We start from the raw sequence: 69,074 nt of genomic DNA, 5'->3' as shown, positions 1-69,074 counted from the left end.
GTGACCGGGCTTACCACACTTGTAGCAAACCTTCTTGGAGCGGGACTTGTAGTCTTTCCCTCTCCTTTGCCTGAGGATTTGGCGAAAGCTTTTGATGACGAGCGCCATTTCCTCATTGTCGAGCTTGGAGGCATCTATTGGTTGTCGACTTGGTGTAGCTTCCTCCTTTTCCTCCGTCGCCTTGAATGCGACGGGTTGAGCTTCGGATGTGGTGGGTTCGTCAAGCTCGTTGATCTTTCTTGAGCCTTCGATCATGCACTCAAAACTTACAAAATGCCCGATAACTTCTTCGGGGGTCATTTTAGTATATCTAGGATTACCACGAATTAATTGAACTTGAGTAGGGTTAAGGAAAATAAGAGATCTTAAAATAACCTTAACCACTTCATGGTCATCCCACTTTACGCTCCCGAGGTTGCGTACTTGGTTCACCAAGGTCTTGAGCCGGTTGTACATGTGTTGTGGCTCCTCTCCTTTGCGAAGCCGGAACCGACTGAGCTCCCCTTCGATCGTTTCCCGCTTGGTGATCTTTGTGAGCTCGTCTCCCTCGTGCGCGGTTTTGAGTACATCCCAAACCTCCTTGGCGCTCTTCAACCCTTGTACTTTGTTATACTCCTCTCTACTTAAAGAGGCGAGGAGTATCGTTGTCGCTTGAGAGTTGAAGTGCTCGATTTGGGCCACCTCATCCTCATCATAATCTTTATCCCCTACCGACGGTACCTGTGCACCAAACTCAACAACATCCCATATACTTTTGTGGAGTGAGGTTAGATGAAATCGCATTAAATCACTCCACCTAGCATAATCCTCACCATCAAAAGTTGGTGGTTTGCCTAATGGGACGGAAAGTAAAGGTGCATGTTTAGAAATGCGAGGGTAGTGTAGGGGGATCTTACTAAACTTCTTACGCTCTTGGCGTTTAGAAGTTACGGAGGGTGCATCGGAGCCGGAGGTCGATGTTGATGAAGTGTCGGTCTCGTAGTAGACCACTTTCCTCATCCTCTTTTGTTTGTCTCCACTCCGATGCGGCTTGTGGGAAGAAGATTTTTCCTTCTTCTCTTTGTGGTGAGAAGAAGATTTCTTCTCCTTCCCTTTGTTGGAGGAGATCTTCTTCTTCTCCTTCCTCTTGGTGCGGGACTCTTCCGATGAAGTGCTCCCGTGGCTTGTAGTGGGCTTTTCGCCGGTCTCCATTTCCTTCTTGGCGTGATCTCCCGACATCACTTCGAGCGGTTAGGCTCTAATGAAGCACCGGCCTCTGATACCAATTGAAAGTCGCCTAGAGGGGGGGGGTGAATAGGGCGAAACTGAAATTTACAAATATAAACACAACTACAAGCCGAGTTAGCGTTAGAAATATAAACGAGTCCGCGAGAGAGGGGGCAAAACAAATCGCAAGCAAATAAAGAGTGTGACACGCGGATTTGTTTTACCGAGGTTCGGTTCTCGCAAACCTACTCCCCGTTGAGGAGGCCACAAAGGCCGGGTCTCTTTCAACCCTTCCCTCTCTCAAACGATCCCACGGACCGAGTGAGCTTTCTCTTCTCAATCACTTGGAACACAAAGTTCCCACAAGGACCACCACAAGTTTTGGTGTCTCTTGCCTCAATTACAAGTGAGTTTGATTGCAATGAAAGAATCAAGAAAGAAGAAAGCAATCCAAGCGCAAGAGCTCAAAAGAACACAAGCAAATCACTCTCTCTAGTCACTATGGAGTTGTGTGGAATTTGGAGAGGATTTGATCTCTTTGGTGTGTCTAGAATTGAATGCTAGAGCTCTTGTAGTAGTTGGGAAGTGGAAAACTTGGATGCCATGAATGGTGGGGTGGTTGGGGTATTTATAGCCCCAACCACCAAATGTGGCCGTTGGGAGGCTGTCTGTTCGATGGCACACCGGACAGTCCGGTGCCCCCTGCCACGTCATCACTGCCGTTGGATTCTAGCCGTTGGAGCTTCTGACTTGTGGGCCCGCCTGGGTGTCCGGTGCACACCGGTCAACTACTGTTCCTTGTCCGGTGTGTCGGAATGGGCGCGCCTGACTTCTGCGCGCGCAGAGCGCGCATTAAATGCGCGGCAGAGAGCCGTTGGCATGGAGATAGCCGTTGCTCTGGAGTCGCACCGGACAGTCCGGTGCACACCGGACAGTCCGGTGAATTATAGCGGACTAGCTGTTGGAGTTTCCCGAAGCTGGCGAGTTCCTGAGGCCGCTTCTCCATGGCGCACCGGACACTGTCCGGTGTACACCGGACAGTCCGGTGAATTATAGCGCGAGTGCCTCTGGAAATTCCCGAAGGTGGCGAGTTTGAGTTGGAGTCCTCTGGTGCACCGGACACTGTACGGTGTACACCGGACAGTCCGGTGCCTCCAGACCAGAGGTGCCTTTGGTTCCCATTTTGCTCTTTTGTTGAATCCAAAACTTGGTCTTTTATTGGCTGAGTGTGAACCTTTTACACCTGTGTAATCTATACACTTAGGCAAACTTAGTTAGTCCAAATGTTTGTGTTGGGCAATTCAACCACCAAAATTAATTAGGGACTAGGTGTAAGCCTAATTCCCTTTCAAAGAGGCCTACCTCTGTACCGCCTCTTAAGAAACGCCGAGTGCTTCACTTGGACCCCTGAGGCTGAGGAAGCCCTCGGGAACCTGAAGGCGCTCCTCACGAACGCGCCCATCTTGGTGCCTCCCGCTGCCGGAGAAGCCCTCTTGATCAACATCGCCGCTACCACTCAGGTGGTCAGCGCCGCGATCGTGGTTGAGAGACAAGAAGAAGGGCATGCATTGCCCGTCCAGAGGCCGGTCTACTTCATCAGTGAAGTACTGACTGAGACCAACATCCGCTACCCACAAATTCAGAAGTTGTTGTACGCGGTGATTCTGACACGGCGGAAGTTGCGACACTACTTCGAGTCTCATCCGGTGACTGTGGTGTCATCCTTCCCCCTGGGGGAGATCATCCAGTGCCGAGAGGCCTCGGGTAGGATTGCAAAGTGGGCGATGGAAATCATGGGCGAGACAATCTCGTTCGCCCCTCAGAAGGCCATCAAGTCCCAAGTCTTGGCTGACTTCGTGGCTGAATGGGTCGACACCCAGCTTCCAGCAGCTCCGATCCAACCGGAACTCTGGACCATGTTTTTCGAAGGGTCGCTGATGAAAACAGGAGCGGGCGCGGGCCTGCTCTTCATCTCACCCCTCGGGAAACACCTCCGCTACGTGTTGCGCCTCCATTTTCCGGCGTCCAACAACGTGGCCGAGTACGAGGCTCTGGTTAACGGGTTGCGCATCGCCATCGAGCTAGGGGTCCGACGCCTCGACGCTCGCGGCGACTCGCAGCTTGTCATTGACCAAGTCATGAAGAACTCCCACTGTCGTGACCCGAAGATGGAAGCCTACTGCGATAAGGTTCGGCGCCTGGAGGACAAGTTCTACGGGCTCGAGCTCAACCACATCGCTCGACGATACAACGAGACTGCGGACGAGCTGGCTAAGATAGCCTCGGGGCGGACAACGGTTCCCCCGGACGTCTTCTCGCGAGACCTACATCAACCCTCAGTCAAGACCGACGACATGCCCGAGCCCGAGGAGGCCTCGGCCCAGCCCGAGGCACCCTCGGCCCCCGAAGGTGAGGCACTGCGCGTCGAGGAAGAGCGGAATGGGGTCCCGCCTAATCGAGACTGGCAGACCCCATACCTGCAATATCTCCACCGAGGAGAGCTGCCCCTCGACCGAGCCGAAGCTCGGCGACTGGCGCGGCGCGCCAAGTCGTTCGTCTTGCTGGGGGACGAGAAGGAGCTCTACCACCGCAGCCCTTCAGGCATCCTCCAGCGATGCATATCCATCGCCGAAGGCCAGAAGCTCTTACAAGAAATACACTCGGGGGCTTGCGGTCATCACGCAGCGCCTCGAGCCCTTGTTGGAGACGCCTTCCGACAAGGTTTCTACTGGCCGACCGCGGTGGCCGACGCCACTAGAATTGTCCGCACCTGCCACGGGTGCCAATTCTACGCAAGGCAGACCCACCTGCCCGTCAGGCTCTGCAGACAATACCCATCACCTGGCCGTTTGCTGTGTGGGGTCTGGACCTCGTCGGTCCCTTGTAGAAGGCACCTGGGGGCTACACGCACCTGCTGGTCGCCATCGACAAATTCTCCAAGTGGGTCGAGGTCCGACCCCTAAACAGCATCAGGTCCGAACAGGCGGTGGCGTTCTTCACCAACATCATCCATCGCTTTGGGGTCCTGAACTCCATCATCACCGACAACGGCACCCAGTTCACCGACAGAAAGTTCCTGGACTTCTGCGAGGATCACCACATCCGGGTGGACTAGGCCGCCGTGGCTCACCCCATGACGAATGGGCAAGTAGAGCGTGTCAACGGCATGATTCTGCAAGGACTCAAGCCGAGGATCTACAACGACCTCAACAAGTTCGGCAAGCGATGGATGAAGGAGCTCCCCTCGGTGGTCTGGAGTCTGAGGACGACGCCGAGCCGAGCCACGGGCTTCACACCATTCTTTCTAGTCTATGGGGCCGAGGCCATCTTGCCCACAGACTTAGAATATGGTTCCCCGAGGGCGAGGGCCTACGACGACCAAAGCAATCAAACAAACCGAGAAGATTCACTGGACCATCTAGAAGAGGCTCGGAACATGGCCTTACTACACTCGGCACGGTATCAGCAGTCCCTGCGACGCTACCACGCCCGAGGGGTTCGGTCCCGAGACCTCCAGGTGGGCAACTTGGTGCTTCGGCTACGACAAGACGCCCGAGGGCGGCACAAGCTCACGCCCCCTTGGGAAGGGTCGTTCGTCATCGCCAAGGTTCTGAAGCCCGGTGTTGGGGACTTGTTCTCAAATGCTATGAATTAAGAACAAGACAACATAAAATGTTAAATATCAATGCCCTTCGTCCGCCGAAGCATTATTTCCACAAGGATTTAATGAACTTCGAACGAAGGCCACGAGCATAATATTACGAAGGTTTCACCTTCGTAATTAAACTTATAAAGACAGTACAAAGTAAAGTAAAACATGAAACATTAAAGATTAATACATTGAAAATAAATGACATCACTCACATATCTTATTATATGAATTTAAGATATTTGAATACAACGTTTAGGTACATTTATACCTTTGCCTTGACAAACAATAATTCCCGAGTGATGCGTTAACAATTACAGGAATGCGTGAACAGTAAAGGAATACTGTTCACTATTTATAGGCATAGGACACAGCCCGTGAGGAATTACAATCATGCCCCTCATAAAAGTTTACAACATTGACTCAGACCCTTATGGACTAAAAGGTCATTCTATCTCTAAGTCGGTTCGATCCCTCATCTTCGAACATGTTGTAATACCGAAGCTTCATGAATGATACTTTCGTCATTACGTTCAAGCAGCTTCAACCGAAGCTGTTTCCTTTCCGCAGGACCTTCGGCGACGAAGCATGGTCCCAACAGTAGCCCCTTCGCGGTGCTAGATCGTTTTTCGTAACGAGCTTGATCCGTGAAAAAAGTCTCTTAGGCTTCAGGAAGCCGAAGGTCCGAAAAATACCTTCCCTGAGCTCGTTGTCGAGAAACGATACAGTTTTCGAGCGCGTAGCGGTCCCACCATGTAGGTTCACTATTTTGGTTTTTGTGGCCCACCATGCAGTGGGTGCAAGCAATTGTTTGCCTGGTGTAAAAATCCTGACGATTCACCTTCTTACCTGCAGCACTATATAAACAGACGGGTAGGTGTAAAGTTACCACAGCATTCATTGCTATTGCACTGTTTTGCTACCAAAAATTTTAACCATAGCCGAAGCTTGACTTTCGCATTCAAACGAAGCTCCAGTTTAGTTTCTGCTTCGTCAGAAGAAGAGCTTCGGACGAAAAGTTGTGAATTTCCATGCAATTTTCAAGAAATTCAAAATCAAATGGCCAGAGTGCGTTCTACTGCTAGAGCTGAGCGCGAAGGAGACGAAGCCGAAGCTGTGGAAACTGTTCCCATCTCGGAAGCAATGAGGCGATCTGGGTTGGTGACATCGGAAGACACCCCTGCTGCCGAAGCAGAACAAGCAGATATTGAAGAGACTGATTCTGAAGGTGATCACAATATCGCAGTACCAAGCAAGCCTAGCCACTTGAACTTCAGAAAGTCAACCATCTCTAAGGCCGATTTTCCTAGGATGGTGAAGTCGGGCTACTTTAGCGAAGATGAGAAACAGCTGATTCGCTTTGGTGGAGAAGAGACTACCCCGAAGCCACAGAAAGATGAAATAGTGATTTTCAAGAGTTTCCTCAAAGCTGGTTTGAGATTTCCTTTGAATAGGATGATTGTTGATGTGCTAAAGAAGTTTGGGATCTATCTTCATCAACTAACTCCTAACGCTATTGTTAGGCTTAGTGCTTATATTTGGGCTCTCCGAAGCCAGGGGGTAGAACCGTTTTCCGAAGGTTTCTGCCGAGTGCACGAGCTACATTACCAAACCAAGGCCAGAAAGGATGGGTTACATGAAAATTTTGGTTGTTACAATTTTGCCTATCGGAAAACTACAAAATTTCCTGTGATCAGCTACCGAAGCAAGTGGCCGGCAGGCTGGAAATCGGAATGGTTCTACGTCAAAGTTGACGATGACAAGGAGAAGCTGGTACAGAGTCCGCTTGAACTGATCTTCAGAGAGACCAGACCCCGATGCAGTATGACACCAGAAGGTCCAACACAAATCACGTTTGCTGAATTCAGGATTATTGCAGAGCACATTGGCACTAGAGATTTGGTGCAGGAATTTCTGGTATTCAAAATATTTCCAACTATGAAGGAATGGGCTATGCCGAAGCTCGAAAGAGAGAAGAAGGAAGGGGAGCTTGTCCGCCTGCCCTACCACTATAAGTTCAAGAAATATTTTAAAACACCCTGCCAAGAATGGCTCGAAACAATCGAAGTGATGAGTACTGAAATTCTTGGGAATTATTCTAAAAAAGAGGATCAATTGATGACAGCAGCCTTCGGCACCCGGCCGAAACGAAGGCTAAACAGAGTGCTTGATGCTATAGGCTTTGAATACCCTGACTACGAGCGGCTAGACAAGGGTGCCGAAGGGCAGAAAAGGAAAATAGTAGCTAGCACTTTAATTAAAGACGACGAAGATCAACCAAAAAAGAAGAAAGAAAAGTTTGAACCGAAGGTAGTTGCTCCAAGAAAAAGAAAAGCTGCATCTCCAAAGCCTGCATCTCCAGAACCAGAGAGATTGGTCCGAGATGAGGAAGTTCCTGCGACACCTTCTGCTGCCGAAGTAGAAGAAATTCTGAAGGTAATGACTGAATCTTTGTCTGTCAAGCTAAGTCTGCTGGCACCGGAACTGACGAAGTTTTTTCAGAAGGACAAAGAAGTTTCGGCAGCAGAAAGTCCTGCAAAGCCGAAAAAACGCAGAATTATCCAAGTGACAGATGTGATTCATCAGACGCCGCCACCGGTATCGGCGTCAAAAATTGTTGTTGCCGAGACCGCCGAAGCCGAAGCCGCCGCAGCCGAAGCTATCGGGGCTGAAATCACTGAAATTGCACCTGCCGGAGCCGAAGCTACCGGAGCCGAAGCCGAGGCTACCGAAGATTCAAACCTAGCTGGAAACCACACTGGAAGTTATTGACAATATTCTTCTGAAAATGGCTGAAGAAGAAGCTGTTGTGGCTGCGGTGAACACGGCAACTGAAAAGGGGAAAGAGCAGATTGATGAAATTTCGGAGGAAGGAGATTTTAACTTTCAAGATTTGCTTGGACAAGAGTTAACAGACGTCGAAAAAGAAGAGTTGAAAAAATATGTCATATCTTGCGGATATAAATTAGGGGCTACACTATTTGGTGGGGTCAACGAAGAGAAGCTAAGATGCCTTCAGAATCGCACCGAATCCAAAATTGTTAGAACCCTCTCCAAAAGCGTTGGTCTGCCGAAGATGAAGCAGACCTCTGCAGGTACCAGCGACATCATGTCGCCGGCAGCTTGCTCTATGCGAATTTTAAGGTAAAAATATTATTATTATTATTTTATTATTATTATTTATTTTTTATGTCTTTTTCTGACGAAGGTTGTTTTGGCAGAGTATATTATTAAGTAAAGTGCTAAAAATGCAACAAGATCTTGAAGAGGAGAAGAACAAAGCTATCATCAAAGATTTAGAAGAAAAAGTTGAAAATTACGAAGCTGTTCTAAAGAAGGACTTTACCATTCAAGATCTTGAAATTATGGCTAAAGAACACGAATGTGCTTTAGAGAAGAAAGACTTTATTATTCAGTCTATGGAAGGCTCCTTGGCTGAGGTCCAAGCCGAAAATGACAGTTTAAAGAATGAACTACTCAAAAAGTCAGAAAAATATGAGCAAGAAAAGGAGAAGCTTGAAGCAAGTCTCAAGACTGAGGTCGAGAAAAATTCAAATTTGCAAAAATCATTGAAGGATCTCCAAGAGAAATGCCTAAATTTTGGCAGCCGATGCGTGCAGCGGCTGAAGGACGTATTTCACTCTATCGGAGCCAGTTCTGAAAAATTTTCACCTTCAGCCGGAAAACCTGCCCAGCACCTTGGAACATATTGAAGGCGAGGTTGATGCTCTTGACGAAGTTATTGGTGGGCATGCCGATTTCTGCGCCCTGGTAGCTTCTCGAGGCACAGCTGCCGCTTTTCTGAAGGCTGGCTGTACGCACGGAAAAATTGTAAATAGACCAAACTTCAGCTTGTCAGCAGCAGACTTTATTGATATCCCGATCCTAGCCCGAAGCATCGGAAATATATTCATGACCCAGATTTGGGTAAATGGCGGGCGAAGGATGGCTGGTGACGAAGCTCGAAGTCACCTTAAGCCGGTAAGAAACTTATATTTGTTACTTTTATTTTCTCCTTGAAATTTACACCTTTCTTATTCTGCTCTTTAATATATGCAGGATGACGAAGCTGAAGTATGACGAAGCTGAAGTATGACGGCCTAAAGCTTGATAGTTGCTATAATAGACTTTCCTACAAAAAATTCTGAAGGGATCTTTGTAATATAATTATGGAAAAAACTTATGTAAATTTGTACATACCTTGTAATATATTTTGTCTCCTTTATCCGTGTACAATCTGCTTTGTTGTGGACGAAACTTCTCTTTTTGAGCCGAAGGCGAAAAACACCTTCCCTTCTTTTCGTACACAACGAAGCATGAAAAATTTTCTCTTTCTTCGAAATTTTTCCTCATTGCCGAAGCATCTGTCTTTTTTGTGTGATATGATGATGATTCTATATGTGTCTAAATGAATGTTTATGAATGCAAATGACATGATATAATGTATCGTGCAAATGAATATCGAAACACATATTCAAAAACCATAATCATAACCCTTCATCCCCTTGGGAATGATTCAAATCTTTTGGCCGTTTACTTTTCGGCTTCACCGTTTACTTTTCGGTGTATCAGCGTTGACTTTTCGCTGTAAGCCTCCCTTAGGAGCTTCTTCGCCTTTTACTTTCAGCGGAATCAGCGTTTATTTTTCGCTGTAAGCCTCCCTTAGGAGCTTCTTCGCCTTTTACTTTTGGCGGAATCAGCGTTTATTTTTCGCTGTAAAGCTCTGCATTCCCTTAGGAACGACTTTTGAGCTTCTCCCTGTTTTCTTTTTTTCCTTTGCATTTACATTTACATTTTTGGGGGATATCACTCTTATAGAATTAAAATAAGGAAAATTACATGTTGTGGCCCCATTAAAAACCTTTCTCCCCCTTTGGAAAGGAAAAGGGTGCCACAAAAAAGAATAGAGAAAGAAAATTACATCAAGCTAAACATAATATCGCCGAAGCTCATCCGCATTCCATGATCTAGGAATGTCGTTGCCGTCCATATCCTTCAATCTATATGAACCGGGTCTTGACGAAGATGCTACCAAAAAAGGTCCTTCCCACTTCAGCTGTAATTTGCCTACTGTCTCAGGGTTGGCTATTATTCGAAGTACCAAGTGTCCTGGCTCAATGTTCTTCAACCTAACCGTTCTGTCACACCATTTTATTATTTCAGCTTGATATTTGTTGATGTTTTCCACAGCTTGAAGTCTGATCCCTTCTATAGCATCTTTTTCCACAGAGTGATCAACTGCATCTTCGCCTTCTGCCGAAGCTACTGTTCTTATTGATTCTGCTTTGGCTTCTTCCGGGGTTATTGCTTCGTCACCAAACAATAGTTTGAATGGCGTAAAACCTGTTGATCTTGACACTGTTGTGTTATGGCTCCACACCACTTTGATTAATTCTTCTGGCCACTTTCCCCTGGGCTGATTGAAGATTAGCTTCATTATCCCTGTCATTATGATCCCATTAGCTCTTTCAACAAGTCCGTTTGACTTCGGATGTCGAACTGATGCAAAATGGATCTTCGTGCCAATTTGATCGCAAAATTCTCTGAAAGCTTCAGAATCAAACTGTGCCCCATTATCCACAGTAATGGCCTTCGACACTCCGAAGCGACAAACAATATTTTGCCAGAAGAACTTTTGAATAGCAACCAAAGTTATTGTGGCTAAAGGCTTTGCCTCAATCCACTTGGAAAAATATTCCACTGCCACTACAACATATCTTAAGTTCCCCTGTGCTGGTGGTAATGGACCTAGCAAATCAAGGCCCCACCTTTGCAACGGCCAAGTGGGTTGTATTAATTGAGTTAAAGACGAAGGTTGTTTTTTATCTCTTGCACATTTCTGACAACCTTCGCACTTTTGAACTAAATCCGCTGCATCCGAAGCTGCCTTTGGCCAATAAAATCCTTGACGAAAAACTTTTCCGAGCAAAGGCCTAGATCCAATGTGAGATCCACACAGGCCTCCGTGTATTTCTTTCATCAATTCTATGCCTTCGGCTCTGGATAAACATTTGAGTAACAGGGAACATACCCCCCGCTTGTATAATTCCCCATATATTATGACATATGGTCGAGCTCTTGCTTCTATCCTCCTGTTATAAGCTTCGTCATCTGAAAGAAAATTGCCCTGAAGGAAAGAGATGATCTCAGTTCTCCAATCTTCACTATAAACAGGGGATATGTTGAGGACTGCTCTTTCAAGAAGCTCGATCGAAGGTGCTTTTATTGTTTCGAAAAATACTTCCGAAGGTAAGGGCAGCCCCTGTGCTGCTGACTTGGCTAATAGATCAGCATATTCATTTTCTCCACGAGGAATATTTTTAACAGATAATCCTTCGAAGGAAGCCTCAATCCTTCGGACTGTATCTAAATATTTTTCAAGCTTCGGATCTCTTGCTTTGTAGCTTTTGTCAATATGACCAGAAATAACTTGGGAATCAGTTTTAAGAATGACCCTTCTGATTCCCATTGCCTTTAACTTCCGAAGACCCAAGAGCAGAGCTTCGTACTCAGCAATATTGTTTGTGCAACTGAAATCAAGTCTTGTCGCATAACAAGTTTTAACTTTGGAAGGTGAAACTAACACAGCAGCTGCTCCTGCTCCGAAGGTTCCCCAAGACCCATCGCAAAACACTGTCCATACTTCGGCATCTTTATTTGTTTCTTCCTCTTGAGCCCCTGGCGTCCAGTCAGCAATAAAGTCTGCCAACGCTTGGGATTGAATCGAAGACCTATGCACATAATCAATACAAAATTCATTGAGCTCTGCAGCCCATTTTCCAATCCTTCCAGTAGCTTCTCGGTTTCTCATGATGTCCTTCAGTGGTTGTGAAGAAGGAACAATTATATTGTAAGCTTGAAAATAATGTCGAAGCTTCCTGGAGGCCATCAAAACAGCATACACTACCTTCTCCAATTCCGTATAATTTTTCTTTGATAGACTAAGAACTTCTGATACGAAGTATATTGGGGCTTGTTTTTTGACTTGGCCTTCAAGCTTCTCCTGGACGAGTGCTGCACTTACCGCTGAGTGCGAAGCTGCCACATATAATAACAGAGGAGCCCCTGGCGTTGGTGGAGTTAGTGTTGTTAGGTCTATCAAATATTGCTTCAGCTCTTCGAAGGCTTTCTGCTGAACTGGTCCCCATTGAAAAACTTCAGTTGATTTCAGTACTTCGAAAAATGGTAAGTTTCTCTCTGTTGATCTAGATATAAATCTGTTGAGAGATGCCAGTCTTCCTGTCAATCTTTGAGCCCCTTCTTTGTACATGGTGGCTCCATTCGAAGGATAGCTTCGATTTTGTTTGGATTAGCTTCAATCCCTTTTGTTGAGACTAGACAGCCAAGAAATTTCCATTTCTTCACTCCGAAGACACATTTTTCTGGGTTCAACTTTAAACCAGCCTGTCTAAAATTAGCGAAGGTCTCCTGCAGATCAACAATGTGATTATCTTGCTTCGTGCTTTTTACAATGATATCATCAACATAAGTTAGCACATTTCTGCCTATCTGGGAATGAAGAACCTTCGCTGTCATTCTGCTGAAGCTTCCTCCAGCATTCTTAAGCCCCTCAGGCATCCGAAGGTAACAATATGTTCCACTAGGGGTTATGAAGCTGGTTTTCGGTTCATCCCCCTTCTTCATCCAAATTTGGTGATAGCCTGAATAACAATCCAGCAGACTCATAAGCTCTGATGAAGCTGCTGCATCAACCAGGGAATCTATCCTTGGCAATGGAAACTCGTCCTTCGGATAGGCCTTATTGAGATCAGTAAAATCGATACACATTCTCCATTTACCATTGGCCTTCTTTACCATAACAGTGTTAGCCAACCATTCTGGGTATTTTACCTCTCTGATAACTCCGGCACTGAGGAGTCTTTTCACTTCATTCCGAGCACCTTCGGCCTTGTCATCAGACATCTTCCGAAGCCTCTGCTTTCTGGGTCTGAAGGATGGATCAACATTGAGCGAGTGTTCAATAACATCCCTGTTGACTCCGCAAAGATCATTAGCTGACCAAGCAAAAACATCTTTGTTGTTGAACAAAAACCTTATCAAGGTTTTCTCCTACTCTTCGGACAGTTGAGATCCCAAGAGCACCTTCTGCTCTGCTATATCCTCACACAAGAGCATGGGCTTCGGCTGATCAGTCGAAGCAGCTTTTTCCCTTCTGAACTTGTATTGCTCACAAGCTTCAGCTCCATCTATATTATGGATTGCTTTTGAATCTGTCCAATTTCCTTCGGTCCTTCTGGCAGCTTCCTGACTTCCATGAATAGCAATGGGCCCTTGGTCCGAAGGTATCTTCATGCAAAGATAAGTTGGATGAAGAATTGCTTCGAAGGCATTGAGAGTACCACGACCAATGATTGTATTGTAAGGGTATTCCATGTCAACAATATCAAATACAATTTGTTCAGTCCTTGTGTTGTTAATGAATCTGAAAGTTACTGGCATTGTGATTTTTCCAAGTGCTACGATATGTCTTCCTCCGAAGCCACAAAGGGGATGTGTGGCATCATGGATTTTGTCTTCGGGCTCTTGCATCTGTCTGAAGGCCTTAGCAAATATGATATCAGCTGCGCTGCCTGTATCAACCAAAACATTATGGACCAGAAATCCTTTGATCACACAAGAGATAACCATAGCATCGTTGTGTGGGTAATCCTTGAGTTGAAGATCCTCTTGAGAGAAGGTAATTGGGATGTGAGACCATCTTGACTTGATGAAGGGTCCTTGCACCCCGACATGTTGTACCCTTCTCTGTGCCTCCTTCTTCTGCTTCTTGTTGGCTAGCTCTGAGCATGAACCGCCTGTTATCGGGAGTACCAGTTTCAGAGCCGAAGCAGCTCTAGCTTGATTGTTGAACGAAGCCATCAGCTCAAAAAAGTGGAAGTGAGTTCACCGGAGGTGGGCGCCAATGTTGGGGACTTGTTCTCAAATGCTATGAATTAAGAACAAGACAACATAAAATGTTAAATATCAATGCCCTTCGTCCGCCGAAGCATTATTTCCACAAGGATTTAATGAACTTCGGACGAAGGCCACGAGCATAATATTACGAAGGTTTCACCTTCGTAATTAAACTTATAAAGACAGTACAAAGTAAAGTAAAACATGAAACATTAAAGATAAATACATTGAAAATAAATGACATCACTCACATATCTTATTATATGAATTTAAGATATTTGAATACAACGTTTAGGTACATTTATACCTTTGCCTTGACAAACAATAATTCCCGAGTGATGCGTTAACAATTACAGGAATGCGTGAACAGTAAAGGAATATTGTTCACTATTTATAGGCACAGGACACAGCCCGTGAGGAATTACAATCATGCCCCTCATAAAAGTTTACAACATTGACTCAGACCCTTATGGACTAAAAGGTCATTCTATCTCTAAGTCGGTTCGATCCCTCATCTTCGGACATGCTGTAATACCGAAGCTTCATGAATGATACTTTCGTCATTACGTTCAAGCAGCTTCAGCCAAAGTTGTTTCCTTTCCGCAGGACCTTCGGCGACGAAGCATGGTCCCAACACCCGGGACATACAAGCTGGCCAACAGTCAAGGCCAGGTCTACATCAATGCTTGGAACATCCGACAGCTACGTCGCTTCTACCCTTAAGATGCTTTCAAGTTGCTCGTACACCTCTTTCACATACCAAGTCTAACCATCAAGGAAGGGTCAGCCTTGCCTCGGCAAAGCCCGACCCTCCCTCGGGGGCTACAAGGGGGAACCCCCTCTGCGTCAAAATTTTCCTCGGAAAAGGTCTTTTCTGCCAGAACGCCTTTCGTGCTTTTCGACTACTTCGAAAGTGGGATCCTGAAAACGACGGAGTACACGTAAGCAACCAAGGCTGACCGAGCCGAGGGACTCCTACGCCTCCGGGATACGGATACCTCACTCATCACCTTCTGCGATAAGTAACTCACGCTCGGATAAGCGATTCCGCGGACCGAACAAGTCTTAACGCTCGAAAACTCTTCTGCCGAAACGATTTTTCGTGCCTTCTCGACTATATCGATAGCAGAATCCTACGGACGAGTAAGAGTACACGTAAGCGGCAAGGCCGACCGAGCCGAGGGACTCCTACGCCTCCGGGATACGGATACCTCACTCATCACCTTCCGTGAAAAGTAACTCTTGCTCGGACAAACAATTCTGTTACCAACGAATAAGTCCAGATACTCGAAACAAGAGAAAAAGAAACGCAGCTTTACAACGCGACGACAGTATGTTTGGGCCTCAGCGGCCACAAAAAACATATGCACACTATAGGCGAACCGATCCTGCAGGCTCAGACGCCGACGGAGGGGGAGCAGCAGCACCCTCGGCGTCAACTCCACCTTCGGCGAAGTCCGACCGAGCCTCAGACGGCAACGCGGTCGGAGGATCTCCACTCCGAAGGACGACATCAGCACCACGCCCGGGCCATCGCCGCTGGGGTCTTCTTCAGGAATCCGGTCCGAGCAGACGGCTCGGCTGGCCGCCCCAAAGCCTCAGCCAGCTGTCCTCCGAGGACACCAGCCCGACTCGTGGCCTCGGCAACTCGACTCCGGCGTCGGTCCCGCCAGTGGATGGCCCGGCCAGGCTCCAGCCGACAAAGTCCTCTTTTCGAGCCAACTATGCCTCTGTCCATACTGACACCGCTGCCTCCGGCTCCGGCTCATCGAAGAGCGGCCAAGGATTCCTTTAACTAAGCAAGAGAAGCCTCGGGCGGCAAGGCCGACCGAGCCGAGGGACTCCTACGCCTCCGGGATATGGATACCTCACTCGTCACCTTCGCACGAGGCAACTCGCACTTGGTTAAGCGGTTCAGTTAGCTGACAGGCGAGCCCTAGTGCTCGAAATGAGGAAAAAAACACGGCTTCATGCCAAAAATACATACATGTTCAGGCCCCGACAGCCACAATGAACAGACACCGGCACTCAATGTGCCATTACAAACGGAACTCCGGTTCCACCTCCGCAGGTACGAACAACCCCCCACGTTGGAGGGCCTGCGGAGCGACAGAAGGCCGATGGATGGCTCACCGACGCCCGAAGAGTAGCAGCGACAACGACCTCTGCTCCGAGCGGCCGAACAGCAGCAGCGATGACCTCAGGGCGGATGTTGCAGCCATAAGGCCCTCGCCCACGTCCCCACTCGAGGGGCGAGGACAAGCAGAAGGCCGTAGAGTTGGAGGTCAGTCCGCGGGCGGCACCGACTATCTCGTCGGTGGAGAAACCTCTCCCGGCTGCCTCGGCGGGAGGTGGCACCGGAAGCGGCGCCAAAGCCGCTCGGGCCGGAGAGCCAGACACGCGGCAGCTGCCAGCGCCACGAACGGCGAACGCCCTTCCCCCCGATCACTGAGGGAAGGAGCGGGCCGCTGCCTGCGCGGAGACAGGCCCCAACTCGGCGCACTCCCCTCCCCAGCACTGATGATGAACATCCTTGAAGCTGAGGGAGGGGCAGAGGCCGCAGCCCGGCTTGCTTCTCCCCACCCTGGAACTGGTGGTCACCGTCTTGGGTGACCACCGGCGAGGGGATGCAGCTGGGCTACCTGATGAAAATCCTTGAAGCCAAACGATGGCTGAAAGGTACCAACTTCCACGAAGTTGCGATTCCTCCAACGACGACAAGGCGGAAGAACTGCGGGCGCCCCCATCCGGGGGCACGGAAGCTAGAAAGACGCGATGCATGAGGGGAGCGCGAAGACATGGTTGCCTTTCAAGGGGGTCACCCTCCTTTTAAAAGCAACTCTTCCCACTTGCGTCCTCAGCCGTCGCGGACTGGGTCTTCTCCAACACGCTCCAAGGTCCTCCCCCTACGACACGGGGGCTGGGTCCCACGCATCGTGCAATCTGGCCCAGGGCAGAAGAAGCCAAACCGCCGCGCACGGCGCGTAACTGCCCAGCGGTTACGAGCATTCCTCCACTTTCGCCCAGACCAGCGGGTGAAAGGGTGGACCGCCATGCAGGCGACATGCAACCAAACCAAGGGGGCGCACCCTTTCGACTTCGACGCGTCCAGCGTGGAGGCCCAGGCCCACACGTCATGTAACCGGCGTGCCGGTTACTACGTGCGAGAAACTGCACCGCCACTTGTGCCAGTACCGCGCCTCCTCGACTGCGGAACCAGAGCCGTGACTCGAGGCGACCCTGCGCACGGCCCAACAGTGCCAACCGAGCACGTCGGTCACGGGTCAGTCAGCCGCGGGAGAAGGCGCGACGGTCGATACGGCCAGAAACGGGCCGGCAGTAATGGCGGTGGCAGGCGGGCGGAAGCAGCGGTCAAGTCGTCAGCAAGCTCACGTCCCCTCCTGGGACAGCGAGAGAACCCTCTCCCATGGCGTGAAGACGACGCGCCCGTGTCCCGTTCCTCGAATGGCTCGCGCACGCACAACGGCCGCCCCGCGAGCCACTCGTCCCGTCGCATTAACTCTGCGGCAGGACAGGCGGCACCATTGGCAGGCGAAGCAGGCGACGCTTCACCTCCGCCATAATGACCGCGTCAAAAAAGGTGCGCCACGTCATTCGATTCCGTATCCTTTTCCACTTCCTCTTTCTCTCTCTTGCCTCAGGGATCGGGAAAGGGATACTCCGAAAGGGATCCTTCTCCGCGAAGGAAGCGGGCCCCGAGCCCCCCTACTGATCAGAGGTTCGAAGGCTGGCCCCTCGGAAGGGTTCAACAGCCGCCTCAGAGCACTCGGGCTCCGCGCCCACTACTGGTCAGAGGTTCGAAGGCCGGCCCCTCGGAAGGGTTCAACGGCCGCCTCAGGCCACTCGGGCTCCGCGCCCACTACTGATCAGGGGTTCGTAGGCTGGCCCCCGAAGGGTTCGACAGCCACCTCAGACGCAGAGCGAGGGATGACCCTGGGTACGTTCGATACATAACCAAGGCTCGGGCTAGGCTCCCGAGGTACCCTAGGACATTTCCGAGACCAACGGGAATGATCTTGTAACGGAATCCCATCAGAGGGAGGCATCGAGCCCTCGGACCCCGTCAAAAGGGGACCGGGTCCGACAAATCACCCGTAGGTACTTTTGGAGCGCGCCTCCGGGCCACTAGCCGACCCCTAACAAATGGGGCACGGGCGTCCACTCGGATTACCCATTAGCAACTCACTGGAGACACCATGTTCGGCGCCCTCCGAGGGCAACATGGCGCTTCCCCCCCTCCTCCTTGCGGAAAGGCGACGCAGGGGCGTATGTAAAAAGTCGAGTCTGTCCTTGACCGTCCTCTCGCTCTGTGCGGAGGCTCGGGGGCTGCTCTCGCAAACCCGGCTCCGGCCAAACCGTTGACAGCGTCAACATACCAGCCCGAGAACTTGGGACTCGACTGCGCACCCGGGCTACGGCCAGTTCGCATGAGGGAACAACCAGACCGGCCGAAGCATCACGAAACGCACTAAGACCTCAAAGGAGTCAAACCACTCCTCCGAGGCCTCAGGGGCTACACCCGGCGGGTGCGCTCGCGCGCACCCACCGGAACGAAACACAACCGAGAAAGGTCGGTCCCCTTGCAAAAACGTGCGACAAAAGCCTCCAAGCGAGTATTAACACTCCCTTCTAGGCTCGGGGGCTACTGTCGGGGACCATAATTAGGGGGTACCCCCAAGACTCCTAAATCTCAGCTGGTAACCCCCATCAGCACAAAGCTGCAAAGGCCTGATGGGTGCGATTAAGGTCAAGGTTCGGTCCACTCAAGGGACACGATCTCTCCTCGCCCGAGCCCAGCCTCGGGCAAGGGAAGCCGACCCCGGAGGATCCATGTCTCGCCCGAGGGCCCCCTCAAGCAACGGACACACCTTCGGCTGCCCGAGGCCCAGCCTTCGCCAAGAAGCAACCTTGGCCAGATCGCCACACCGACCGACAGTATCGCAGGAGCATTTAATGCGAGGATCACCTGACACCTTATCCTGACGCGCGCTCTTCAGTCGACAGAGCCGAAGTGACCGTAGTCACTTCGCCGCTCCACTGACCGGCCTGACAAGAAGACAGCGCTGCCTGCGTCGCTCCGACTGCTGTGCCACTCGACAGAGTGAGGCTGATAGCAGCCAAGTCCGGCCTCGGGCGCCATAGGAAGCTCCGCCTCGCCCGACCCCAGGGCTCGGCCCCCGTCTCGGCCTCGGACGACGAACTCCGCTTCACCCGACCCCAGGGCTCGGACTCAGCCTCGGCTCCGGAAGACGACGGACTCCGCCTCGCCCGACCCCAGGGCTCGGACTCGGCCTCGGCTCCTGAAGAAAACGAACTCCGCCTCGCCCAACCCCAGGGCTCGGACTCAGCCCTGGCCTCAGACGACGGTCTCCGCCTCGCCCGACCCGGGGCTCGGACTCGACCTCGACCTCGGAAGACAGACTCGACCTCGACCTCGGAGGAGCCTCCGCCTCGCCCGACCTAGGGCTCGGACCGACCACGTCACAGGGGGGCCATCATTACCCTACCCCTAGCTAGCTCAGGCTACGGGTAACAAGACCGACGTCCCATCTGGCTCGCCCCGGTAAACAAATAATGATGGCGTCCCGCGTGCTCCATGACGACGGCGGCTCTCAGCCCCTTACGGAAGCAAGGAGACGTCAGCAAGGACTCGACAGCCCCGACAGCTGTCCTTCCGCAAGGCTCCAGCGCTCCTCCGACGGCCACGACATCACATGAACAGGGTGCCAAAACCTCTCCGGCTGCCACGAAGGCATGTACTTAGGGCGCTAGCTCCTCTCTGCTAGACACGTTAGCACACTGCTACACCCCCCATTGTACACCTGGACCCCCTCCTTACGCCTATAAAAGGAAGGTCCAGGGCTCTCTTACGAGAAGGTCGGCCGCGCGGGGGAACGGGACGACGCGTAAAGTCTCTCGCTCTCTCCCACGCGGACGCTTGTAACCCCCTACTGCAAGCACACCCGACCTGGGCGTAGGGCAACACGAAGGCCGCGTGTTTCCCCTTTTGCCTGTCTCTCCTTCTTTCCCCCCTTCGTGCTCCGTCTTGCGCCGACCCATCTGGGCTGGGACACGCGGCGATGATTTACTCGTCGGTCCAGGGACCCCCGGGGTCGAAACGCCGACAACTGTATTTGTCTAAGTCGTAGGAAAGCTACCAAAAAAGTTGAAAAGTTTGGAGCCTAACTTGGTCTTGGGAGCACCGAACCGAGTCCGTGCGACCCAGATGAACTCGGTACTCTCAGGATTTTTTCTTTAAAAATCATCAGACTGTGAACAGTGTGAGTCCGGTGCACCGGATCGCCTCTCCAACGGCTCTCTCCAAGAGCTCTCCAACGACCAACGGCTAGCTAATGTCATCTGACGGTCCGATGGCGCACTGGACCGGTCCGGTGCCCGTCAGCTAAGGAAGGTGGCCAATCAGGATCCCGGACTGGGGGCTACAAGACCTAATCCGGTGTGCACGAGACTGGTCCTGTACACTCACAGATAGGAAACTTTTAGAGCTTCCAAATTGGGGAGGCAATGGATCCTATGCCTCTTAGGGCTATAAAAAGACCCTCTAGGCGCCTTCAAATAATACCCAGGCATCTCAAGAGCACACCAACATTTCGAAACTCTGCGACCACGCATTCTAATGTTTTTAGTAAGATCCGAGCGCTAGTTTTGTGTTCCTATTGTCATATTGTGTTCGTGTGCTCGTTTCTTTATGTTTCTAGTGTGTTGTTGCGATTTACTATTATGTGCGTATTCTATCTCCCTCTTTACTCTAAGTTGTGATTGTGATCATTTTGTAAGGTTGTGAGAGACTCTAAATGGTGAAGATTCCTTATAAACGGGATATAAGTGATAAAAGAAGACTGTGATACTAAAGTTGATCTTTGTGGTCACTTGAGAGATTGAGTGCAACTCTTGTTCATTAAGACACCACAACATAAAGGAGACAAGTATATTACGCTTGACCAAACCACGGGATAAACATCGATGTGTCTCTTATCTTTAAGCTCTAAGCTGATTTTCGTAAAGTGAAGCAGTCCCAACCCTAAGGGTGTGTTTGGTTCGTCTGATTAAAGATTAGTTTGTATCATATCGGATGTTTAAATATCAAATATGGTGATAAATATAGTCAAATTACAAAATTAATTATAGAGATGAAAACTAAATGGTGAGATAAATTTATTAAACCTAATTAATCCATGACTAGCAAGTGTTTACTGCAGCATCACGTGCACAGATCATAAACTAATTAGATTTAATAGTTTTGTCTTATCATTTAATCCACATCTGTATAATTAGTTTGTAATTAACTCTTTAATACTTCTAACTAACATTCAAACATTAAATGTGACAGGACTAAACTTTAGCCACCTAGATCCAAACACTCTGACAAAGGGAGTATGCAGTAGTTCTAATTGATTATAAAAAATAAAATAAAATATTGCAAAATGTGAATTAGGGTGTTACAAAGATGCCAAGTCGCGAAAAAGATGCATTGCAGACATGCTCGTCAAACAAAATCGCCAGGCTACTTAAGTGAAGAATTATGTGTAGACTGTAGAGTACAAATAGCTACATACTTTGCCTAAATCAACAAAACTGCTGTTACAACCAGTACAGCCGAGGCAGAGAGAAACCATCAAGATGTAGTCCGGTTAGATTAACTGAATCTATTTGTAGAATTATTCAGTTTGGTCGACTTCCATGGCTTTGATAGAGTCTAACAGAATTTCTCTTAGGCTCCGTCTCCTTTCTTTCGCCAAGCTAATGCACTCCTGCGTGACAAGTATGACATACAATTAGCAACAATTATTAGTTTAAATATGCATTATATTTGGAGGAAATACATATATCATATGGTGATTCAATATAATAAAAGGAGTAAGTTTTCATGAAACAAAATCAAATGTTAATAGTAGATTTTGTAAATTTGTAGTCTTATCAGTCCATTGACGACAGTTAGTGTACAATTGATAATATCTTTCTTATCAAATACTCCATCCGTTCCAAGTTCCAAATTGTAAGTTGTTTTGGTTTTTATGGGTACGTAGCTTTTTTTAGACACCTATATTATACACTATGTTTAAATAAATAGTAAACCCTAAACTTACAATTCGGAGTAAAACATAAGAAGCCTATTCTCTGCTATGACACACTGCAGCAATATTCAAAAGCGATGCATTGACTAAAGACAGAACAGTATAAATGAAATATTTCCATAATATTCTACTAATCTCATATTAACTAACCTTAATAGTCGCCATGCATGTCACTGCACCTCCAAGTTTTTGTAATGACACTAGGCGGTCTGAAGAATCTACAACAACAGTCACATAGGTCTCTATTATCGATTCTTCTTCAGAAGTTGGGTCCGCTAATATTTCATCTTTATGAAGTGCACATGTAAGGGACAATGGAATGGCACCAAGTGTCAGTTTCCTCTTTTCTCTGTTTACTAATTCAAATTTGTTTTTTCCATCATTGCCTCCAACAGTAAATAATCTACCATCATCACCAACAGAAACTAAAGGAATCTCCACTGCAAAAATTACATAAAATTTGTAGTGATTAGAGAGAAATAAGCAAGGTAGTAACAAATAGAACCACTGAAATGGAACACAAAAATGGACATGTATGAACTCAACTTATTTGAAGAGGTGAGCACAGCAGAGCTGATAATTTGACTACCAACCTAAACACTTTAAATATAACAAAACACAGATTGCTCAAGTGAATGTTTTGACCAAATACAAAAGAGTTTAGCACTTAGTCCTAAAAGAACAAGCCAGGTGCATGGTGGTACCAAAAGGAAACCCTGAAGCAGAGATGGTGACAACTAGGCATCAGTTTAATTTTGAGATATCAAAAATTAAGACCAGCTTCAGCCACCAGGAGAGGCTTAGCTAGCCAGGGAAAAGAGAGTACTCTCTAAAATAAAACAGAATGTTCTTGATGATCCTACATTTATGTTTCGAGAAAAATGATCCTACATTTATACTCCTGGAAACAGATCAGGTCATGCATGAGAATTCGTCAATTCACATGAAATCGAGGCCCTCAAGCAAATAAAGTTTAAACCATACATCTTTCACATTTTCAATGACAGTCAAGGTGTTTGCAATTGCAGTTTTCTTGCACAAGTGGACTAAGCAATATTCGATTTCAATCATGATTCATGACAACAAAAGGCATATTATCAATTTATCGTGTAGCAGATAAAGCACCCAGACATTCTTAAAAAACAATATGTTGTCGTATTCGAAATTAATCAAATATCATCAAACACAAAGCATCTAGTTAGAACACAAAACACGCATTTCATCCTAAATGAGTAATTTGCATTCAACAACAATTATCATGAGCTTCGACATAAATAATTAAATATCCTCTATTAAAATCTTTCAAGCATAAACTTGACAAATAACTAGAAACATAGTAGGAAGCAACTATCTCAGTATAGCAGCTTTTCACAATTGAAAACTAACATAGGAAATATGTTAGAACCAAAGAATGATATGCATCATTGTCGTCTCAAATTTTATGGGTAATTCTTTTCTCAACAATTTGTGTTTGATATTCCCATAGGCTGAATCAGCTTTAGTGATTTGTTCGTCTCAGTTGGTTCCGTTAGAAAGATTCACACAAAAAAGACAAGCTAGTAATGTGATTGTATACTTCATGATGGAAAGAACAGCAGCATTGTATGATAGTGATATTTCCATATTGCACAAAATGAGATAGCGGGAGGGTAGCATGACCATATGTACAGTGAAAGAAAAGGAACCTACAATGTGTGAAGGCAGCCACTGCTGAAATAAGTGCAGCATCAAACAGAGACCCATCAGCATTCAAGCAATAGATATCCTGCAAAAGTTCAAAACCCAGAAAAGATCAAAATACAAAGCTCTTATGAAAACTTATTCAGGATCCAGAACATCTCAACTTGTTTATAAAGAAAAATTAGACCTATTTTCAGAATATTAATTGAAAATATTTCCAATGTTATTCAAACGATGTTTAAACTATAAAACGCTATTAGAGAGGTGAAACGTGTAACGTTTTACGATATGGTGTAAAACGTCGTTTTCTGACGTTTAAACGTCACGTTTTGGCGTTTAAATGCTATATGCAGTAAAACGTCACGTTTTAAGCGTTTTAGCCCTAGTGTCCACATGTGCAATTTGGCCCAGCCCAATCAGGCATTTAGCCTACGTTGCAGCCCCTCTTTCTCGCTCAAGCCATCAGTGCTCCCTTCCCCGTCCGGCTGTGGGCACTCCACACTCTAATGATTTTGGTTGCTTAGGAGCTCTGGAAGCATATGAACTATTGTGTGTTTGAAGGGAGGAGACCTAGCGTCCAGTCATTGCTGCAGTCAGTAACAACTGATGAAAGACTCTGGTGCATGGCTGGGTCTTCAGCCCTTAACGGAGTTTTTGGCCATTAGTTTAGCCTAATCATGTTCTTTTGTTTTTTTTTGTGGTATTTTGTAATTTTTTTACTTTTTATTTTTGGGGAGGGAAGGGTTACTCTGCCCCTTTTCCTTGTACTTGGATTCGGCTCTCGTGTCGTTCAAGAAAAAAACTCGACCTGCGGGGGGATAAGACAGCCTCGACTCCTCCAGTATTGTATTAAGAAGATCTTCTCATGCTGGTCGAGAAAACCCCTGAACCCCTATCCCACCGATACACAATGGCACTGTAACCCATGTGAGATCGACCACGACCGGAGCCGGGTCCTAGACCTGTGCTTCAGCGTGGGATAGATGAGGTGATTTTTTTAACTCCAGTCTGAAATTCACTCCACAAGGAGTCAAACTTAGGACTTGAGGAGTGCTAATCAGACCACCTAACCAACTCAACTAGAGGCCCTTTTGCAAAAAATCCCAAAGTAATACCAAGGTACAAAGCTTTAAGTAAACCTGAGACTTCGACCTGTCACTGAATCTGGCAGCACCTAGGTGCCATCCTTTGTTAATATCTGGGTCTTTTGTAGTTGCAGGTATTACGGTTCATGGTTTTGGGACAAGCACACTACATTCTCTTTTGATCATGTTGGTTGGATTTATCTTCCTTTTCCCCTTTTTTCCTTTTATTTTGGGACTTGGTTCTGTATTCCTATCCTTTATTCCTTCTTAATATAATGATAGACAGCTCTCCTGACAGTTTGAGAAATATAAAGAAGGTGCAAGCACAAATGGCAATGAAGTTCTAGAGTGGTAGACTAAAGAACCTAGCAATTCTCTTATTTTATTTCTTAGAATGGTATTTTCCAGTTGGTAAAATTTTGAAGCATCACAGATTCAACTTTGCACAATTAGAATGCAACTGTGTAAAACTTACCCATATCATATGCACATCCTATTTGGTACTATCGTGTGAACCTACAGAAAGATGTTGTGAACTGCGATGCACTCGCAAGATAGACCCGGTACTCAGCCCTCCCGTAGGAGGCCCTAGGAGTAAACCAGATCTATTCTTCTCCCTCTACTAACACCCTGCTCCTCCTTATATAGAGAGGTAAACTTAATAGCTAAGCAACATAACAAACCCTATCTGAACCGCACGTGAACAGTGGCCACAGCTAACCTAGCCATAATGACATAGCTAATGGGCTAAGGCCCATAACATTCCATCCCTCCTTAAAAACAGCTCGACCGCGAGCTGTAATCAAGAAGAATTGACCCATACTAAACTAGCACTTAATGACTCAATACTAAGTTTTTTACATCTCGACTTAGTATTTTATTCACCTAAAAAAATTGAACCACGTCAGTGGTCGGATCTATCGAAGGAGGACGTGTCGGCGGCCAGATCGACTGATGACGGACGTGGCTGCGGTGGCGCAGAGGGCTCCCTGCGCCTGGCGAAGGTCGGTGGCACCCTCCGGTGTTGTAGCTCAGGTGACCACGCCGCGGCGGTGGCCAAGGTGGCTGACGTCGACCACAGCTGCGACGACGCAGCAGATGGCTGTCCGTGGTGCAGAAGATTGATGGCCACGGCGCGGAGGATTGGTAGTTGTGGCGTGGAGGGTTATCCCGCAGCAGCGCCTCTACATGTTGGGCCACCATTGCGGCCGATTGTTGCAGATTGGGCGAGCAGATCCGTGCGCAGCCGTAGTCGGGCCACGCCTGGACCTCCACGAGCACGGAGGCGGGCTGCAGCAGTGGCACAGCCACCTCAACGTAGAACGCCGCCTCCACCTCCCTGGGTGTGTTGGGTTGCAGCCCATTGACCCCATCGTCCTCGACTCGGCCGCCTCCGCCCGCGCCCAGGCCGCCCTCGCTTGCGCCCAGGCAGCCCGCGGTAGAAGCAGAGAGGCTGACCCACGCCTGCTCTAGCTTGGCCAGACGAGCGTCGTGGGAATCCAAACGGGCATTGATGGCGGCAAGTTGCTTGAGGATGAGGTCCATCTTGGCGGAGTAGGTCACAAGATCGCCGTGCGCGCCGGCCATGGTGGCGATGCGCGCGTAGTGGCTCCGGTACCAATTTGTTGTGAACTGCGATGCACTCGCAAGATAGTCCCGGTACTCAGCCCTCCCGTAGGAGGCCCTAGGAGTAAACCAGATCTATTCTTCTTCCCCCTCTACTAACACCCTGCCCCTCCTTATATAGAGAGGTAACCTTAATAGCTAAGCAACATAACAAACCCTATCTGAACCGCACGTGAACAGTGGCCACAGCTAACCTAGCCATAATGACATAGCTAATGGGCAACTGCGATGCACTCGCAAGATAGTCCCGGTACTCAGCCCTCCCGTAGGAGGCCCTAGGAGTAAACCAGATCTATTCTTCTTCTCCCTCTACTAACACCCTGCCCCTCCTTATATAGAGAGGTAACCTTAATAGCTAAGCAACATAACAAACCCTATCTGAACCGCACGTGAACAGTGGCCACAGCTAACCTAGCCATAATGACATAGCTAATGGGCTAAGGCCCATAACAAAAGAGGACAAGGGCTTGAGAAAGAAATTGTTAAATTCGACTTATATTGGCAAGGCTGGGGTTTATTCAGTGATTCCATGCTAAATACGCATGGTTATCAGAAGTTACAAAAAAGTTTGTCTAGTTCCTGTCCAATTCCTAGGGCATAAAGGCGTACAACTTAAGGAGCACAGGTTTCAAATGTGCTTCTGAAAACCAATGCTTGGATCATTTTTAATTTTGGGGGATGTAGAACACAAATTATAGCATCAGCACATGATTAAAAGAAGTCCAATAGAAATAGTAAGATGGTAACACAATGAAGGTTTAGGAAGATAATCATGAAATGCTAAGAGTGGAGGAAAGACTTATCAAATAAAGGTGAACTAACTTCTAAATAAAGAAAATAATCACAAATCGATCACAGCTAAGCCAACTAAACAAGAATGTCTTGAGGAAAGTCACAAGCATGAGTTTCACTGCATTACGTAACATGGTTGTTATGGCATCGCTAAATCATTGCCTAATCGTCGCTTAAGCGCTAAGGCGTTGGACAGCTGACGCTTTAGAGTTTAGGGCTTTAGGCGTATGACAACCGTGGCGTCCGCGGGGCGTCCAACTCGTCATTCGTGACGCCTTAGCCCAAGAAATGGATGCCATACGAAGTTAGGTGCTTAATAACCCTAGCCAACCTCTCCTCCTGCCCGAGTTTGCCTCTGTTTGTGACACCCCCTTTCCCTTGCTCGCCGCGCCACTCACCGCGCAGCCTGCTGCGCGCGCTCGCCCCCAGCACGCCGCCTTTGCTCCCTCCGTGTGGCCTGGCCCCTCTGGTCCCCGTGTGCGCTGCACCACCGCCTCTGCTGCCACCGCGCGCGCACTCTGATTTGCCGACTCCGGTCCCCTGCTCAGGTAAGATCTCCTCTGTATCAAATCTCAAGCTCGCTCTCCTCTCATCTATCTCAAACAGTCAAGCTCTCCTCTGTCTCAACTCTCAAGCTCTCTCTCCTCTCATCTATCTCAAACAGTCAAGCTCTCCTCTGTCTCAACTCTCAAGCTCTCTCTCCTCTCTATCTGTATATTGCAAGACAATAGGAAATGCCAAGTAATGTGGACTTGTTAGTTTACTTTATGAAGTTATGAACTATGTGTTGTGGACTTGTTATTTTTATGAACTATCAACTATGTTATTTTGCAAACTATGCTATGTATTAGGACTTATATGTCCTATAATATCAATGATCTATCTATTTACTTATGTATTTTTTGTTATTATTCGCTTTACTTATATGTCTATGAAATCGCCTCGCCTCACCTCGCGCCTTAGGTGTTTAAAAGGTAAAAAGATCCTAGACCGTTGTAGGTCGCCTTACCACCTTAACAACCATGTTACGTAAATTTTCAAAACATCACAAGGCATATTAGAATCCTTGACGATACAGGATGTGTAAAAAACAAAAAATCATACGGAAAGGATATTCTAGCCTGATTGTAAGGGTGTTATTATCAACTACAAATCATGCTATTCCAAGTCACCTGATCTTTCAAGGTGCACTAGTTTTGACTCAATGAAAACCCCTGGGTGCTTGGAGCCTTTGTTCCCTTTCTCATATTATTCAATTTATGGTATTTGTCATTAGAATAAAAAGTGGATTCCTTGACATCCCTGTAGTAATTAACAGTGAATCCTTGTCAAAGGCACTGTTTTGTCCACAACTGAAGCTATCAATGAGTCAACCAAGATATATTACCAGGTACGCTAGCCAAGAAGCCTTCCCAGTGATCAAACAGAGGTCCTTCAAATTTAGCATTCCAGAACTGCATAAAAGAACATAATAAAATTACCTCAATGTCACTATGGGCCATTCATTAGGTTGTGGAGGTGATACAGAAAAAGAAATGGCCAAAGTAACGAAATCATGCAATGACGATACCAAATGAAACAAACAAAAACCTACAAAAAGAACGTACAGGATTTGCATGCACGCCTGAAAAAAGCAAACCGGTGCCTTCTACGCCCTCTATTCTTTTCTCCTGGACATTTCTAACTTCAGTCTCCACTTGAACATTGATTATTAGTTTTTTATAGCTGTACTTATGTGTACTGGTTCTAAAAGTGGAGCATGTCACTTCATACTCATCCAAATAGAACATTAAGCATAAACGGAAGGAAAGTTCAAGGAACCCTGCTGTATTTTTTATTTACAGGAAATGGTCCATGGTAAAAAAAAATCTCAAATGACGCAGGGAGCTGTGTCATTTCATTAAGAAGAATAAGTACCATATGTAAAACCCACACAACACCACAGATAACACAACAATAACTACCAAGCAACCACTAAACCAGAAAAACTGAAACTATATAAGGTCCTGGAGCCCCGAGCCATGAATGAACACCAAATGGCTATCTCCTCAACTGTCAGAAACACCAATGACACCACCATGCTATCAAATAATCAGAGAATTAAGGCTATTCAGACGCTGTTTGTGATCCTGGAAAATAGATCTAAAGCAATAATGTACCGCTGTGTATCACTACATAGTGCCTTCTACATAATTAGTTTCGTTGCTCTTCAGTCTCCACACTAAATACAACTAGCATCTAATCCATAGTGCTCGTGAACAGTCACGACTTTTGGTAAAGATCAATTACATTTTATCCTGATGAACTATGCCCTCTTCTATGGAAAGGATTCGATTCTGCATTCATTTATCTATTCACCATTCAATTAAAGAGCTGAAGTTAACAGAGAAACAAAAAACCTCGTCAAAACGTCTTCAAGGGCCTTGGAGATGACGGGTGCAACGTCAGTGGGTCGGCCTGGCCTAACCAGCGGGGAGCAGATAGGCGGCATGTGGAACTCAACAGCTACGCAAAACACACATACGTCCATCAACAAAAGAATAAAAAACCAAAGGCAATAGGAAGCAGGCAGCAGCAGGGAAAGGGGGAACACGAACCGACGGATCCTTCGTCTGGGTGCTCCGCCGGGGGCGACATCACCTCGAGCTTGACCGACGCGAGCATGGCCTGCAGAGACAATTCGTCGAACAGTTGAAGAGCACGAGACAAGCAAGACGGGAAGCATAGGAGAGAGGGGGGAGGAAGGGGGTAGTATTACGGTGTCGCCAAGGCGGGCGAGAGCGGAACCATGCGCGGAGGAGACGGCGCCGAGGGCGACGGTGGTGGGGCGGGCCTCTCTGAGGCGGCGGGCATCGATGCGGACGGACTCGCCGAGGTGGCGCTCAAGGAAGGCCACCGGGAAAAGGCGGCGGTACGCCTCCACCTCCATCTCGCCGGCAACCCCGCTGGCCGCAGCCGGTTTAGTCTCCGCCGCCATCCTACGTTTGGCGGTGGGCTGGTGCCTGGTGGTCGGCTGGTCGACTGCGCCGCTGCTGAAGCTTGTCGAGAAAAGCCTTCGCGGGGCGTGCGGGAGCGCGCCTGTAGACCTGTTCAATCCGCCGCTCAGTTGAAGAGAAGTGTCACTGTGTCAGGTACTTCAGTTCCCAAATTTTTATAACAGGATATAAAACTGGGACTGAGTAGAGATGGCAATGGTTAAAAATTTGCTGGATATTACTTGCTCAAATCTATACCCGCAAAAGAAAAAATATGTTCGCTAAAAAACTCATACTCATGACGGGTATAAAATTTTACACAAACTCATACACATGCGGGTTTCAGGTAACCAACGGGTTTCCCATACCCACTAACATCAACATAAAAAATAATTCATCATGTAAATAACAATCAATTTATTAATAAGCTAGCATAAAAGGAACAAGTGATAACTAATTTTAGACTAAGATTTGTTACATGAAGTTTATTTCAATTAAAATATATTTAATTAATAATATTATGAGACATATTTATAAGGAATGTTGATTTTAAGGCGGGTTTTAAAAACTCATGGGTTTGCGGGTATGGGTAGTGGAAGAATAAACTCATGCTCACGTACTCGTTGAGTTTTTATTTAACTCATTAACAAACTCATGGGTAGAGAAATTGACTAAACTTATATCCTAATAGAGTAAAAACCCACCAAATTTAAGGTAGCGGGTACCCATAGCCATCCTGAGCTCGCCTGACGAAGCCAAGCCGAGTCGGAGTTGTCCTCGAATGGCATAATGTTTCGCCTCACTTTGCACTATCGATACAAATGGCTATGTACAATAAACGAAGATATAGACAATAGATCTGACAACATTATGACACAGATCAACTCGCATCATGGTACAGACTGAAATGTTGACATGAGGCGTCTACAGATCAATGCACATATTCTTTCTAGGCTCCATGATCCCCATACATACGAAGATAAAAGGCACAAAATCCAGTTGCCTAGTCAAGGAGGACAGCACGAAGCACTCCACGCGAATGAATCAAGAAATCATCAGAACTGTTGCAAGCTCAACCATAAAGCTTTAGAGGCTAATCAATAATAGGTAGGTGCCCGTGCGATGCCACGGAACATAAATCTCGATTTGTATATCAGATATGCTTCCTGTGAAGCAAGGAATCGAACGCAAGCCAGCTTTTTGTATTAGTGCATTATGTTCAGTTCTTACTTGAGCATCCCGTGTTCTCGTGTGTGCCATGGCCGAGTGGCAAGCTCAACACTGGTATTGTTGTCTTGTCTCAAATGAAGTCCGCTTCCACAAGTTAATCGGATTTCTTCATGGGTGATAGCTGTGTCAGATTCTTCCACGCATAGGGCAAGTAATGCAAGTGATAGCTGTGTCAGTTTACCCCCATTTTCTTGGGCATCACTTGTCACAAATGAAGTCCATTGGAGGTTCGCAATTTATATTCCGTGGCATCGCACGGGCACCTACCTAGTAAAATTTGAAGTTCAAACACATCATATATTAAAAGATAAAAAAGAAAATTCTGAGATAAAAAAGTGAAATTATCTCTTACAGTTTTCTCTTCTTTTATCTCTTATCATATGATGAATTTGAAGTACATCTATAATTTAATGCTTTTTTGGGACTTTTGTTAGTTATAATTTAATATTTTTTTGTGGCTTTTGTTAATTGGTTTGCACGAAAAATTGATTTTAAAGTACATCTATAATTTAATATTTTTTGTGACTTTTGTTAGTTATAATTTAATAATTTTTTGTGACTTATGTTAGTTGGTTTGCACGAAAACTTGATTTGCACTTAACACGTTGCCAACAATATTATATTGATCTCTTGTTCTCGCACAAGTACTGAATTTGGGACACGCTCTATTGATCCAAGCCATATCGCTTCTCATGGCCTCTTGCACAGGCGCATCAGGTTGAAACAACTTATCACACGCCAAAAGCGCATCAGTAGGATAGCGAACTTGATTTCTTACAGCCACGAAATCCATGCACTACAGCAAATCTGCAATGTGAACACAACAAACACCTGGGTATCGATACAGCACACAAGAACGTGAATCACATAAACAAACTGCAGAGACTGTCAAATACAACATCCATCTTACGTATCTCATTTGTTTACAGTATGCGTTCAGGAGGGTTTCAAATGTAAACATCACATGTCGTTGGAGCAAATCAGTTTACAGAGTGATAAAACCAAGACATGTCGCTGGAGCAAATCAGTTTACAGAGTGAAAAAACCAAGACAAGCTTCAGGCTGGCTGCTCATAAGTGATGCTGCTATTCTTGTTTGAAACAGTAAATCATCAACAGACAACTTACTCCACCTCTTCCAAGAAATCCTTGATCTCTGATGGGCTTAGAACTCTGTTATTTGTATGGAAACTGTTAGTTCTCACCAAACCATTTGAAGTAGCAAGGAGTTTGTAATATCAAATAGCCTTAGATTTCCAACAACAAAAACATAGTAAACAGATTCATTTCCCCTACAGCTAGAGGAGCACAAGTTGTTACCAAACCCTAAAGAACAGAATGGGAGCAATGAGTGATGCAGTGATTTGATCATTTGATGAGGCAAGAGGAACATGGATCATATAAAGGTGGCAGTAATAATTGAGTCTGTGTAACTTACTTGAACTCACGGTCAGCTCGAATAATTCCGATTTCAATGTTGTTGGAGGAAATTTGCCCCTCATATCTGCAAGTCCAAGATGCAGAACCAATTAGTAACTATTTAGGATGTTTTAAACTAAGCAACTACAAGTGGGTTGCAATACCCTTCTTTCAAAGTCAAAATTGCAGTGTGGATGGCATCATCAAGCTCTATATCCTCTGTGTATCTACAATGAAAACATATTATAAAGATAAGATGTGAAATCAGAAGGAAAGGATGATCTGTTATGGCACACAGGGGGTGGTAATGGGCTCTAAATCTTACACTATAAAATTTAAGGATCGAATCGGATTAGGATTCGGTCTCTATTCCTATTCATTTTTGTACTAAAATTTATTAAGGGCCACAATTTATTGTGAATAAACACTTGATCATAATCCATTACCATCCCTAGGCACACATGCCTCTTATATTAATCAATGATGAGGTACATAGAATCAACTGGAATTTATTTACAATCAATGATGGAAGAAAATTATCAATGATAGAAGAAAATTATCAGCGGTACTATGTCACAACTCACAACAGTGTATCTGTATATAGTGCAAGTGCACAACATTACTACCATGAGATTATGTACCTCTTTCCAAGAAATGTCTTTGCATTTGACACATTTTTTCCCATGGCTGATGCCTTCCAGGAGAAGTATGATCCTGAGGGATCAACCTGAAGAAATAGCCAACAATGTCAGTTGTCTTGACTCTTGAGTTTACGAAGGTACATCCTACAATATCATGGTGATTGTTAACACATATGTGCACATTTTTCACTTTATAAGTACTACTTGTGATGATCCCTGTGAGACAATAAACAGGTTTCCTTTTTTTGAAAGGTTGATAATCAGGTTTGAGGTTTCTATCTTGTAACTTCTTCAGTATACCTGATACAACTGTGGGCCATTGTCATCATACCCAGCAATCAACAGCGATACTCCAAATGGTCTTACACCACTGAAACAAATAAGGATCACAAGTAAAACTCATTAACATATACGTATCTCAGGTTTTCACTAATCACCTTAAAAGCCCCAGACAATAGAGGCTAGTACAATCCTTTTGACTGGATGGTGTATATCCTAGTAATCTCTATTAGTTTAACTGTCTGGTCAAGCCATCACGACGACGTCAAGTGCGTCAATCAATAAATGGAAATATCTACTAAATGTTATAGATATAGTGCATATTCTATGTATGATGTTGGTTGGCTCGCTTGGCAAATAAACAATATTTAACCCTCGACCACTTAAATATCACCAATTAATTGAAAATCAATATCTGGATTGCACACAGGGACAATACATTTAGGTAATGTACAAATAAAAAAAATGGCAGACCGAGTACCAGAGGCAAGCCTTCCTCCCGCAAATGCAGAGAGGCTGCTTCGAACCCGCGATCTGGTGACTCAATGAAGCAGATCTTCCAAGTGTTTAGCTATTTAGGTAATGTACAAATAAGGCACTAAAAACAGCTAAAAAATACAATGTTATTCCAAGTGTTTAGCCCGGAAGAAAAGTTGTTTGAAGGTTTAGTGCCATAATATATTGATTATGGAGTGGCCATCCTGCAGTATGCAGATGACATTATCCTCTGTATTCAAGAATCTGTTTTCAAGTCGTCCGATTAATTGTGATTAATCGTCCAAGTTGATTTGGACCCAATCACGATTAATTGCCCAAGTTGGTCAGCCAGAACGACCAGCAAGTCGTCCGACTTGAAAGCAGATGACAAAGAGCAAGTTGCAAATTTAAAGTTGCTCTTTATATCTATGAGATGTCTGGTTTTTAATCAAAATGCAGTTTGTACAGCTTTTTAATATGAACAGAGGCTCAAGGTAAGTTAGATGCCACTTAACTCAGCTGAACTTGATAAAGGCATAAAGCCATAAGCCAAGGAAGAGGCTCTGATCACAGATCCCTTGAATGGGGGAAACTTTAGGTATGTTTCTTGTTAAAAGAAATCAATGGGACTACAGCCTTCTATATAGGCCAGCCCTAACAATCTTTAATAATTAGCATAGAAGCATATCGTCATGCCCATGCCACCTGGGTAATTGGGGCCATGGTTTCCTTCTACGTGAGAAGGTGCAACCCACAGTGGTATTTCACATTTCCACAAGACATGTAATGATTAACTCTTCAAAATTCACTTTAGATTGGGAGAGTAAGCTCCACAAGAATTACAATATCTAAGGGTATTAATGTTTTAACTCTAAAAACTGTTTGAATTCATAATGCAATAGAAATTAATTATATCAATTTCTGGTCAAATAAAGGAATGAACAACTGGGGCCTTCCATGTGATAAATAGTAGTGCTGGGTCTTCAAGACCAAATTACAAGAACATTGCGAACTTGACTTCATGATCATGTACTGCCTTTATTAGGACAATATGATGAGCTTTTAACATTTCCTTTCGACTTGCACAATCTGGTGTGTATGTTATAATCATGTTATTGGATTTCCATTATTGTAACAAACTACTTTTTTAGAATACTATACTAACAATGAATACTATACTAACAATCATGAAAAGCAAAGTAGTGACAAATTTCAAATTATATTGGGGCAGACACACAGAAAAGGAAAATGCAGATAATGCTACTGCCACTTAACAAAATGCAATGGAGTTACACTCCGAGGTTTTATTTATAGCTTCACCAGAGATGAAAACATTAAGTTCTAGTTATAAAACCCCAAACGGGCTGCATGTGGTGTAAACATAGAAATGCACTCTATTTCATATATAAGCAGTAATAGCGATACAAAAATGGAAATCTATTACACTGTAAGAATTTATAGTATTTTGAAGACTATAAGGGACATAAAGCTAGGCATATTCATATGTTTCATATGAGACCATATATTATGAATGACAAATGCATATGAAAAAAAATAAGATACTGTAAATGTTGTTCAGGCATGCCAAATAACAAGCATGAACTGAAGGTGATTAGAAACCTTGGCTGACCGTACATCTGCTTCTCTGCTCCCATCGACGGTTTTAGAGGATTCATCTTTAGATGTGTTGAAGCTAAAGCAACAATCAACAAATATGAAAAGCGTTAGGACCCAATCATCCAAGTACCAAACAATGAATGATCATGCTTACAGAAATTTACTCCATGAGATTTTACGTGGTTAACAAACAATTCAGTTTTGACAAACATACCGTGGGTCTAGTTTGTTAGGACCTCCTTGTATACGATGTTTTTGGTGCATGTCCCACAATCTACTGTAGGGTTCTTTCTTAGACCCTTCCTCGACCTCTTCTTCCCATCGACGGTTGGGATGGCAAGGATCTTTATGTTCGATCGGGCTATCGCTCTAGATAGAGCAACATATAGTTGGCCATGAGAGAACACTGGTTCGGGCAAGTACACACCAACATTGGGAATAGTCTGACCCTGTGCTTTGTTAACAGTCATTGCAAAGCTAAGCCGTACAGGAAACTGCTTTCTTTTGAACTGGAAAGGGAACATCTCTTCATCGGAGGGACACAGAGGTATACGCGGCAAGAAAATCCGTTTTCCAGCGTGCTGACCCAGTACAATTTCTGCGTCAATGCTATTTCTTTGGAAACCACGAATGACCAGTCTGGTGCCATTGCAAAGTCCATTCGCAGGGTCTATATTCCGAAGCAATATAATAGGGCATCCAATCTTGAGCTTCAAAACATGTGGTGGCAGCCCATTAGGCGTCAGTGTGTTTAGGAACTCAGGAGGGTAGTAGTTATGAGGATCATCCATGGCGCTATCGAAACTATGGTACAACATATGCTCCCCTTGAAAACGATCGATCATCTTAGCATTTATCATATCCACCCAGTCGTTCCGCGTTGACAGTATCGCCCTTGAAGTGATGTAGGTCGAATCAGACATATTTTCGTTGAGATTTGGGAAAACGAAGTCTATTAGGTTGTCAAGATCGTTGTCACTCCCACTATAAGGCACACATACCTCGTCAGGAAGACAGATGTCGCCGTCACTATTTGTGTCCTCAGTTCCACCGCCTACGCGCAGCAAATACTCCGCAAACCAAGGGTCATTTTTTGCCCTCATATTGCTAACAAGCTTTAAGTGGGACATGGACTCCCATAGGTAAGACATTCGTAGCGAAGAAGCGACCACTTGAGCCCTTGACCCTTTACGAACAACAGGCAAGACTTGTCTGAAATCCCCACCGAAGACAATGGTTTTACCACCGAATGGTAGTTCGGGCCGACCCATTATATCGCGCATGCTATTGTCCAGTGCCTCAACGGCTTGTCTCTTGGTCATAGAAGCCTCGTCCCAGATAATGAGAGATGCTTTCCGTAGCAACTCTGCGGTTCCACTCTGCTTCGTGAAGCTACATACAGCGCCATCGTCAATAGTGAGAGGTATTTTGAAGCGTGAATGGGCGGTTCTTCCTCCAGGCATTATGGAAGCCGCAACGCCAGATGTAGCTGTTGCCACTGCAATCTTGCCCTGGCTGCGTAGCGTCGCGAGCAGCACTCTATATAGATAAGTCTTCCCGGTGCCACCAGGTCCATCCACAAAGAACAATCCGCCCTTATCAGTGTCCACGGCAGATAGAATCTTATCATAGGCGACCCTCTGTTCCTCGTTAAGAGAGTCTTTGAGAGCCACATCTCCCACTGCTGGTTCGATACTTTCCTCCTCGTAGACCTCCCTAGCAGTACCAATAGCATCGTCATATGCGTCGATGATAGGAGGAAGAGGGAATGTCTTTATGTCCTTTCCCATTGACTGCAGCATGTTCCTAATGTCAATCAATACCATCTGCTCAACATGAGTTTTACCCTGACTCCTGTGTTGATAGTCCTCTGACATAACATCTAGGTGATTCTGCCAGAGTACCGCCATGTCGCTTGGCTCACAGTACACCAGTATTGTGGCAAAAAGTCGTCGCAGCGCCAATGGCATCTGGAAAAGAGCACGTTCAGTGAGACAGTCATCCAGTGTGTTGTCCGACTCAAGCAGTCCCCTTCTCTCTGCTGCCTCACGAAAAGTTGGTAGCGGGACACCATCTACTGTCCTTAGATCCACATAGGAGGTGGCACAAGTCACATGGTTTAGGAGAACACGGAGATAGTAGCGCTCCCCCTCAGCGGGATGAGCAGAGACTATTCTACCGACTTGTCCACCCGTATCACGCTTCCTCCGTTGCCATACTTTGCCCTTACCACTTTGCCAAGTGTACCACTCAGGGAAGTCACGATATAGGATGCCACGAGCCCCCTCATGTAGCCTATTCGCTTCAAAATATGCCGTGAGCATTGACCTATCAGCACCTGGACGGTTGACGACTCGCTCGACCATTTGTCGTTCGTGAAACGCCACCATGTGCATGTTTGGAAGATGGAGTTGCAATTGCATCACAGGTGGAGAGTTCTGACTAAGCTCAAAGCCGTATATCCTCCATAACGCTTCTGGAGGAGTCACCCACCTTGCATCTCTGTACTGCTTGATCTCATCTACATCATCATCTGCCTTGCTCGCATCTCTCATAACAACAGACGCACGATCATGGCCTTTGTATATGTACTTGAAAAGGTATTTAACAGCCTTGATGCTCCCGCACGCCTCAACATTGATGTGACAGTTGAAGAGACGTAGGAGGTAAGGGTTGTAAGGGACAACCCATCTATTGTCCAATTCGCACCCTCGAACCTTTTCCTTACGCCCATCATCACGACGTCTGTAAATCGGGTATGAGTCCTTCCCTTGCAAGGTTGTGTCACTGAAAGGCCGGGGGTAATGATTCTTGCACGATACATGGCCCTTAGTGCATGGGCAGTTAGGGTTTAACGACCCACACGGGCCATGCATCATATGCTTGATAACCATCTTTCGTAGTTCAGGGTACTTGTTGTGTGGGATCTCGGCTGAGATCAAAAGGTCATACTGCTCAGGGCACGTTAGCTTGTACTTCCTCTGCATGATGAGTAGAAAATGGGCATGTGGCAAACCCCGCTTTTGAAACTCCACGACATAGACGTAGGCCCGGACCTTACCGAGAATATCCTGTTTAGTCAGCCTATGCTTTAACTCCTGTAGCTTCGCATGAAAGACACGCACTACAAGATCGGGACGATCTTGTGGTGTTTGCCCAGGGAGAAGCTCTCTCCTTATCTCATCCCAGTTGGGGTTACATGTCATGGTAAGAAAGATGTCCGGTTTACCAAACTTCCGCACCAGAGCCATAGCATCCATATACCGACGTTTCATGTCACGAGGACCACCAATAAATGACGTAGACAACACAGTTCGCTTCCCAACCTTTTCTGCTCTGATATCTCCATCTAACATGCTGTCCACCAAGCCCTGGTATAGGTCTGCCCTTAAACGATCCTGATTCTTACGTATGAAATCTAAACGAGAGCTCTCAATCTTGATGTACGTGTCGACAGCGAACTGCTGGAAAAGCCGCTTTCCATGAAGTATTGGATTAAATACCCCGGGACGAATCTGGAATTTGTAGCAGTAGTAGTCACGTACGGACACACATAAATGGGTAGGAGATTCTGCATACGCAAGGATTGAAAAGTGAGTGATGTTGAAAGAATAGTTAATAATGTGCAAAAATCGCAAAGTACAAAGAAACAACTAACCTGCATCTTCATCGTTTGAATTATTTGCCCTATGTGTCGCACGGTATGCATCCACTTCATCCATGGATACACCAACCTTTGGGATATTTGCATGCCATCCAAGTTCACCTTTAGGGAAGAACAGTGGATACGATAGTGCATCGTAGCATCCATGGTATGAGCGGATGCCGTGGCTTGACCTATCCTTCCCATGTAACATAACACTCTTGCTGAACTGGCCTCGCCGTTCGCTCCCCTCGATCCATACAGCGGCCACCTCCGAAGTGAGAGGCGTGTTATATGTCTTCTGGTTCAAAGTCTGGTCAAGGTTCAATGCGATATGATAGTCATCAAGGTTCTCAACATGGCCCATGCTCCTAAGGTGCTCGGAGTACGGGTTTCCATGGAGTATGCCAACTATCTGTTTAATAACATCTTTGTCTTTCTGAAGCTGTTCTTCACGACACTTACGGTACCGATGCTCGAGACTGGGATCGTCATCGTAAAAGTAAAGCTCTAGATGTTTATGCTCCGACCCACCTTCCTTACCGAATGACTTGATATTGTGGTACATCATGCCTTGTGCCCGGAACGTGTATATACCAGAATCTCGCACATTAGTTGTCATACTATCGAGGCAACAGTATAGGGAAGTGAAAGAGAAATGGCCATTAAAAAACCTAATGTTATCACGAAAGTGCTTAGCATCAGAGTCTGCACTATCCCACAACCTCCTGAGCTGGGGAGGGGTATCGAGTGGTGCTAGCTCAACCTTCCCACCACGACAGCAAAACCCAGGTGGCTCGTACTCAAACTTCTTCGCAGTGCAATAACCGCAGTCAGGAACAGGCTTCAGCATATGTGTTTCTTCAGGGAGGTTACTGTATACCTTGTCGTACGGGTCAGGCACATCAGTGCCAGTAGATTCATCCTGAGTACCATCGATTTCGATGTCCTCGTCAGTCTCCTCGTCTGATATTTTTTGGAAAACAACGACTAAGACATGTGTATTTATATAAGCCTTGGTATCATAATCATAATAAAAATTGACATAAGTACATTGGCCAGCGAATATGTATCCCTCGTCGTTGTCATCATCTTCTTCGAATATGACAGCCTCATCATCATCATCATCATCTGGATCGTGAAAATACGAGCCACGTAAAAGACAAAGGCATTAAGGGTGGGGAAAATATGTAATCTAATTAAAGATTTTTTACAATTACCATTGGAAATGACCGTTGGCTTCTCTTGTGTATGCTCCACCTCATTTCCTTGTTCGGTTATGCCTTCACTTCCATTTGTTGGCAAGGTAGCGGCTTGGCATGGAACGCTACATTGTGCTGATGGAAACACACGATTAGTCTGACTATATGGTATCGTCGTCGTGCAAGATCCATTTAAGATTGGATAGTAATTACCATTGTTGTTGGCGTCACCGATAGTATCCCCATTCAAAGTAGTCACGTTCCTTGCAATGGATGCTTGAAATTGTTTGTTTCGACGGGCTAAGATAGCTTGTCTTTCCCCACGCGGCACATGATGTTTATGTCTTATTGCTTCAGTAGACATATCGAATGAACCGACATCCTCGGTCTGTGTTTGAGCTGGTAGGAAAGGTGTCCTAATGAATTCAGGGATAACCCAGTCGCAGGTGGTAACTGTTGAAGGTTCCGTTGCAGGGTGCACAACCTCAGGGGTATATGTTGGGTCCTCCATGGCGATGGACGCAACATTCAGAGTGTCAGCCTGTAGCACTCTACGTTTTCTCACGTACTCTATCTTTGCCTCTTTTCGCTTTGGTGTCTGATTATACAACCTAAGGCGTTCAAGCCTATACTCCCTAACGCCGATACTCGGTTCCCCAATGACACCAACAGATTCATGCACACTGCCTAGAATATGGCATGTATAGGTTCAATTGCACGAAACCTGTTGTATTTTGCCTTATTTTAGTAAAGTGAACAGTCATGAACCTGGTGGCAGAAGGTCTGTCGTTGCGACATAGTCGTTTGACTGGAATGTCTCGTTCCGATGCAGCCAGTCGCTATCATCATCTGGATCCACATTTTCTTTTTTGTCGCCATCTACGAAATATGAATACAATTACTTTACAATAGTAGGTCTATGAACATACATATTTAATTTAAATTTGACGGGTTTCATCACCTCCTGAAACATCGGGCATCACATTTTGTCCCTTATTTCGTTGACGCATTTGACGACGCTTGTTATTGTACTCATTCCTTTGTTCAACCGACATTGTTGCACGCCTTTCTCTATCCCTTTGCCTCTTTCGTTCGATAGAATTACCAGCCAATGGAGTGTTTTTAATAGGACCTACCATAATCATCCTAGCATTAGCCAAATAAACAGTGGTACAAAAGGCAAAATTTGTGAGATCAATGGTGCTACAGTTAAATACGAACCTCTAGATGACTCAGACTTTAGGGGTAGTCCTTTGTTTCGTTGACGTGCTTCACGGCGCTTCCTATTTTTCTCATTCTTTTGTTCAATGGACATCGTGGCATATCTTTCTCTATCCCTTTGCCTCTTACGTTCATTAGCATCGTCTATTGGTCCAAGCGAGTTTGATCCTATTTGATCACCTACAATTCAACCTTTTGTATTAATGAACACATACTTATTAAGTTTCAATCATTAATTGACATGTGTGAACAAACTTTTACCTGTAACGCTTGTGTTTGAGATGTCTATTAATGGTGTGCGATCAGCATTATGCTCCATTAGATTCGTTTATGTTGGTTCTTCGTTTTCACATAAGGAAATCTGCTAGTTGAGAATGGGCAAGTTTAGATGGTGCTTACAGAGATTCTGGTGGAAAGGGAGATACGGCAGCAACCGTCCTATTTTGGTAAAGTGTAGATGGTGCCATTGATCTTTTATCGACAATATATTGATCAAAGCACCATTAAAACAACAATAAAATTATGAGAAGGATTAAGTAGCCCTATTATGGTAAATTGTAGATGGTGCCATTGATCTTTTATCGACAATATATTGATCATAGCACCATTAAAACAACAATAAAATTATGAGAAGGATTAAGTAGCTTTTCACAAATAACACAAGATACCACAAGATACCACAAGATATCTGGTTATCCTAGATTCATCATTAGAGACACCCAGAATTAAAAAAATGGAAACAAATCACTTCCAAACTGTAGATGTGCTATATACCTGTTTTGCTTGGTGGCTGGTGCATTGGAATTAGTAAGATGAGTCCATACTTTGTATTAGCGTGGATAACTTAATCCCTACTATTAAGTGTAAGTCACTAAACAATGTATCTTATTGGTACTACACGTAAAAAACTGGTGCATTTTAGATGTGACTGTACAAGTAAAAAACTGTAGATGTGCTTCTACAGTTGGGAATTGTAAAGTAGACTGCTTCCATTAAGTTTTGCCAAGGAAACTCAATTGATATCAACAAGCTGGGAACACTGCCGCTGAATTTAGAGGCTGGCCAAAATGGTTCCATAAAAAAGGTTACAAGTATTCCTGTGATGCCACATTCTGGGCACAAAGGGCAAGACAGGATTGGATGTTGTTGTTGCACTTCATCGAGTACTTGGCATTCTAAAAGGTAAAATCTGGAACTAATGGCTGCCTGCAGTCACCGGGTGTTTATACTGTTAAAATCTACAGACGCGAGGACACTTTCTGTTTGGCTGAACCAATGGCGGCCTCTACTGTTTAATTTAACAAAAACATTGGTTTAGCAAAAAATCTTATTGGAACTACACGTAAAAACTGGTGCATTTTAGATGTGATTGTACAGGTAAAAAACTATAGATGTGCTTCTACAGTTGGGAAGTGTTAAGTAGACTGCTTGTATTAAGTTTTGCCAAGGAAACTCAACTGATATCAACAAGCTGGGAACAATGCCGCTGAATTTAGAGGCTGGGCAAAATCCCTATCCCTACTCCCTACTACTAATTAAGAATGGAGTGTGGGCGCCTGGCGTGGCCATGCCCCCGCCTCCGTTTCTCTGTCATCCTGGCCCACTGCGAGCCCTTTCTCGTCATGCTGGCCCACTACAAGCAGAGAGAATCTCTGCCATGCTGGTCCACTACGAGAGAAGCGTCATCAGCTCGTACACACAGCTCCACCGCTCCACCGCACACAGCTCCACCGCACCTCTGCACACTGCCGGCCCCACTCCTGCCCCATCTCGCCTCCACCGCACATCTCCACAACACAGGCCGGCGGCCGCAGAAACCTCGCCTCATATGTTGTTGTTTAGGGGATATCAGCTGCTGGTTTGCTTCTGTTCTTTTGGTTGGTTGCTTCAAGCTCGTGCAAACTATCCTTTCGTATCAAGAGTTAACAAACTTGTAAAGTTAGTATTTTCTGTTTTTGTTCCATGTATGTATTACACAATCGTGTAAAGTTTAATTTATGTGCTTCTTATTTTTTCAAAACATTATATTAGCCGGTTAGGTTCTAGAATACATAATATATTGTAGCCTTGTAGGACTTGTAGGAAAATACTACTTACATAAACCCACCGGTGTAAGAGATCTAACTATAATCGACTAAGTTAAGTCTGCTAGGTAAAAACAAACTTATCAGTTTTTTATTTTGATGCGTGCACAAAACCAGTTTATACCCTGACTGTTGTCTCAAAATTATTATAAATCTGCGCCTCCAATAATTACATAAATTTATTTGCTGCTGTTTTTTTATTTTACTTGTACAAACACTTTCCAACTGAATCCGAGATCAAATCTAACTTTTAATGGTGAATCTAGGATAACCAGATTGTACTAAACTTAGTTCCAATAAGATTTTTTTTGAAAGCAGAACTTCAATTTAATCGAACCCAGAACTACATCTGAAACCCAAATGAACACAAACCACTGTAAATCTGCGCCTCCAATAATTACATAAATTTATTTCCTGTTGTTGTTTTATTTTACTTGTACAAACACTTCCCAACTGAACCTCAGATCAAATCTAACTTTTAATGGTGAATCTAGGATAACCAGATTGTACTAAACTTAGTTCCAATAAGATATTTTTTGAAAGCAGAACTTCAATTTAATCAAACCCCGAACTACATCTGAAATCCAAATGAACACAAACCACTGTAAATCTGCGCCTCCAATAATTACATAAATTTTATTTGCTGCTGTTTTTTATTTTACTTGTACAAACACTTCCCAACGGAACCCCAGATCAAATCTAACTTTTAATGGTGAATCTAGGATAACCAGATTGTGCTAAACTTAGTTCCAATAAGTTTTTTTAAAGCAGAAATTCAATTTAATCGAACCCAGGACGACATCTGAAATCCAAATGAACACAAACCATTGTAAATCTGCGCCTCCAATAATTACATAAATTTATGTGCTGCTGTTTTTTTTATTTTACTTGTACAAACACTTCTCAACTGAACCCCAGATTTGCAAGTACCAGTTCTACCTTGACATGCTGAACAAGGGCTGTCGTGGTGGTATGTCTGCCTAAACTAAGTAAGCTTGCCTTTATTAGGATTATTCATACTTTGTAATCGGGCACTTTAATGTACTCCGGAGAAGCAAGGAGAATGTTTTCGAGTGATTAGTGTATTAGTTGGGATGGAAAGTGTGCATGTCGATCCCACCATCTAGGCTAGAGTCATCTTTGGGCTCAATTGGGTGATTTTTTTCTTACCAATGCAGAGCCTTTTTCTCTGATGGATATGCTGTGGAAGAGCAGGTCAAAAAGAGAGTAGAGAATAAGGCAAGAATCTTCGAGCAAAATGCTATCTACATGTGTTGCTTGGTGGCTGGTGCATTGGAATTAGTAAGATGAATCCATTCTTTATATTAGCGTGGATAACTTGATAGCTGAACATAGTATATACTTGTCTCTCACTCCATAATTAATTGAAGCAACATGTGCTGGTTACAAGTATTATCCTTGCCCCAAGGTCCTTATAGTTCTGTTATTCGCCCAGCAGAAGAACATGATTTATTCACACATTTGTTATCAGCTACCTGCTTATCGCTTTTACTAAATTTCTAAACACTTTGGATACTATTATGTTGTGATGTGGTCAAAAGTATTACTTTATTGTTGTGCAGTAAATTGAATAGGAGGTTTGTGGTTTGTGCTTGGCCTGAAAGGTCATGCCACTCTAGTTGATTCCTTGCAATTTAGCAGAGCGAAATATTTTTGGTGTATATTTTTTTCACGAGTGCAATTGTGATTGATTATATCGTTTTTGTTTGGCTAAACCAATGGCTGCTTTATACAAAAGTTGCTAGATGTTATATTACATAAACGTTGGTTTATGTAAGTTGTTTTTTCCTACAAGTCCACAATATACCATGGTCTGCAACCTAACAGGCTAATAGTGATACATGAAAAGTTAAAGAATACAACACCAGTGTATTTCTACATCGTTAAGAAAGCAAAGCAGAACTAAACACACTATGAACTAATACATAAACACAGATTAGCAACAACTCGGGGAAAAAAAGTGTACCAGCAGGAACCGCTAGCACATAAGAAAATTGTATATCTAGGTTCGAACAGGCAAGAACATGGTTATGCATAATCATGAACTGCTAGAGAAGCTAGTGAAATTTATACCTCTGAACAGGGGCAAATGAGGAGTAGGCTCCTGCTTGGACCCTCCTAAGTCAGCTGAACCAAAAAGAGAAGAACCAAACTGAGAATCTACTGAACATGAAGATGTTGGCACACACATGAAAATGAAGGACCAGCGCTGACTCACCTGGACGTGGGTGGGCGCGACATTTGGGGGATAGTTGTTGTGATTGCGGTACCGAGATCGTGCTTTCCAAATCGGCGACGTAGATTGTGCGATTTCCAAATCAGCGACGCCATAGCCAAATCGGGCGCCATTGCCGTGGCTTCCAAATTTGTGGGTGCATTTCCAAATTTGTGGGCCAAGCCGAGCGCGGAGGGGAAGGAGAGACAGGGTCCTGGCGGGTCGGGCGGTTGCACGAAGGGGAAGCCGAGGCGCTGGCACGGCGGATCGTGCGAGGCGGGGGCATGACGGATCGTGCGAGGTGGTTGCATGGCAGTTCGTGTGGCTGCGCGGAGCGTCCAAATTTGTGGGCGCATTTCCTCGGCTCGGCTTGGTTGTTTGAGCGCGGAGGGGAAGGAGAGGCAGGTCCTGGCGGGTCGGGCGGCTGTGGATCTGCGCATAGGGTTAGCCGAGGCGGGGACATGGCTGTTTTGCGGAGGGGAAGGCGGCGGGTCGGGCGGCTGAACGGAGGAGAAGCCGAGACGCTGGCATGGCGGATCCTGCGAGGCGAAGGCATGGCGGATGGTGCGAGGTAGGGGCATGGCGGTTGCTGTGGTTGCGCGGAGGGGAAGACCATGGCGGTTGCGCAGAGGACGGAGGGGAAGACCGAGGGGCATGGCGGTTGCTGGTTGCGTGGAGGGGAAGACCATGGCCATTGCTGTGGTTGCGCGGAGGCCGGAGGGGAAGACCGAGGCGGGTCCACATGGCAGACGCGTAGGGGAGGCGACGCGGGGGCATGGCATCGCCAGGCGCCCACTCTCGAAGCTTAATTAGTAGTAGGATACAGTCCCGGGTGTCCTCACTAAAGATAAAACTGACGCCCTGAGGGGGGCTAGGCCAAATATTAAGATAATGCATCATGGGTTTATTCCTCAAATTTGGTGGAATGACCTTATTACTCATACTAGTACTAACTATTAGGAATGAGGTGGTAATGGATCAACTCATTTCATTCCATAAACTTAACAAAAATAGTAAGGAGTGAGAAGATGATGGTCTAGCTCATTTCTCAAACCAAACACCCTATTAGATTTTTGTTTAGTTGCACGGAGATTGGAGGAGATTAAGGGGTGTTTGGTTTAAAAAATCATTACATTTAAAATCGATGTGGTGAATTATAATTCATTCCTTAAATTTGGTAAGGTGACATCATTCCTCATGTTAGTAATAACTAATTAATTATGAAGAATAGGTGTTGATAGATCAACTTATTGTATTCCATAAATCAAACAAAAAATGAGTAATAAGAAGATGACTAGTTTATTTCTCGAACCAAATATTACTTTAAAAGGTAGTTTATTTATAATTTCACTTTTCCATCGTAATCTAACTTAAATAATCTAAGAGGGAACAAACAGGACCTAATAGGCTCGTTTGGTTGGAAGCCTCCCAAGAACTTGCCTCGCAGGCAATCAATACCAGGCGCTCGAAATCAAAATTCGAACGCCTGGGAGCGCTCGCCACAAGCAAACCGAACGAGCCATAACCTCTTGCTGATCAAAATTAAATAGCAAGCGATTATATATCCCTCAATTACCTCTAATCCCCATGTAACCAAAAACAGCAATCACCAAGCCTCTGTACAGGCAGCCGTCTCCCAGTTTCACATACTACAGCCTTGTTTGGTTGGAGACACTTGGTCGAGAAAATACCATCAACACAAAAAATTCCCTATGAAACAAAGTCAAGGGTGACAAAAGATTTGAGTGCCCTCTACAGCCCTCATCCTTCATCAAGTGATCCTTATGAGTAGAACCACCATTACAAACATGCAGGCCATCACAAACATTAGCAGCCACTGGAAGCACGTAGTCTTGGAAGCCAGTGAGTACACCTCCGCGGCTCGCGAGGTTGCGTGGCCCGCGCTTGCCAGGCTGTGCTCGACGGCCCTCTCGGTAGAATCAAGGATCTGCATCGGCAAATAAGATAACATTCTCAACAAGCAGGCAACTGCAGGAGTTCGTCGTTGCAGTATCAATACAACTTTATCCACATAAACTAACGTGCAAACGTAACAGAAACCTGAGGACTAGATGAAAGAAGAATACCTTCTCTGTCTCCTGCACGGATTGGTTCATCATTAGGCTACTTTCCTTCAGTTGCCGTGCTAACTCGACCATTTCATCAGTCAAATCTTCTTGAAGCTTCCTGTTCGGTAAGAAGGTACAAGTAACAGTAAGAGCACAACCTTCATTTGATGACACAAAAAATTGACGCACAAATCCTCAAACAAGTAGAACAACAACGAAGCTAATAAGCATGGCACAAATCATAGCTTCCAGCACAACAATTTTACTGACACCAGGCAAAGAATGGGCCCTATAAATAGATTGCTCGTGGTCAATAAGGAAACTGTGGATAAGAATAATGTGCACATTGAGCTGGAGCTTGAGATATCTTCTCAGATTAAGAAAAAAAAAATGGCATACCTATGCTTCTCAATGTGAGCCTGAGCTTCTGCATCCAATTTTATAGGTGCTCCAATATCTTCTTTTCTCTCATGATGACTTGGTCCAACCTCAGCATGGGCTCTATTTAATTTCATCTGTTGACTCGGTAGCTGTAACCATAAGAAAGGAAAACAGGTAAAATAGACCAAATTGAACTTACGTTGATCTCCTTCGTAGTCCTGATGATAAAGATATTGGACTTTCTGCCTTGGCTTCGTCGTAAGAGATTTCATCTCTGCTTTCAGTAATTGGCTTTTCATTTTCAGGCTGCACCAACAAGAATATAATAATAATAACAAATAAGAAGTATATCCAATCTAAAAGCTATAAGAGGTAACAATTCAGATAAAAAACAATATCATATGCTGTGATAGATTTAAATTCTATGAAGAGCAAAACAAATGGATCAATACAATAGAAACATACCAGTGAAGCAGCAAGCCTAGAAGCTAGTGCTTCAATCTTTTCTGAATACTCAGAAAGCTTAGCTTTTGAAATGCTGAAAAGGGAAGAAATTCATCAAAAACATGTTCTTCTGACGACGCAAAAAATGTAACAAGCAGCGGTAGGAAAGTCTAGCTGAGAATAAATGCTTGCTTTGCTAGACCAATTACTAAGACCACTGAACCAGGTATAAGATTGTTCATAAACAAGGCCAAGCAATAGGCCAGAAACTGTTGCCATCAAACCAAAGGTCATCAAAGCAAAGATTGCAGTAACTTATGAAATGAACCTTTTATATAAGGGTTTGAGATGCGGTACAGATAGAGTACCCTAACTTCATTACCAAAATTTTAGTAAACCTGAATGAGAAACCATGCATTTATCAAGTGGCGACCCATGCGGCCTTTCATGGCAGAATAATGATTTTTCTGTGGAGCACTTATGTATAGAAAAAAAGGGCTATTTTGATAAGATAATAGGCCACCGACCGAATTATTGTCTTTTGGAGGCCATTTTGTCACATCAGAATGTGAAGTCATTAAAGACTTAACAAAATATTGAAACACAATGTCAATGCCAGCCAAATCGAAATAGCAGCGAAATGCAAAAAACTTATCAGAATGTATTCTTAATTAGCAGCCAGTACTCCATATACAGGTTTCAGGATTTTACATTGATGCAAAACGCAAAAGGTGAATAGTGATACAGATTGCTTGGGCAAGATCAATTTTAAAATTTATGTATTAACAGTTTCCTGTTTTTTTGCCACTAACATATGGAAGATTATTGTCCTTTTTCCTTAAAACCACGGAACCTTATGCAATATTAGGTGTCCCGCAAATAACCACCACATCGCTATATCTGTATATCAGTATTCCAAAAAAAAATCGATGATATGACATTGCTGAGAATACACCTTGATATCCCTTCTGGTGTAGTCTCAGCTCCTAGCTGCTCCAAAAGCTCCCGGGCTGTGGTTACATACTGCAGTGGAACGAAGGCTTTAGGTAATTAGTCAAACAGTACTCAAATTCAAAGTGATAGAGGTTTCAGACACCATGTGTTGATACTGAAACAAAATATCCTGAGATTGTTCTCTATCACTAACAAAAAGAGACATAATGAGGCTACATCTACTTCTTTTCCGTCAAATCAATTACACGGGATGGAAATCAAAATTTCTAAGAAATTCATATTAGCAACTCTTACGTACATAGAGTAGTTTAGCCTGATTTTGCTGCCAGGGAGCAGCCTCCAGCAGCCTTATAAGGTTCACTTCCACCTTGTTGAGCCTCATGTTGATGTAGCGACCTTGACAAGGAAGCATTGCGGGTTCATACGCGGTCCGAGTAAAGTTAGTACATGGGTGTACAAATGTATAGCCAATGGTGTTCAGGAAAAAAAATATCAAAGTTAGTACGAAAAACACATGTATACAGTTCAATATTGATTAGATCAGAACCGGATACGAATAGCCAATCAACTTAAGTTGGGTTAGAGTTCGGGCAGGACGCAGGAGCATACCCAGTAAATGCTTGTTCGGTTATGAAGGGATTGAAGGGGATTAGAGGAATTAAATCACTTGGTAATTAAAATCGAATAGAAAGAGATTTAATCTACCCCAATCCTCTCTAATCCCATGCAACCGAACACGGTCTAAAGTCAGTGACAGATCTAAGATGTTTGCATGGGACATATCCGACCAAACAAATTTCATGGCCAAATCGGTAATATATATATATATATATATATATATATATATATATATATATATATATATATATATATATATATATATATATATAGCAATTTGGTAAAGTAGCATTAAAAGACCCCACAATTCGATATACAAATACTAAATAGTGTAGAGCCATAAATTAAATACGTATAATTAAAGAACCAATACATCATGGTTATTTCTACAATTCAACTACTTAGATGGCTACATCAAAATATCAAATTAGATCAGAGAAAGCTGGCATTAGAGACCTTGCAACGAAGATAATGGAAGGGAAGAAGATTCTCGGTTCCCTGCCTGGTAAGCGGACGACGCGGGGGCTGGGGACGCGCCGGCGTGACCGGAGACGGCGGTGAGGGGAATGGGGATGCGGCGCCGGCGTGGCTGGAGATGGGGCGGGGCAGTCAGCGCGGAGACTGGGGATGCGGAGGCGGAGAGCTGGCCCAGCCGCCTAGGGAGTCTGCCGGCCAGGATGGGGGCTCGCCGGCGCTGATTCACGACTGGCGCTGTCGCCCGTCGCGCGGAGGCGGAGAGGTGTCGAGGAGCGGCACGCTGAATGGCATCGAATCCGGTCCCATTTCCGCCAAAAAAACATAGATACGGAAACGGAGAGTTTTTTTCTGAATCCGGTCCCTTTCAGAATTTGATGTTGGTTTATGTATCTGGTAGAGTAATCACCTACAGCATGTAACTGCACTCTGCTTCATCTGTGAAATATCAAAGTGAGAACCCCTGATGTTGATTCGACGCCTAGATACTTATGCTACGGTTCAGTAATGACATTGGAATGCCGGTGCGCGTTGTTTTTTTTTTTTTTGGTTTTTATCGTTCGTCATATTACTGATTATACTATTGATCGCTAACATTTCAGTGCGCTGTCTTTACTGTTAGCTTGGACGCCGGCGGCGAGCCGGCGAGTCACGTTACGTGGGCGACGGTGATTGTTTGGCGGAGCGAGTGGTAATTCAGCCTAGTCCAGTAACACTACCGGCCCGGCCTTTCTAACACGACCGCATTCTTCCAGTTCCAGACGTGCCTGTCAAAACCCTAATCCGCAGGACGGACGGGCAAGAGCCCACGAAGCCTCCATCACGCCGGATCCGACGTCCCAGACGTGACCACGTGGCGCGGAAAGACGCTCCTATAAAACCGCCGCTCAGTTTCAAAGCTCTCGTCGCCGCCACCACTCTCCCAGCCTCTCTTACTCTCCGCCGTCGCCCTGCTCGCCCGAAGCAGCCGCCGGCAAAATGGTACGCGCGCCTCGCTCTCGTGCTCTCCCTCACCTGCTGTGCCTCCTCTCTGCGTTCGCCAATGGAATTCCTAGGAATAGCGCGGAGCTTTTAAGCTTAGCTGACATGGATCTTGGATAACGAGTCTTAGGTTCTGCTACTGTTTGACGATCTAGCTGATATAAGGTCCTAACTGCCCTATGTGAATCGTCTAATCTTGCAGGCCCCGAAGAGAGGCGGTAGGGCGCCGGTCCCCGCCAAGAAGAAGGCGGTATGGCCCTGATCCGCGCAGTCTACCGAGCTTGCTGTTTGTTGCTTTATTTTTCCGTGCTTGGTTTGATTTGTTTGTGCGTTTGGTTGGCGCAGGTGGTGACGAACCCGCTCTTCGAGAAGAGGCCGAAGCAGTTTGGGATCGGCGGCGCCCTTCCGCCCAAGAAGGACCTCCACCGCTTCGTCAAGTGGCCCAAGGTCGTGCGCATCCAGCGCCAGCGCCGCATCCTCAAGCAGCGCCTCAAGGTGCCCCCGGCGCTCAACCAGTTCACACGTACCCTCGACAAGAACCTTGGTACGATCCTCGTTCCGTTCATTGCTCATTGCTGTAGTTGGCTAGTACGTAGTAGAGCCAAGGATCGAAGAAAGGTTTCTACCACACCTTCTCGACATGTTAATAGCATCAACCATGGAATAGTACTGCCAAAGATTCGGTTTGGCAATTTCGAACATGGCCATAGTCTACTCCCGATAGTTGGAGTTTATATTTCACAGATGGGTAGGTGAATCTTTGTGATGCTATCTACCCAAGTACCCACAAATTAACCTTGCTTCAAATTATGTATGCTCACTTGCCATGGTGCAATCTATACTAATATAGTCTCACTTCTTGGCAATATGCTTGGTATAGTATTGTAAATATACACTTTTTAAAATATAGTATATGGATAGACCTTCGGGTCTATCATGTCTTAGCCAGAATTAAAATTTCAAGCTATATGGTACTTTTACTTTATTTTGCTTTTCTTAAATTGGAAGAGGCAATAAAAGGAGACTTGAAAGGATGTAATATACCCAAAGATTTAGCTTTGAATAAGAGTGCATGGAAAACAGCTATCTACATGTTTGAACCTTCTTGATCTGTGGCTTTTGTTAGGTTTCAACTCTAGCCTACCCTAACTTGCTTGAGACAAAGGCTTTGTGGTTGTATAACTTGTCTTCTGTCTGATTTTGCTTTTCAGCAACAAACTTGTTCAAGATGCTTCTTAAGTACCGCCCCGAGGACAAAGCTGCCAAGAAGGAGAGGCTCTTGAAGAGGGCCCAGGCTGAAAACGAGGGGAAAACTGTTGAGTCAAAGAAACCAATTGTTGTGAAGTACGGCCTTAACCATGTGACTTACCTCATCGAGCAGGTGTGTGCACCAACTTGGTTGTTTTCTTCTTCTTTTAGTGATTAGTGGTAGATTGATAACAGAGTGGTGTCTCTGGCTATAAAACTTTGTACTTTGTTTACCTATTTGTTCTTTTTGCAGAGCAAGGCCCAGCTGGTTGTCATAGCTCATGATGTTGATCCGATCGAGCTGGTCGTGTGGCTCCCGGCCCTTTGCAGGAAAATGGAGGTTCCATACTGCATTGTCAAGGGAAAAGCACGCCTTGGATCGGTATTTTAACCCGACCAACTTCCTTTTGCTTGCTATATGTGTCGAATGGCTTGCCAAAAGTGTGCGCTGATAAATAACTTCATGTAGATCGTTCACAAGAAGACTGCATCTGTTCTTTGCTTGACCACCGTCAAGAACGAGGACAAGCTTGAGTTCAGCAAAATCCTGGAGGCTATCAAGGTTGGATGTCATGAATATCTTTTCTCTCAGCATCTAGTCTGGGTGCTATTGGTTTGTGTACTGACTGGAACTCTGGTTCACTTCTAGGCTAACTTCAACGACAAGTTTGATGAGGTCAGGAAGAAGTGGGGTGGTGGTATCATGGGCTCCAAATCACAGGCGAAAACCAAGGCCAGGGAAAAGCTGCTTGCCAAGGAAGCTGCCCAGCGGATGACCTAAGTCTTGTCCTGTTAAATTAAAATTTTCGTGTACTTGCGATCGTGTGCAATCACGGTGGTTGTCAGATCTAGTTTTTGAGAGTTTTGCTTCAGGGAGAGACACCGAGTCACCGACCATGACAGAAAGACATCATGTAAGAATTCAAAGTTTTGGTTCTGTACCATCTAGTTCATGTGAATCATCTTCTATGATGGCTATGATGTTTATGCGCATAGCTATTTCAGAATTAAATGTCATTTTATCATGTATTGCCGCCTGCAATTTGCATGATTTGACTTCCTACAGTACGAACGAATGTACCTGAAGGTTTTCCTCCAAGCTGATGAAATGGCCAGATTTCTGCTGCACTGTACCTGCTGTAATGTAATGAGATTTATGCACTTGTAACGGTATGATATTTACCATGCGACTGATATGATATTTACAATGCTGCTTCACTATTTCCTAACCTACGTGAGATTTTATATATGTACAAGGCCCAGGGCTTTATTATGTTCTTCGATTACGGTTTACGAGTAGGATCTGATGAGTCTCAGGCCCTGGAACGAGCTCTTGAGCAGGCTGCCAAGGACGGACACCGCGCCGCCCTCGGCCTCGTGCTTGACGGGCGCGTCGTGGCCGCCGCGCTTCACCCTCAGCACGGCGTGCCCGAGCTGCTCCCCCACCGCGTCCATGGTCCTGCCGTCGACGGGGTTGCCGTACGCGTCCGACACGTAGAACGTGTCCTCGGCCTTGCCGTCCCTGGTCGTGATCGCCGCCCGGATGATGGAGAGGCTGTTCTCCCGGAACACGCGCGTGATCTCCGACAGCAGCCCCACCCTGTCCTCCGTCCACACCTCTAGCTCCAGCCCCTGCTCAGTCGTGAACAGCAACGATGTTACTAGCAAGAGGCCATGCTGGTGGGTCGACGAACGAGGGAGATCATACATACGTTGGACGCGCGCCTCTCGACGGCGGCCTCTAGGCACCGGACGAGGCGGGCCCGCTCGGCGTCGGAGCGCACCGGGTGGCCGTCGACGTGCCGGATGTAGTACTCCTGCAACCACACCGGGAGAGGGAGACGATGAGCATCGAGCATGAGCTGCCGGTCAGAAAACCACGACTCTAGCCAGTCAGCATACTTGGTAGGCCTCCTTGTCCTTGCTGGCTCCCTCGGCGTCGACCGTGCCGTGGAACACGACGTACTGCAGGTCGGCGAGCGCGCACAGCGTGTCGAACAGCAGCTTCGGCCGGTCCCTGCACCGCAGGATCACCACCGTGTACCGCCTCTCCGCGCAGTCCATCACCACGACCTTGGGCCTCGCCACGCCACATCCACCGCTCTCGTCACGGCCGCCACCAGCCTCCTCGGCACCGCCGCCGCCGACGCTGTCCAGCATCAGCGTATGCAGGCGCCTCTCCGCGGAAATTCCCGTGCCGCCGCGGTTGCACGTGCCGTCGCCCCGCATCACGTCGCGGAGAAGCTCCTGCACCCTGGACAGCCGGCCCGCGTCGTGGACGGCGCGCCCGGTGGCCTCGTCGGTGACCTGGATCACGGCGGCGGTGCGCCCGTCGTGCGTCCACACCTCGGCCTTCACGATGTTGCAGCTCAGGGTGGCGAGCACGGCGCACACCTCTGAGAGGAGGCCCGGGCGGTCCGCGCCCGTCAGCTCAATGGAGGTGAACTGGTCTTCCGGCAGCGCATAACCGTTCGCCGGAGGAACAAGGTAGCCGTCTGATTCCAGGCACTGTTGTTGAAAGGCCACAAGGTGTAACTGTGTAAGGCGTCTTGTAGAAACATCGGAGATTAGCAATAAATATAGCATGCTTACTTTCTGAATATGGTCAATGACCTCCCTGTTATGAAGCTTACTCCCGTCCTGATCGGTCACATTGAACACTGAACACGACGTGAACCAAAACAAACAAACAAAAAAACCAAAGAAATTCATCGTGACTGGTCAAACAACCAAACATATTACTAAGTCAAATTTCATTTGAAAAACTAAGGCTTTTATAACCAGTACCATGCATGAACCAGTTGCCGTCTGAAGAAATGTAAGCCTTGGTGATGACGAGGTTGAGATCGACAAGGACCTGAACTGCTTCCAGTAAAATGCCATGCTTATTGACCCTATCAACCTGGCAAGATATTTAAAAGGTCCACCTTCATCAATAAATATCTAGCACAAAGGTAGTGCGGCTAGCTAAATTCTGAAATGTAGTTAGGGCCACTGTCCCCAAATGAAAGTGAAGTCCAATCTCACTCACCCGGATGACAGTTGCGTTGCCACACGAGTCGTTGTCGATGACCACTCTGCAAGAAACAGCACAATAGGCGACGAGCATTTGGCAAACAAGCAACAGTCAAGATCGATGAATTTGCAACGCTTATCATTACTAGGAAAAAATCCAACTCGAGAAGTTGATTAAGAGGAGGAGTCTGTATAGTAATTAGTGAAGCATCATGATGAGGCAGCATGTAGGAATCAAGGATTCCATATAGCTTTTACCGAAAGGAGAGAGGAATCTAAAAGGACTGTTCGTCTTCTTTGGACAGCATCAAAGAGGCGGTGGTAGGAATAAGGGCAAAGAATAAAGGAGATCACAGCGGCCATGTGCAGAACAATATGAACTAGAATTCTTTCCTCAGGTGAAAGATACGAATTGGTGTGTCAGAAAGGATTTGTGGCACAGGTAATCTAAGTTTGGAAATACTGTACATGAACTCGTCGGATCCACAAGTAAGCTAGCAACACACAGTATACTCAATCCTAAGTGACTGACTGAGAATAATCCAGTGGAATCCTACGAGTGTTTGTCAATATAATAAAGCGGAATCCTAGGAGCGATTGGGAAAAGCGGATGTAAATCTGATATGTATATATTAGAATTCGTGGAGGGATAATAATACACCGATCCAACAACCCAAAAAACCATCTGCGATTATTAAAAGTATGAATAAATGAATAAATAAAATGATTTTGATATTGATAGGAAAATACTAAAGAGGAAGATCAATCAACACGCAGAGTTGCAGACCAAAGTACCAAACCGTAGACGAGAATAAGAACATCATCCTCAAAAGTCACAATCATACAAACACAAAATCAATTTTTTTAATAAAAAACAGTGCAGAAATTTAAACGGCATGAGCAATAGTATATACAGTATACATACAAGAGCAGTTGTGTGTATACCTCGGTGGATTCATCCTCCTGACCAGCTTAGCGTACTCGTCGTCCTCTTCCTCCTCCACCATCTCGCCCCACCTCACCATGGCAGCAAATCCGCGTGTCTCCCCTGGATCCGAGACCGAGACCGTCTCCACCGCAAGGCTTCCAGGGCAACCAGCCGCTTTATCTGCAGGGGAAGGAGAAGAAGAGCGGAGAAGCGGCGAATCGTAGCGAAGAAGAGGCCGTGCAGGAGGAGGAGGAGGAGGTGGTGGGAAGGAAACGCCGCGCCGTTTCCATTAACAGCGGCGCAGGGAGGGCGCACCGCAGCGCGGACAGGGCGAGGGACACGGGCGGGAGTGAGAGTGAAGGCAGTCTGCCGCCCACTTGCCTTTGGTCGTGCAGCGCTACGCTGGCGGGACACGCCCGGTATATAAACGGATGTGCCACGATCTTTTTGGATGCAGATTCCTATCGCGACTACTTTTACTCTTCCTTAAAATCAAGTCGAAGAATTTGCAATATTAATATTATGCATAGAAAATTAAATAATTAGTCTACCACAAGTGTGGCAGGGGTTGGTATGAACAAACTATAAACGAAAATAGAGCAAAGTTGGTGGCGATTCTGATGCTGGGAATATAGTCCAGACTTTCTGGATCACACACACAATCCGAAATTAAGAGGCCAAACCATGGTTCAACACATAGTTATATAAGTCGGGCTAGCACGAGCATTCAAAGATAGGAATGTATCGGGCTTTATTTTTTAGCATTGCCAGCCCTCTGACGCGAAAAAACTCAGATATGTTTAATTTCTTTAATTTTAGTGAGTGTTGGCACGGATCTAGGGGTCAATCACTGGGATTTGTTCCGCTTGACGAACTCTCTGTAGCGGTTCGGACGGTTCGCGCTCTAGAGCTAGAGCCAGATCGCCAGACGGTCCACGACCTGGACAACAGGAGCGGGGTTCCTTGCGCTGAAACCTAGTCCGCGTGTTAATAGCGCGACAACGTTCACTAACCACAACTGGATCTCGCCCCACGGAAGGGACCGTACCAGGAAGAAGATATCCTATGGTTTGTCTTGGTATCGGCAGGCCACACAAGACGTCTCTAGACGACGTAGAATCGCATAGAGGTGAAGATTGAGATAAAGAAGGCTACGTTACTAGCTAGTACTAGGGCAAAAAAGTAAAGGAATTCATAAATTGGTTCATTGGTTCGATTAATGGTTTCCACAATCGGACGTACCCTTTCATATACAGAGAGAGGAAAGTTTGAACCCGTTCTTAGGTGTTCCCCCATGGAACCCGTGTTTTTAGATGGGTAAATACGCACGAAAAAAGTGACTTATTCACCTAATCTAACCTAATCGCAGACTGTCCGGAGAAAAAGGTCATCACGAGATACTTTATTGTGCGAAGGCTCCTACACTACTGGAATTCGGCTCTTTGTCGAGTGTCAAATGTTTTTCGAGTGTTTTTTTGGCACTCGGCAAAGAAGCTATTTGTCGAGTGCCAAGCAAAAAAAACCTCGATAAAAAAACACTCGACAAAGAAACATTTTGCCAGTGTTTGACACTAGGCAAAAAGTTTCTTTGTTGAGTGTTTTTTAACACTCAGCAAAGAGCTTCTTTGCCGAGTGTTTTTTAACACTAGATAAAGACAATTTAAAAATCATATTTTAAAGTAGTAAATTAATTCAAATGAAAAGGCTTTCAACTACAAATTTGTATAACATGTACAATTTATATTTTGATCATTTTTTCATATGACAAATTAAAAGTAAATTTGTTCATAAAACCTATATCTCTCTCGTAGTTTATGAAACTACAAGAGAGATGTACAAGATTTATGAATAATAATAGAAACATCATGTGATATGAACAAATGTTCAAACAACCAAATAAACTTTGTATATCTTGAGAAGTAATAGAATTTTGTAGTTGGCAACTTTTTCATTTGAAGTCATCTTGTCAACGAAAACTACGTCTGAATTTTAAAAAATTAAATTTGATTTTTGAAAACGACGTCGAAGAAAAAACCACCAACAGAAAAGTTGTAGGTCTTGAAAATTTATGAAACTTTGTAGTTGACAATGTTTTGATTTGAAATCATCTTGTCATGCAAAACTATGTTTGAATTTTTAAATATGAATTTTCCAAACTACCTCGGATGAAAAAACCACCAAAATAAAAAGTTGTAGGTCTTGAAATGTAATGAAACGTTGTAATTGACAATTTTTTGATTTGAAATTATGTTATCATAGAAAATTTCGTGTAAAGTTTTCAAATTTGAAATTCAAATTTTGTAAATGGCCTCGGATGTAGAAACTATTAATATAGAACTTGTAGATCTTGAAAAGTTATGCAACTTTATAGTTGGTCATTTTCAAATGAATTCATTTAGTGCCTCAAATAATCAAATTACTCTCGATTTGTTATAGTACATGAGGAAAGAAAACGCAATATAGACAATTCATATAGTAGTGTAGTGGTAGAGATGTTGCGAGTTCAAATCTTAGCATTCAAAAACATGTAAATTTTATTCAAAATAACGGTGAAAATGATACGGAAATGGGTAGTGGACTAGTGGTTGGAGAGTTGTTTCCATAATTTTAAAAATGTTTTGCTGTTTTTTGAGTTTTTTGTGATTCTTAATTTGTCGAGTGCTTTTCTTTGCCGAGTGCTTTTCGACACTAAAAAAAGTACCCGACAAAGAACCCTTTGCCGAGTGTAATACTCGGTAAAGGCTTTACCGAATGTCTGAGACACTCGGCAAAAAAGGTGAGTCCGGTAGTGCTAGCTTTGTCAGCAAATCAATATATTGAATTCAATGTGCTCTCTATAACTACGATAGGTCACTGGCGGCCCTAAGGTGGGGCGGGTCCCCGCCATAGGCCCCCAAATCTATATGCCTCAAATTTAAGATATAATTGAATGATAGGTTAGTGTATAATACGATAGGTTACTAGAACAGTACTAAAGAATTGGCGGCTACAATATTTCCACAACTGGATCATATCTGAACATGTTAAGATCTTGTTCGGTTATTCCTATGCCACATTGAATCGATGGGTTTGAAAAATTTTAGTAGAGATTTTAACTTACTATGGATTTAAACTCATTCAATCCCCTACAATCCACATAGATTGAGATGAAAATGAACAAGCCATATAAGAAACTTTTAAAGATAATATTGTAATATGTATCTTTTTATTTACTTATTGCTTGATAACTTGAGTATTTATACTGATAACATTTATAGATAAAAAATAACTAGAAGGGCCCTTATTTTTTTACTTTTCTTTTGAAACTGAAGTAGGAGCCCTGCTATTCCATATAAGGCTGAGAAGAAACTAGACTTTTACATGGGAGAGGATTACATAGAGCATGAAAAAACTCAAGGGCACGGGAAGAACAACTGGAACTAACTTAGGCAAGGAATACCAAGCGCTAATTTCCTAAGAGCCATCTCATCTGTAGTTAGATTAAACACTTTGACATTGTTTTGCCTTCAAATATACGATGATTCCTTTATTTCCAAATATTCCATGTAGTATACATCACAATCCCCGCAACAGATTTCTGAGTATTCTTGTTTGCAATCCTAGTTGTGCGAAACCACCAATCCTCTATGCTTATAATCTCACTCTGCTAGGTGGTCGAATTCGGTTAGAGGACCACATTCTTAAATATCCACAGGCCTGCGGAGCAAAAGGGCACTTGAAACATAGGTGCAGCGTTGTTTCCTAGTCTTGATTGCACAGAGGGAAAATTGGTCTGCACGGCCATGGTCTTTGTGTAAGCTTATCAGCGGTTAGGATCTTGTTTTGAATCAGCACCCAGGTGAAAATTCCGTGTTTTTCCTTCAGCATGAGCCGACCAAAATTTTGTTGCACCAACAAAAGAGCAGAAGGATCCGCTAAATTGGGCAATGTATGCGGACTTAGAAGAGTAGCATCCATTTTATATGTCCATCCCCACCGGATACTATTGCTTGATAGCTTGAGTATTTAGACTGATAACATTTATACACCAAAAAATAACTAGAAGAGCCCTTGATTTTTAACTTTGTCCTCGGACCCTAAAATCTTAGGCCTCCTTTGGAACAAGGGAAAAGTGAAGGAATTTTAAAGGATTAAAACCCTATGGAAAGTTTTCCTATGTGGTCCTTTGGAACAAAGGATTGAGTTGCAACAAATCCTATAAAATTCCTATGGAATTGAGCATTGTAGTGAGATTTTGGAGGTTTTTTAACATGAGGTCCAACCTCTTGAAAATTTTCCTGTGGAATTGAAGGTGACATGCAACTCTATTCCTACATTTTTTCCATCCCTATGTTTTACTAATCCTCCATTCCAAAGGAGGCCTTAGAACTGCCACTAGATGGAACTAGATGTCCGGAGCCACATGCGTTCACGAAAGGGTATGACGGCAACCACGAGTTCCCACATCCATAGGTGCTCTAAGAGAAGACAATCCCCATTATATATCACTGGATCCATCTATCATACACACATAAAATATCCTATATACAACGCTCAATGGTACGTAAGGCATAGGGATGACAATTTAATCCATGGATTTGGATATCTGTCGGATATCCGACCCGACGGATCAGGATATGGATATGTTTTTTAACCCGCAGGTTAGACCTGTATCCGATCCGAGGTAAAGTGGACATGGATTTAGATATTAAACTGAAAGGGAAATGTGCCCTTGGGCCATTTCTAAGTATTTTGGTGATTGAGTGCCAACACAAGTGCTTAAATGTGAATCTATGCCCATGGATGGACAAAGTGCAAATCAAGAGAAAAGGTATGTTTCTAAGTCTTAGTACATTGGTTTTGTGTACTAATATACTTGCCTAAGTATCAGAAACAGAAAGAAGAAGAAACGAGAAGAGTTGGCTGTTTACAGCCAAAAGGCTGTTTCGGTCTGGGGCACCGGACTGTCCGGTGGTGCATCGGACAGTGTCCGGTGCGCCAGGCTGCCTCGAGCGAAGTGGCCGCTCTCGGGAATTCGCCGACGGCGTACGGCTAAAATTCACCGGACTGTCCGGTGTGCACCGGACTGTCCGGTGAGCCATCGGTCGGCCGAGCCAACGGTCGGCCGCGCGATCTGCGCGGGACACGTGGCCAAGCCAACGGTCGGAAGGGGGCACCGGACTGTCCGGTGTGCACCGGACATGTCCGGTGCGCCAACGGCTCCAAATCTGCCAACGGTCGGCTTCGCCATTTAAGGAAAGAAATCTGGCACCGGACAGTGTCCGGTGTGCACCGGACTGTCCGGTGCGCCAGACGACAGAAGGCAAGGATGGCCTTCTAAATTTGCTCTCAACGGCTCCTAGCTGCCTTGGGGCTATAAAAGGGACCCCTAGGCGCATGGAGGAGCACACCAAGCAACCTTAGAGCATTCTTGATCATCCACACTCAGTCTTTGCGCATTCGTTTGTCATTCTCAGTGATTCGAGCTCCGTTCTAGTGAGAACTTTGAGATAGTCTTTTGAGCTCGATTCTTGGCCGTGTGTGTGCGCATTTTGCTGTGGATTTGTGTGTGTTGCTTCCCTCCCTTACTCCGTGCTTCTTTGTGAACTTTAAGTGTAAGGGCGAGAGACTCCAATTTGTGGAGATTCCTCGCAAGTGGGATAAAGATAAGCAAAGCAAAACACCATGGTATTCAAGTGGGTCTTTGGACCGCTTGAGAGGGGTTGATTGCAACCCTCGTCCGTTGGGACGCCACAACGTGGAGTAGGCAAGCGTTGGTCTTGGCCGAACCATGGGATAACCACCGTGTCATCTCTGTGATTGATCTTTGTTGGTTATTGTATTTTGTTGAGGATTCCTATCTAGCCACGTGGCAATTATTGTGCTAACGATTAACCAAGTTTTGTGGCTTAAGTTTTCAAGTTTCACAGGATCACCTATTCACCCCCCCTCTAGGTGCTCTCAATTGGTATCAAAGCCGTTCTCTTCAAGAAAGGGACTAACCGCCCGAAGAGATGGATCCTAAAGGCAAGGGGATGGTGATCAACGACAAGGAGAAGGAGTCCTTCGTCAACGAGCCCAATGATGACAAGCCCACCGACTCAGGCTCGGGCCACAAAAGAAAAGACGGGAGGAAGAAGAAGACAAGGCGCATCAAGGAAATTGTCTACTACGACAGCGACGAATCTTCCTCCTCCCAAAAGGACGACGACGACTACGATAGACGAAAGACGGTTAACTCAAACTTTTCTTTCGATTATTCGCGCATCCCGCATAGTTCAAATGCTCAATTGCTCCCCATTCCACTTGGCAAGCCCCCTCACTTTGATGGAGAGGATTACGGATTTTGGAGCCACAAAATGCGTACTCACCTGTTTTCTCTCCATCCAAGCATTTGGGAGATTGTGGAAAGTGGAATGAAATTTGATAGCTCAGATAGCCCTGTGTTTATTAATGAACAGATTCATAAAAATGCACAAGCTACTACTGTGTTGCTAGCTTCTTTGTGCAGGGACGAGTATCACAAGGTGAGCGGCTTGGACAATGCCAAGCAGATCTGGGACACCCTCAAGATCTCTCATGAGGGAAACGACGTCACCTTGCTCACCAAAATGGAGTTGGTGGAGGGCGAGCTTGGACGGTTCGCGATGATAAGGGGCGAGGAGCCGACACAAACATACAACCGGCTCAAGACCCTTATCAACAAAATAAGGAGCTACGGGAGCACGCGATGGACGGACCACGACGTCGTCCGCCTAATGCTAAGGTCCTTTACCGTTCTTGATCCTCATTTGGTGAATAATATTCGTGAGAATCCCAGGTACACCAAAATGTCGCCCGAAGAAGTCCTTGGGAAATTCGTAAGTGGGCGAATGATGATCAAGGAGGCAAGGTACGTGGACGACGCCTTGAATGGACCGATCAACGAGCCGCAACCTCTTGCTCTCAAAGCAACAAGAAGCAAAGAGGCGCTACCTAGCAAGGTGGCACAGTTTGAGGCGGCCGGACTTAATGATGAAGAGATGGCTCTCATCATCAAAAGATTCAAGACGGTGCTTAAAGGTCGCAAGGGACAACCAAGCAAGACCAAAGCCAAGGGGAAGCGTTCATGCTTCAAATGCGGTAAGCTTGGTCATTTTATTGCTAACTGTCCCGACAATGATAGTGATCAGGATCAAGGGAACAAGAGGGAGAAAAAGAAGAACTATAAGAAGGCAAAGGGCGAGGCTCATCTTGGCAAGGAGTGGGATTCGGACTGCTCTTCGTCCGACTCCGACAATGAAGGACTCGCCGCCACCGCCTTCAACAAGTCATCCCTCTTCCCCAACGAGCGTCACACTTGCCTCATGGCAAGGGAAAAGAAAGTAAGCACTCATAACACTAGTACTTATGCTTCTTCAAGTGAGGATAAGTCTAGTGATGATGATGAGATAGATTACTCATGCTTATTCAAGGGATTAGATAGAACCAAGGTAGACAAAATTAATGAATCAATTGATGCCTTGAATGATAGGAATATACTCTTAGAAAAGCAAGAGGATTTGTTGTATGAAGAGCATGATAAATTTGTAGAAGCTCAGAAATCTCTTGCTCTAGAAATTAAGAGGAATGAAATGCTTTCCAGTGAATTATCTTCTTGTCATGAAACTATTGCTAAGTTAAAAGGTTTTAATGATGATTTAAATGCTAAACTAGAAGTAGCCTGTAAATCTAATTCTTGTGTAGAGATTGTTGAAACTTGCAATAGGTGTAAAGATTTTGACATTGATGCTTGTAGTGAACACCTAGTTTCAATTTCCAAACTTAATGATGAATTGGCTAGTCTTAATGCCCAACTTAAGACTAGCAAAAGCGAATTTGATAAATTAAAATTTGCAAGGGATGCCTACACAATTGGTAGACACCCCTCAATTAAGGATGGACTTGGCTACAGGAGGGAAGCCAAGAACTTGACAAGCCATAAGGCTCCTATCTCCGCCAAGGAGAAAGGGAAGGCTCCTATGGTTAGTAGTGCTAAAAAGAACCATGCTTTTATGTACCATGATAGGAGGCAAACTAGAAATGCTTATAGGAGTTATAATGCTTTTGATGATTTTGATTCTCATGCTATGTTTGCTTCTAGTTCTTCCTATGTGCATGATAGAAATATTGGTAGGAGAAATGTTGTTCATAATATGTCTAGGAAAAATGTTGTCAATGTTCCTAGAAAAGTTATGAAAGGTCCCTCTACAATTTATCGTGCCTTAAATGCTTCCTTTGCTATTTGTAGAAAGGATAGGAAAATAGTTGCTAGAAAATTAGGGGCAAGATGCAAGGGAGACAAAACTTGCATTTGGGTCCCTAAGGATATTTGTGCTAACCTTGTAGGACCCAACATGAGTTGGGTACCTAAGACCCAAGCCTAAATTTGCCTTGCAGGTTTATGCATCCGGGGGTTCAAGCTGGATTATCGACAGCGGATGCACAAACCATATGACGGGGGAGAAGAAGATGTTCACCTCCTATGTCAAGAATAAAGATTCCCAAGATTCAATTATATTCGGTGATGGGAATCAAGGCAAGGTAAAAGGGTTAGGTAAAATTGCAAATTCTAATGAGCACTCTATCTCTAATGTGTTTTTAGTTGAGTCTCTTGGCTACAATTTGCTATCTGTTAGCCAACTATGCAATATGGGATATAATTGTCTTTTTACAAATGTAGATGTGTCTGTCTTTAGAAGAAGTGATGGTTCACTAGCATTTAAGGGTGTATTAGACGGCAAACTTTATTTAGTTGATTTTGCAAAAGAGAAGGCCGGTCTAGATGCATGCTTAATTGCTAAGACTGGCATGGGCTGGCTATGGCATCGCCGCTTAGCACATGTGGGGATGAAGAACCTTCACAAGCTTCTAAAGGGAGAACACGTGATAGGTTTGACTAATGTGCATTTCGAAAAAGATAGACCTTGTGCAGCTTGTCAAGCAGGTAAACAAGTGGGAGGAGCGCATCACAGCAAAAATGTGATGACCACGTCAAGACCCCTGGAGTTACTACATATGGACCTCTTCGGACCCGTCGCCTATCTAAGCATAGGAGGAAGTAAGTATGGTCTAGTTATTGTTGATGACTTTTCCCGCTTCACTTGGGTATTCTTTTTGCAGGATAAATCTGAAACCCAAGGGACCCTCAAGCGCTTCCTAAGGAGAGCTCAAAATGAGTTTGAGCTCAAGGTGAAGAAGATAAGGAGCGACAACGGGTCCGAGTTCAAGAACCTTCAAGTGGAGGAGTTCCTTGAGGAGGAAGGGATCAAGCACGAGTTCTCCGCTCCCTACACACCACAGCAAAATGGTGTGGTAGAGAGGAAGAACAGGACACTCATTGATATGGCGAGGACGATGCTTGGAGAGTTCAAGACCCCCGAGTGCTTTTGGTCGGAAGCCGTGAACACGGCTTGTCACGCCATCAACAGGGTCTACCTTCACCGCCTCCTCAAGAAGACGTCGTATGAGCTTCTAACCGGTAACAAACCCAATGTATCTTACTTTCGTGTATTTGGGAGCAAATGCTACATTCTAGTGAAGAAGGGTAGAAATTCTAAGTTTGCTCCCAAAGCTGTAGAAGGGTTTTTGTTAGGTTATGACTCAAATACAAAGGCGTATAGAGTCTTCAACAAATCATCGGGTTTGGTTGAAGTCTCTAGCGACGTTGTATTTGATGAGACTAATGGCTCTCCAAGAGAGCAAGTTGTTGATTGTGATGATGTAGATGAAGAAGATGTTCCGACGGCTGCTATACGAACCATGGCGATTGGAGAAGTGCGGCCACAGGAACAAGATGAACGAGATCAACCTTCTTCCTCAACAACGGTGCATCCCCCAACTCAAGACGATGAACAGGTTCATCAACAGGAGGCGTGTGATCAAGGGGGAGCACAAGATGATCATGTGATGGAGGAAGAAGCACAACCGGCACCTCCAACCCAAGTTCGAGCGGTGATTCAAAGGGATCATCCCGTCGACCAAATTTTGGGTGACATTAGCAAGGGAGTAACTACTCGATCTCGATTAGTTAATTTTTGTGAGCATTACTCCTTTGTCTCTTCTATTGAGCCTTTCAGGGTAGAAGAGGCCTTGCTAGATCCGGACTGGGTGTTAGCCATGCAGGAGGAACTCAACAACTTCAAGCGAAATGAAGTTTGGACACTGGTGCCTCGTCCCAAGCAAAACGTTGTGGGAACCAAGTGGGTATTCCGCAACAAACAGGACGAGCACGGGGTGGTGACGAGGAACAAGGCTCGACTTGTGGCAAAAGGTTATGCCCAAGTCGCAGGTTTGGACTTTGAGGAGACTTTTGCTCCTGTGGCTAGGCTAGAATCAATTCGTATCTTGCTAGCATATGCCGCTCACCATTCTTTCAGGTTGTACCAAATGGATGTGAAGAGCGCGTTCCTCAACGGGCCGATCAAGGAGGAGGTGTACGTAGAGCAACCCCCTGGCTTCGAGGATGAACGGTACCCCGACCACGTGTGTAAGCTATCTAAGGCGCTCTATGGACTTAAGCAAGCCCCAAGAGCATGGTATGAATGCCTTAGAGACTTTCTAATTGTTAATTCTTTCAAGGTTGGGAAAGCCGATCCAACTCTTTTTACTAAGACATGTGATGGTGATTTGTTTGTGTGCCAGATTTATGTCGATGACATAATATTTGGTTCTACTAACCAAAAGTCTTGTCAAGAGTTTAGCAGGGTGATGACGCAGAAATTCGAGATGTCAATGATGGGCGAGTTGAACTATTTCCTTGGGTTCCAAGTGAAGCAACTCAAGGACGACACCTTCATCTCCCAAACGAAGTACATGAAGATCTGCTAAAGCGGTTTGGGATGAAGGACGCCAAGCCCGCAAAGACACCGATGGGAACCGACGGACACACCGACCTCAACAAAGGAGGTAAGTCCGTTGATCAAAAAACATACCGGTCAATGATAGGGTCTTTACTTTATTTATGTGCTAGTAGACCGGATATTATGCTTAGCGTATGCATGTGTGCTAGATTTCAATCCAATCCTAAGGAGTGTCACTTAGTGGCGGTGAAGCGAATTCTAAGATATTTGGTTGCTACGCCTTGCTTCGGGCTCTGGTATCCAAAAGGGTCTACCTTTGACTTGGTTGGATACTCAGATTCCGACTACGCTGGATGTAAGGTCGATAGGAAGAGTACATCAGGGACATGCCAATTCTTAGGAAGGTCCCTGGTGTCGTGGAACTCTAAGAAACAAACCTCTGTTGCCCTATCCACCGCTGAGGCCGAGTATGTTGCCGCAGGACAGTGTTGCGCGCAACTACTTTGGATGAGGCAAACCCTCAGGGACTTTGGCTACAATCTGAGCAAAGTCCCACTCCTATGTGATAATGAGAGTGCTATCCGCATGGCGGAAAATCCTGTTGAGCACAGCCGCACAAAGCACATAGACATCCGGCATCACTTTTTGAGAGATCACCAGCAAAAGGGAGATATCAAAGTGTTTCATGTTAGCACCGAGAACCAGCTAGCCGATATCTTTACCAAGCCTCTAGATGAGAAGACCTTTTGCAGGTTGCGTAGTGAGCTAAATGTCTTAGATTCGCGGAACTTGGATTGATTTATAACATACATATGTTTATGCCCTTGATCATGTTCCTTATGCATTTCGTTGCTTACTTATGGTGCTCAAGTTGTACAAACACTCCCTGGACCTCACAAGTCCTGTTTGCAAGTGATGCACATATTTAGGGGGAGCTGTGCTACAACTTGACCCTTTGAGACTAACCATGTACTTGAGTTTGGTTGTTTTAGTCTCCAAGGATAATTGAAAGGGAAAAAGGTGGACGTGGATCATGCAAGACTTCCACTGCACTCCGATAAAAAGAGTA

The 69,074-nt window shown here is 45.2% G+C and overlaps 7 protein-coding genes across 15 annotated transcripts; 1 reads left to right on the top strand and 6 right to left on the bottom strand.

The window, feature by feature from the left end:
- Positions 1 to 21,190: 21,190 nt before the first annotated feature.
- On the bottom strand, positions 21,191 to 30,205 carry LOC100193137 (exosome complex exonuclease RRP43). Of its 2 annotated transcripts, XM_008649294.2 has the most exons (8): positions 29,830 to 30,205; positions 29,669 to 29,738; positions 29,471 to 29,576; positions 28,459 to 28,525; positions 23,578 to 23,653; positions 22,435 to 22,488; positions 22,039 to 22,328; positions 21,191 to 21,564 (listed from the first exon to the last, which is right to left on the bottom strand). In XM_008649294.2, the coding sequence occupies exons 1-8, from the start codon at positions 30,046 to 30,048 to the stop codon at positions 21,472 to 21,474; spliced, it is 975 nt and encodes a 324-aa protein (XP_008647516.1). In that variant the 5' UTR covers positions 30,049 to 30,205; the 3' UTR covers positions 21,191 to 21,471. The 2 variants fall into 2 exon arrangements, with proteins under 2 accessions (XP_008647516.1, NP_001131768.1); NM_001138296.1 differs by lacking the exon at positions 22,435 to 22,488 and having other exon boundaries at positions 21,192 to 21,564; positions 29,830 to 30,188.
- A 1,930-nt stretch (positions 30,206 to 32,135) lies between these two features.
- Positions 32,136 to 33,734, bottom strand: LOC103645177 (proteasome subunit alpha type-2; the record flags this gene model as incomplete). The annotated part of the gene is made up of 5 exons (XM_020546638.2): positions 32,136 to 32,448; positions 32,714 to 32,779; positions 32,859 to 32,921; positions 33,336 to 33,421; positions 33,636 to 33,734. Coding segments are annotated over 5 exons (363 nt in total), but the record flags the coding sequence as incomplete, so codon positions are not given.
- LOC109943485 (ATP-dependent DNA helicase PIF1) lies at positions 33,734 to 38,245 on the bottom strand. Its single transcript, XM_020546637.1, has 2 exons — positions 35,923 to 38,245; positions 33,734 to 35,784 (listed from the first exon to the last, which is right to left on the bottom strand). Exon 1 carries the CDS (start codon positions 38,129 to 38,131, stop codon positions 35,930 to 35,932), a length of 2,202 nt encoding a protein of 733 aa, XP_020402226.1. The 5' UTR covers positions 38,132 to 38,245; the 3' UTR covers positions 33,734 to 35,784; positions 35,923 to 35,929.
- A 126-nt stretch (positions 38,246 to 38,371) lies between these two features.
- On the bottom strand, positions 38,372 to 46,888 carry LOC103645176 (uncharacterized). Of its 3 annotated transcripts, XM_020546635.2 has the most exons (10): positions 46,098 to 46,888; positions 45,953 to 46,006; positions 42,036 to 42,135; positions 41,775 to 41,954; positions 41,515 to 41,685; positions 41,322 to 41,432; positions 40,767 to 41,240; positions 40,572 to 40,688; positions 40,405 to 40,482; positions 38,372 to 40,317 (listed from the first exon to the last, which is right to left on the bottom strand). In XM_020546635.2, the coding sequence occupies exons 3-10, from the start codon at positions 42,091 to 42,093 to the stop codon at positions 39,362 to 39,364; spliced, it is 2,145 nt and encodes a 714-aa protein (XP_020402224.1). In that variant the 5' UTR covers positions 42,094 to 42,135; positions 45,953 to 46,006; positions 46,098 to 46,888; the 3' UTR covers positions 38,372 to 39,361. The 3 variants fall into 3 exon arrangements, with proteins under 3 accessions (XP_020402224.1, XP_020402223.1, XP_020402225.1); XM_020546634.2 differs by having other exon boundaries at positions 38,372 to 40,482; XM_020546636.2 differs by lacking the exon at positions 42,036 to 42,135 and having other exon boundaries at positions 38,372 to 40,482.
- A 723-nt stretch (positions 46,889 to 47,611) lies between these two features.
- On the bottom strand, positions 47,612 to 51,488 carry LOC100285634 (cation cation antiporter). Of its 5 annotated transcripts, none has more exons than NM_001402551.1 (8): positions 51,017 to 51,488; positions 50,241 to 50,338; positions 49,944 to 50,011; positions 49,010 to 49,082; positions 48,744 to 48,850; positions 48,563 to 48,664; positions 48,182 to 48,281; positions 47,612 to 48,042 (listed from the first exon to the last, which is right to left on the bottom strand). In NM_001402551.1, exons 2-8 carry the CDS (start codon positions 50,322 to 50,324, stop codon positions 47,866 to 47,868), a joined length of 711 nt encoding a protein of 236 aa, NP_001389480.1. In that variant the 5' UTR covers positions 50,325 to 50,338; positions 51,017 to 51,488; the 3' UTR covers positions 47,612 to 47,865. The 5 variants fall into 5 exon arrangements, 3 of the variants coding, with proteins under 3 accessions (NP_001389480.1, NP_001151997.2, NP_001389481.1); NM_001158525.2 differs by having other exon boundaries at positions 51,063 to 51,314; NR_175274.1 differs by having other exon boundaries at positions 47,639 to 48,042; positions 48,563 to 48,678.
- Positions 51,489 to 51,953: 465 nt separating this feature from the next.
- On the top strand, positions 51,954 to 54,490 carry LOC100191190 (60S ribosomal protein L7a-1). The gene is made up of 7 exons (NM_001136625.1): positions 51,954 to 52,015; positions 52,218 to 52,265; positions 52,361 to 52,559; positions 53,227 to 53,396; positions 53,517 to 53,645; positions 53,733 to 53,825; positions 53,913 to 54,490. The coding sequence occupies exons 1-7, from the start codon at positions 52,013 to 52,015 to the stop codon at positions 54,042 to 54,044; spliced, it is 774 nt and encodes a 257-aa protein (NP_001130097.1). The 5' UTR covers positions 51,954 to 52,012; the 3' UTR covers positions 54,045 to 54,490.
- On the bottom strand, positions 54,399 to 57,617 carry LOC100281421 (uncharacterized). Of its 2 annotated transcripts, NM_001368006.1 has the most exons (7): positions 57,224 to 57,599; positions 56,295 to 56,340; positions 56,051 to 56,165; positions 55,856 to 55,923; positions 55,166 to 55,771; positions 54,976 to 55,080; positions 54,422 to 54,895 (listed from the first exon to the last, which is right to left on the bottom strand). In NM_001368006.1, exons 1-7 carry the CDS (start codon positions 57,301 to 57,303, stop codon positions 54,554 to 54,556), a joined length of 1,362 nt encoding a protein of 453 aa, NP_001354935.1. In that variant the 5' UTR covers positions 57,304 to 57,599; the 3' UTR covers positions 54,422 to 54,553. The 2 variants fall into 2 exon arrangements, with proteins under 2 accessions (XP_020406732.1, NP_001354935.1); XM_020551143.3 differs by having other exon boundaries at positions 54,399 to 54,895; positions 55,166 to 55,923; positions 57,224 to 57,617.
- Positions 57,618 to 69,074: the final 11,457 nt, after the last annotated feature.

This window comes from Zea mays, chromosome 1, assembly GCF_902167145.1.
Source record: "Zea mays cultivar B73 chromosome 1, Zm-B73-REFERENCE-NAM-5.0, whole genome shotgun sequence".
Lineage (NCBI taxonomy): Eukaryota > Viridiplantae > Streptophyta > Magnoliopsida > Poales > Poaceae > Zea > Zea mays.
The sequence above is the reverse complement of the archived record's forward strand: the minus strand, read 5'-3'. Positions and strand labels throughout refer to the sequence as shown.

Coding starts and splice junctions, on each gene's coding strand:
- LOC100193137 (XM_008649294.2), bottom strand. CDS start 30,048: ATGGCGGCGGAGACTAAACCGGCTGCGGCCAGCGGGGTTGCCGGCGAG. Junction 28,526..29,470: donor CTTGAAGACGTTTTGACGAG/GTTTTTTGTTTC, acceptor TCTTTTATGCAG/TTCTGGAATGCTAAATTTGA. Junction 21,565..22,038: donor CATGCATGGCGACTATTAAG/GTTAGTTAATAT, acceptor CTTGTCACGCAG/GAGTGCATTAGCTTGGCGAA.
- LOC109943485 (XM_020546637.1), bottom strand. CDS start 38,131: ATGCAATTGCAACTCCATCTTCCAAACATGCACATGGTGGCGTTTCAC.
- LOC103645176 (XM_020546634.2), bottom strand. CDS start 42,093: ATGGAGCATAATGCTGATCGCACACCATTAATAGACATCTCAAACACA. Junction 41,433..41,514: donor GATGCCCGATGTTTCAGGAG/GTGATGAAACCC, acceptor CATATTTCGTAG/ATGGCGACAAAAAAGAAAAT. Junction 40,483..40,571: donor GCCAACGGTCATTTCCAATG/GTAATTGTAAAA, acceptor TTCACGATCCAG/ATGATGATGATGATGATGAG.
- LOC100285634 (NM_001402552.1), bottom strand. CDS start 50,354: ATGCTTCCTTGTCAAGGTCGCTACATCAACATGAGGCTCAACAAGGTG. Junction 48,665..48,743: donor GGACTACGAAGGAGATCAAC/GTAAGTTCAATT, acceptor GAAATTAAATAG/AGCCCATGCTGAGGTTGGAC. Junction 48,282..48,562: donor GCTCACATTGAGAAGCATAG/GTATGCCATTTT, acceptor CTTACCGAACAG/GAAGCTTCAAGAAGATTTGA.
- LOC100191190 (NM_001136625.1), top strand. Junction 52,266..52,360: donor TCCCCGCCAAGAAGAAGGCG/GTATGGCCCTGA, acceptor TGGTTGGCGCAG/GTGGTGACGAACCCGCTCTT. Junction 53,646..53,732: donor GAAAAGCACGCCTTGGATCG/GTATTTTAACCC, acceptor AACTTCATGTAG/ATCGTTCACAAGAAGACTGC.
- LOC100281421 (XM_020551143.3), bottom strand. CDS start 57,303: ATGGTGAGGTGGGGCGAGATGGTGGAGGAGGAAGAGGACGACGAGTAC. Junction 55,924..56,050: donor CGGCAACTGGTTCATGCATG/GTACTGGTTATA, acceptor CGTCGTGTTCAG/TGTTCAATGTGACCGATCAG. Junction 55,081..55,165: donor AGGACAAGGAGGCCTACCAA/GTATGCTGACTG, acceptor GTGTGGTTGCAG/GAGTACTACATCCGGCACGT.